Source organism: Spinacia oleracea, chromosome 1, assembly GCF_020520425.1.
Source record: "Spinacia oleracea cultivar Varoflay chromosome 1, BTI_SOV_V1, whole genome shotgun sequence".
NCBI classification, from domain to species: Eukaryota; Viridiplantae; Streptophyta; class Magnoliopsida; order Caryophyllales; family Amaranthaceae; genus Spinacia; species Spinacia oleracea.
The window spans coordinates 134,068,704-134,140,093 of record NC_079487.1 but is presented as its reverse complement, the minus strand read 5'-3'; the positions used below and the strand labels follow the sequence as shown (position 1 = coordinate 134,140,093).

The 71,390-nt window shown below is 35.5% G+C and overlaps 7 protein-coding genes and 1 non-coding gene across 15 annotated transcripts in view; 3 read left to right on the top strand and 5 right to left on the bottom strand.

The window, feature by feature from the left end:
- Window positions 1-210, top strand: part of LOC110793638 (probable pectate lyase 5) — a 2,285-nt gene extending 2,075 nt beyond the window's left edge. The window contains exon 4 of the mRNA XM_021998533.2: window positions 1-210. This exon is cut by the window's left edge and continues 252 nt beyond it. The gene's annotated coding sequence lies outside the window, so the exon portion shown is untranslated.
- A 612-nt stretch (window positions 211-822) lies between these two features.
- LOC110793631 (T-complex protein 1 subunit epsilon) lies at window positions 823-8,441 on the bottom strand. Its single transcript, XM_021998529.2, has 9 exons — window positions 8,134-8,441; window positions 6,246-6,564; window positions 4,833-5,181; window positions 4,231-4,363; window positions 4,084-4,136; window positions 2,908-3,010; window positions 2,499-2,665; window positions 2,306-2,419; window positions 823-1,191 (listed from the first exon to the last, which is right to left on the bottom strand). The coding sequence occupies exons 1-9, from the start codon at window positions 8,330-8,332 to the stop codon at window positions 1,021-1,023; spliced, it is 1,608 nt and encodes a 535-aa protein (XP_021854221.2). The 5' UTR covers window positions 8,333-8,441; the 3' UTR covers window positions 823-1,020.
- A 1,519-nt stretch (window positions 8,442-9,960) lies between these two features.
- On the bottom strand, window positions 9,961-12,693 carry LOC110793621 (protein TIC 20-I, chloroplastic). The gene is made up of 3 exons (XM_021998521.2): window positions 12,498-12,693; window positions 11,459-11,638; window positions 9,961-10,922 (listed from the first exon to the last, which is right to left on the bottom strand). Exons 2-3 carry the CDS (start codon window positions 11,616-11,618, stop codon window positions 10,282-10,284), a joined length of 801 nt encoding a protein of 266 aa, XP_021854213.1. The 5' UTR covers window positions 11,619-11,638; window positions 12,498-12,693; the 3' UTR covers window positions 9,961-10,281.
- A 16,154-nt stretch (window positions 12,694-28,847) lies between these two features.
- LOC110793610 (uncharacterized) lies at window positions 28,848-33,341 on the bottom strand. 6 transcript variants are annotated; one of them, XR_002534724.2, is made up of 3 exons: window positions 33,178-33,341; window positions 30,184-32,292; window positions 28,848-29,588 (listed from the first exon to the last, which is right to left on the bottom strand). XR_002534724.2 is itself a non-coding variant. In XM_021998512.2 (2 exons), exon 2 carries the CDS (start codon window positions 32,246-32,248, stop codon window positions 30,353-30,355), a length of 1,896 nt encoding a protein of 631 aa, XP_021854204.1. In that variant the 5' UTR covers window positions 32,249-32,292; window positions 33,178-33,341; the 3' UTR covers window positions 28,848-30,352. The 6 variants fall into 6 exon arrangements, 3 of the variants coding, with proteins under 3 accessions (XP_021854204.1, XP_056686046.1, XP_056686051.1); XR_008921802.1 differs by having other exon boundaries at window positions 30,184-32,450; window positions 33,178-33,340; XR_008921803.1 differs by having other exon boundaries at window positions 30,184-32,416; window positions 33,178-33,339.
- Window positions 33,342-34,308: 967 nt separating this feature from the next.
- Window positions 34,309-44,576, bottom strand: LOC110793598 (actin-related protein 3). The gene is made up of 9 exons (XM_021998491.2): window positions 43,995-44,576; window positions 42,570-43,032; window positions 41,173-41,319; window positions 39,815-39,907; window positions 39,604-39,723; window positions 37,253-37,363; window positions 35,669-35,794; window positions 35,490-35,588; window positions 34,309-34,769 (listed from the first exon to the last, which is right to left on the bottom strand). The coding sequence occupies exons 1-9, from the start codon at window positions 44,042-44,044 to the stop codon at window positions 34,689-34,691; spliced, it is 1,290 nt and encodes a 429-aa protein (XP_021854183.1). The 5' UTR covers window positions 44,045-44,576; the 3' UTR covers window positions 34,309-34,688.
- A 2,725-nt stretch (window positions 44,577-47,301) lies between these two features.
- LOC110793577 (oxysterol-binding protein-related protein 1D) lies at window positions 47,302-57,299 on the top strand. Its single transcript, XM_021998471.2, has 8 exons — window positions 47,302-48,344; window positions 50,004-50,357; window positions 51,136-51,223; window positions 53,151-53,608; window positions 54,047-54,202; window positions 54,432-54,740; window positions 55,624-55,968; window positions 56,786-57,299. The coding sequence occupies exons 1-8, from the start codon at window positions 47,706-47,708 to the stop codon at window positions 56,975-56,977; spliced, it is 2,541 nt and encodes an 846-aa protein (XP_021854163.2). The 5' UTR covers window positions 47,302-47,705; the 3' UTR covers window positions 56,978-57,299.
- A 1,111-nt stretch (window positions 57,300-58,410) lies between these two features.
- LOC110793585 (D-cysteine desulfhydrase 2, mitochondrial) lies at window positions 58,411-62,920 on the top strand. Of its 3 annotated transcripts, XM_021998482.2 has the most exons (9): window positions 58,411-58,541; window positions 58,752-58,882; window positions 59,179-59,505; window positions 60,232-60,274; window positions 60,398-60,445; window positions 60,575-60,739; window positions 61,479-61,608; window positions 61,692-61,862; window positions 62,516-62,920. In XM_021998482.2, the coding sequence occupies exons 2-9, from the start codon at window positions 58,796-58,798 to the stop codon at window positions 62,745-62,747; spliced, it is 1,203 nt and encodes a 400-aa protein (XP_021854174.2). In that variant the 5' UTR covers window positions 58,411-58,541; window positions 58,752-58,795; the 3' UTR covers window positions 62,748-62,920. The 3 variants fall into 3 exon arrangements, with proteins under 3 accessions (XP_021854174.2, XP_021854169.2, XP_056686026.1); XM_021998477.2 differs by having other exon boundaries at window positions 60,398-60,739; XM_056830048.1 differs by having other exon boundaries at window positions 60,398-60,739; window positions 62,502-62,641.
- Window positions 62,921-63,952: 1,032 nt separating this feature from the next.
- Window positions 63,953-64,025, bottom strand: TRNAR-UCU (transfer RNA arginine (anticodon UCU)). Its single transcript has one exon. It is a non-coding gene; the product is annotated as a tRNA-Arg (tRNA).
- Between the last annotated feature and the right edge of the window lie 7,365 nt (window positions 64,026-71,390).

Genomic DNA, 71,390 nt, shown 5'->3' with positions numbered 1-71,390 from the left:
CCCAAAATTGTATTTACCTAAGAGGGAAAAGGGTGAAAATTATTGATATTACCGTGTTTTCGAGTTTAGATTTATTATACTAATTAACACAACTTCAGCCTGCTTCTAAGTTCTATAGAAATCTTAGGAGCAAGAGCAGATGTGTTGTTAAATGTCCATTCATGATTATAACTAAAGAGTGCAAATTTTCTTAATTTCCAAAAGAGCAAATGTTCGAAATTTGTTAGTTTGTGTACTATTCTCATCCATTTCCTCGGCTTGAGATTCGTTCAACATGAATGTTTACGACTTTACCCTTAACAGATGTGAATCATCGAGAAAAAGCTTGTTCCTGAAAAGCTCAAAAAAAGTAAAACTATTAAGTGGTCAGATAATATGAACGGGAACAAAAGGAAGCGATATAAATTCCGGTAAAAGTTTACATGATGAATACAAGACATTCAAAGTAGTGGGATGCAATAATGGGGTCAGATTCTCACATGGAATGCAGTAAAGCCACAGTAATGTCATCATAAATAATAATCACAAGATAAATCAGTTGAATTTTGAAGACAATATTTCAATTTTCAACCACACATAAATTCGTATGAACTTTGATGCCTTAGATCTTGTCTGCTCGTAAAATATAGCAAAGTAGCTGCCTTTATTATGAAATCAGACTCTGACAACTTTATCCGATCCCGCGTTTACGCAAAAATGTCAGCATTCCAAGATCTAATTTTCACAATCTTGACATGAACTGCATTATAAACTTGTATAATGAAACTATATGTTAGAGAAATTAGGTTTTACGAGTTTGTAACTAAATCTAACAAAATTGAGTAACACGAAAAACAAACATCTATATTAAACCAAAAACGCAGTCAAACTGCGAAACCTCAGTAGAAAACACTACAAATGATTCACCATACAAAATTTAGGGGTAACAGAGTTTCGAATCAACATGAGAAATATTCTGTTTCCAACCACAAATGCGAACAACTGACTGAACTCACACAACATAACCTAGATTACATACTATCAAAATTCTGAAGGAGTTATGACATCGTCTATCTTCAAAATCATCTTCACAACCTGGGTGGCTAGCAAAATCTGTTGCTGCTTCCCAATCAAGGTCTCGAATACATTCTGCTCACGCATGTCCGTTGTGCCAACGTCATTGCAATCTATGCCATAGGTAGTATTGTTGTCCTGTTTAAATCAAAAGGCATGGCAAAAGGACTCGGTTAGGTTTTCCTGTTTATCGGTAAAAATGAAGCAATCTTCCAATATTCTCCACATTTGAACATAAATTCAATGTAAACCCAAAAGTAGGCTCGTTCAGTATCACTATCATTTTTTGGTTTTCAAAGTCATGATTTGAATCAAGAACCAAAAAATAGTCATATCTATAACTGACAACAAAAAACTGGAAAACTATTTTTTGTGATTTTCATACTTCGGTTTTTAGTTATGTAAAAACAGAAAACCGGAAACAAAAAATGATACCGAACGGGCTCTTAAGTGATAAAGCAAATATATTGTGGCGTGTATACACCCTTATATCCCATCATATAAGGGGTTTGAAGGGACGAACTCCGTCAAAAAGAATTAATAAAGTTCTACCATGGAATTTGGACCCGCACCCTTTCCCTATAGGCTATAATTCAAACCCTGTGGGGAAAAAAGATCTAATTTATAAATTCACAGGCTACAGCAGGTGTATGGCCACTAGGAAACATGCCAGAAGAGAACCCTGCTATATTTCCATACTTGTATGGCAACGTAGAGAGTTGGAGTGATTAAGGCCCCTACTACTTTAAAAGGCCATGAGACTATGAGAGTGCCCTCATATAAGGATATGCATCATAGCACTTTCCTACTAACAACATGCATTTCGTACAATCAAGGGAGAAAAGTATCACGCATGCAATTATGCAAAGCATACATTATATTAGAAGGGAGAAGGAATTTTCAACACAAAAATGAGACGTGTCATTAATAAAAATGATTATAACACATTGACAAATAGGAAAAATATCCACTTCCCATGTGATGTGCAATATGTTAAAATAATACAACCTTCGCACATAACTACATAAGGTTGGTGGATCAAGAAAATGAAGGTTAAACAGCAGGAACCTTAAATGATGAAACAGGGTTTTTCTCAGATATATTTTGGCATCGATTTTTGTAAATAAATTGGCGTTATTGTAAACAACAGCAGCAACACAGGCAAACAAGAGTCAAGCAATTCTTAAAAAAATGGCATGATCCACAATCAACTAATATGATAGGTATATGAAGCACCACAAAACCAACTGACCTTGACTTGCTGATGTTTTACTGCAGACAGTGTTTCAATAGGCTGAAGACCACTGTTTTCCGCAAGTGCCATGGGAACTGCATCTAGAGATTCAGCAAAGGCCCTGATGGCATACTGCAGAATTCAAGACGGGAGTTAAACATAAATGTAACATTAATAATTCTAAGAAAAACTACTATTCAAATTAAAATACCTGTTCAACTCCTGGGAATCGGTCAGCACCTGCCTCTACAGCAAGAGAGCAAGCAATTTCAGCAGATCCACCACCATACACAATAGAATTGTTGCGGATAAGGTTTCTTGCAACACAAAGTGCATCGTGGATGCTTCTCTTTGTCTCTTCAATCATCATTTTGTTACCTGCGTCAAGGATGATTGAACAAGCATTTATCACACATATCATTAGTAGCTAATCATCAATTGAACAGGTCAAAACCTCAGTGAAGTGGTGTAGCTGAACATGCACTTACACCAGCCAGATCAGGAAAATGAGATTAAAATGATCATAGTAACAATTTAACTTGGGCGAAATACGACTTCGCATGATGATAAATGTATGAAATGTGAACTGACTGCGATGAAAAACAGAGAAATGAACCTACCACCACGGATGAATATGGTTACTGCCTTAGAATTGGCACAATGTTCAATGTACAGCATTCGGTCTTTTGTTGTACCAAAAGCTTTCTCACGAACCAACCCAGCCTAAAATATCAAGATTAACGTCAGGACAAGAAAAATAAAAGCCATATGAAGAACTTCACTACAAAACGTTAGCATGCATTTTATCAAATACTGACTGCCACCAAACATTAGTCTACAAATAAGTATGTAAATGCAACATGTGGAGTGAACAATTGAAATCACATTAATTGGGGAACTACTGAACTACATAAACTATCAAGTCAAGACATCAGGGTACACGTTTTTAGCGTTGAAAAACTATAAACTTTTAAGCAACAGAACATTAAATGTAAGAAAAATAGTACAAATTAAACTAAAAAGAGACAGGTCAATGTCAAGAAATATAAAATAAAAAGAGACCAGGTATTGCACACTGCTAGTTATTAACTCGTTCAAAGTAACGTGTTCTTCCGGGAAAAAAAACATGAATTTAGGGCGTAAATGGAGAACAATAGAAACCAAATAGACAAGGACCATTAAGAGAGTAAGACTGTAAGAGTATCCAAACATTACTATGGATTTGACCCATAGGCATCCCTTAAGATCAAGCATCATGTCCATGGTACTAATAGCAATGAACTTAACAGAAGCAGATCAGAAGGCACAAATACATGGTTAAAGTATAGCAAGTAGACCTCTATACATAATCAAATTATTATCATGTATTTATCCTCTTCATGGATTAGTCGCATTTAATCAAAACAAAGCAATTATAAGAAAGGGCATCCAGGCCCCTGCTATGGTGAGTAGCGACCAAAAAAGTCTTAATAGCCCTTCCATAAGGTATTGCCTAAAACTTATGCCTTGGCGGCTGTTGTTACAAACTCTGAAACCCTTAAACAAAAACAGAAATTTATTATAATGACAAACTACATACTAATAACTAATCCAAACAGAAAGACCAGCATGCTTGAAGGAGTTGCGTGTTCGGGTCCAACAAAGGAGATTAACAGAGTACAATATGACACAAGTCACTTTGACAATTGTTATGACATCAAAGGCCAAGAAAACCAAAGATATGGTCTACGAACAGAAATCATAAAGCTTAAATGAAACTACTATTTAACATGCTTTAGCAAAAGAGGGATTCATACCCGTCCCAGCTTTTCAGGGGTCAGTTCTTGAAACCTTGGGACAATTCTTCCACCTAAAAATACACAGAATAACCAAGTAAGTAAAACCCATACAAGTAAATAAAGGTTAAAATTAAATATTCTACAACTAAAGGTATCGTTGCACACCTGTGGCAATTGCAATAAGTTCCAGCTCAACACCACCAACCCATCTGACAGCAGGCAGATTCCTATGCATTAACAAATGATTTGCTTCATCATCGAATCCCCATTGACAGATAACCAAGGTTGCACCGACATCCTGTAACTCACAAACCCAACACATGAGAGATATTCATCACAAAAGGCATAGCCTAGAAAAAAAAACAGCCACTCCCTCTAGACTCTAGGCATCTCCGCCATCAAACAGAAAAAGGCATGGAAAAGCCGATAACTCACAATCCAATCAGAGGAAAAAAATTCCCAAAACATAGAGCCAAATGATTCCACCAGGATAAAAATTTAGTTAAACAAACCAACGAAGCATTTTAATCCAAAAGGGGGAGTTTGCTACATCAATTTTTTCCAGCAAACTAGCATTATGACCCCAAAGGATTTACAACCATGCATACAAGCTTTGGCTTCCTTGCACATCCCTAACCGAAAATGGGTTAGCACATGGAATATTGGAAATAGTTTAGGGTAATGTGAAATTAACCAGAACAACTTAAGTGCCATCATATAAAATAATTAATAACAAGCACATTTACCATACAAATATACTAACCCACCTTGCACTGTTGAACCATTTTATCAAAGTACTGCTGCTCTTGTTTACGTAATGTCTCAAACTTCTCCACAGTGTCAATGTCAACCTTATGCTTGGTTTTTGGCTTAGGTGGCTCAAATGGGCAAGTTAAAATTGCTATATTAGCATCTTGAATTTGCTTCGGCATTTGGGGATGGCTCATGTCCTTGTCCACCACAATACCATAGATGAGTTCAGTATCTTCAAGTTTACCTCCCACTTTACCCTCCACTTTAATTAGATCAAGATTAACATCCCTCCGCTCCAAGTCTGCAACGGCCATAACGGCATTAACCGCAATCTCAGCCAAACTGCGCTTACAGCGATTTACACTGAAAAAAAAAGAGGCTTTTTAAGTTCCATGTTCATTAGGGGGGAAAAAACCACAACCATATACATAATTCATGGAGTTGTAGTGAGCAAGATAGCCAACATATGAGGAAAAACCCATTCTCTTGCCAGATGAATGAGCAGTGACCAACTCCCACCGACTAAAGCCAAGGACATGCCCTCTAATATCCACGTGCTATTCTTATACTAGATTATTCATTACACCAGATTGACAAAAGTGCAATATAGAACTTATCCCATAGGAAAGCTGCAACATTTTACAATAATATTCGTCTTTAAGGGAAAATGTCCGTTTAAATCACTACTGGTGATCAACTCTCAGAGAAAAGCTCTGTCTGGGTGTGGAATTGTCACAAATCCAACATGATAAACAAATTAGAAAGAACCATCAAAAGTTATTAATAGTAACTAAAAATCCTCAAACCATATATCAAGAGAAAAACAAACAACAAATCAAAGTGTAGCTGACAATTTAGTCTAATGACCTAATCATGTTGATTTGGCATCAGCTAAAAGGTAAACGTAATGTTGAGGATACAAAACAATAGTTTGGACTGAACAAGACATAGTGGATTGGACATGAGCAATACTGCCACAAAAAGAAGTAATATTCCTGATGTCCCTAAATCAAGGCCCCAGTTTATTAGAGGCCAGTTCAAAGTAATTACGCCAAAACTTCATATCTTTTACTAATAAAACTTTTACATCTCAACCATCCCAAACTATTTTCATTGGAGTTCTTATAAAGTTGTAATGAAGAGTAAATGAGAAAGCTCAAATTTTACATTAGTAAATTCAGACGATAGAAACAAGGGTAATTATAATTTTAATTTCAGGGTATTCTGACCCCTATCCCTTCCCTCCACTTCATTCATCTCAGTATCCATCTCCTGCGACAGCATGCTAAGAAGAACAAAGGCTCCCTTGTTTTATCAAGACTCAAATAATCTCAGTAAATAAAAATCAAATAGAATAGTGGTTAGCACTTAGCAGCCATAAGCCACATTACAAAACAACAATTCATGAGAAAGATAGATGAGCATACATTTTCGAGGACAAAGTAGTCATGCATGTCTGGATCAACGGCTCAACATTTGATTTTCCAAATTCAAATTTATGTGCGATTTTTTCCAAATGTTCAACAGCAATCCGAGAAGCCACTTCATATCCTTCTGCTATTCTAATAGGATGAATGCCACGATCTAAGAGATTTTCAGCCTGTTCTAAAAGGGAACCAGCCATGACAACTACTCCAGTAGTGCCATCACCAATTTCATAATCCTGACTACAAGACAACTCAACCATCAACTTTGCAATTGGGTTGTCAACATCCATCTGCTCCAAGATAGTAGCACCATCATTTGCTGAAAACAAGGACAGAATCTCACTGTAAGAATCATACATTGAAAAACAAACAAACTGTATTTGACATACCATAGAACTTCAAAACATGCCTACTACAATGAATTAACAATTACTACTATAGTACTATTAATTGTGGCTTTGAGATTAACTTCTACTGTGATGGTAACAATAATAATACACGTAGCATCTACACATCACTATACCTGCCATAATAGGCAAATTAGAATCCCTTAAAGACTAGAAGCTGGCCCTCCATTGAAAGGAAAATTGAAAATAGATGTCCATCTTGAGACATTATGTTCAATTAGGCTAGAATCAGATGACGGTCGAGGTCACTGTATCATAACTTAACACACACACACACCCCACCCGCCCTACCCCACAGCAACCTACTAACCCTCCTCAAGCAAAAAAAACATGCTAGATATTTCTCCAAATGGTTCCTTCGGCATTGATCATAATAGAACAAATGTTCCTATAAGAGGGAGACAAAGTTCAATTGCTCTGTAACTCCATCAACTAAAACCTGGACTTAGAGGATATATAAAACCTAGCCAATCTCATACAGACATTACTTCTGATTTCCTAAAGTTAAGATCTTTTCCACTTGAACTAAATCACATAATATTACTAAGCCCTAATCAATCCCTTTTTAAATATCACCAGACGGAAACTGCCAATTCAAGGGTTGCATAATACTATGGAGTAATCAATAAGAATCCTACACATTAAGCTAAGTGAAAATTCCCAAACCAAATCCCTAGTACTCACATCTGATTCAAATTCGAACAAAGAGTGAATATCAGATCACAAAGTAACCAAAAAACCCTAATTTGAAAACAGTAATTGTACATAATATCTACTACGAGAAGAACACAAATAGAGAGAGAAGTAACTGATCGTGATTTCCCCATCAGGAGATTGGAGCATCTTGTCCATGCCCTTAGGGCCGAGTGAAGAACGAAGGATACGAGCAACAGATTTTCCAGCAGACACATTAGCTTTCCCAGCCTCTAATCCGCTCAAATGACACTTCGATTCCTGCTCCTTCATTATAATGAACTGCCTCCCAAATTCATCAATCGCCGCGAACGCCATTTTATTATTTTTCGAAATAGATCAGAAACAAAAGTAGCAAATTTGAAGAATTGGGAGAGAGAAGCTCCGAGAATGGGGTAGGAGAGATAGAGCAGAGATCAGTTACTTAACACAACCCCAGTAGGGATTAACAGTGTATTATGGATCATCCGGCCCATTTTTAAGGTTTATGACCTAAACCCAACACTAACTTTTCTTTAATTTTTTTGTTTTGGTCGATCAATTCAAACTTCAAAGTGGTATTTTTAAAATTTTCCGAAGAACAGAAAATGAGTGATTTAATTCGATCTCGGGTTGACGACACTATACCCTAATTAACTTCTACTCCGTATGCAATGAATCTTAAAATGCCCAAACCTAAAACCCTAAAACATACATCTGAATCCAAATCCAACCAAAAAAATTGAACTAAAACCCTAATTTTAGAGCAATGAAATGCAGAAAACAGAAGAGGAGAGAGAAATAGTAACTGATAGTAATGTCGCCGTCGGGGGACTGGAGCATCTTGTCCATGCCTTTAGGACCAAGCGAAGAACGGAGGATGCGAGCGACGGCTTTACCGGCGGAAATGTTGGATTTCTGAGCCTCTAAACCTCTCAAACGAGTCTTGTTTTCTTGCTCCCTTAGAATTATGAAGGGCCGTCCGAACTCGTCGAACGCCAACGCCATTGCTGTGAACTGGTGATGGGATCAGACGAAGGAAGAAGATGAATTTGAGGAGAGAGAAAATGAGAAGAAGCTCCGAGAATGGGAGCGAGACTGAAAAAGAGTGAAGGTGCCAACCGAAGTCTACTTAAAGCAGCGGGATGTACTGCAGTAGGGATGGACTTTGGTCGGGTTTTTTATGGATCGTCCGACCCGTTTTTTCCCTTTCTTGGACCTAATCACCCAATAGGCCAATACCCATTTTACCCAAATCAATTTATTTTTCATTTCTTTTTGGATATTTTTGAAGCGGAAAATACAACTACTTGTATAAAACCGGAGTACTATATAGTATATTGTTACCCAATAATTAGGCTCCGTTCTATTCGCCTTACTTTCTCTGCATTTAGCTGAACTTATTTTATCTGAAATGAAATTATTTGTGCGTGAAAATATGTGAAAAACTTATTTTATCTGAACTTATCTGAATTTAACTGAACTTTTTTGAATTTAACTGAACTTAACTGAACTTATTATAAGAAATCAATATAAATTATCATTGCAAACAATGAAAGCGTAGAGCATATTACATGCACCCGGGTGCACGGTGCACCTCCCATTTTCTCCTTACATACAAAGAGGAAAAAAAATATGATAAGAATAACCAATGAGCATAAAAAATACCATTGGGTGAACGGTGCACCCGGATGTACCCAATAATTTTCAATGAAAGCGGGGTTGAAGTCAAATAAATATGAGTTTCTTCACTAGAAGCATGTCAAATTGTCAATCTACGTTGAAGAATCGGAGATACTCCGATCACTACTCCTGTTCATGGGTGATTATAATATAGGGTAATTTACTACAAAGAAAATTACTAGTAAGGAAATTTTCTATCTACCATTATGGTATTTCGTACCAATTTTGTTTATTGGAGATTGTAATTGTTTACAATAAAGTTAAAATGATATTGTTATACTACTAAAGTCATATGAACTTGTTGCAAAGAAATCGAACTAATGTGAGTAATATTTTTGTTTATATTTAGGAAACCAATTATGTTATATCTGAAATTTAAGGGCTTTGTTTCATCGCTCATCTCAAATCGCCCAAAATCGTCTTTGTTCAAACCACGAAATGCAAAGAAATCCCTATCAGTGTCATGATTGTTGAACTATCATACAGAGTATAAGCTTGTACTCCGTACACAGAACAAAGGAGCATGGAGGATCCATAAAGTGCTTAAATTCACGGATTTAGTACGAACCCTAGAAGATTCAACGTCAGATACCAGTAAAGATGACATGGGTTGGGTTGGGTTGGGTCGGGTTTGGGACGGGCCCACGCCAAGTCACATTGTGTCATGTCGGGCCGGACCGAAAAGTTCAAAATAGGGACCAAGGCCATGGTTTTTGTGTCAGGCAAGACCTGTCTGTCGTGCCTGATCCCAATTTTACTAAATTTAGCGTGTCTTCTCGCGCTTTTTTTAAAAAAATACGGCTTAGGCCTGGCCCACAAATTTATGCTCGTGTCGGGCCGTGCTTTTTTCGTGCCCTTGTCGGACCGGGATTTTTCGTGTCTGTGTCAGGCCGGGCTTTATCGGGTTGGGTCAGACCTCGCCTGGCCTACATCCATCTTTAGATACCAGACAGTGATTAAACACAAGTTCATTTGCACTAAATGCTCAAATTCACAAATATAGTCACTAGACACAATACATAAAACCCAACAGTGAATTATGCACAAAGTTCAGGCGACTCTCAACAACTTAACCTACATTAAGCACTGTTTCTGGGTAGAACAATACCACCTTTCTGCATTCTACAAATCTAATCTGACAGTGCAGGAACAGGAAGTTACAGAAAACACCTTAAAACAGATTGGTGTTTACATCTTTGATGAAGTTTTCTCTCCAAACAAGCTTCTCAAGTATGTTCCACATTCGCAAACACATCACCTGAAAAGTACAGAACTTAATCATACGGAATTTGGATGTATGCAGCATCACACACGAAAGGAACATCAGCGTACATCCCAGCAAGAGCACATCTAATACACTCCAGAACGGTGAACAGGAAACCGAATGCAACAGCTGTCCAAAAGTGCATCCCAAACTTGCCCCAGTACACGGCCTTAGGCATCCAACGACTGATAGTACCAATAACCTGCAAAGAAATCTCGAGCAACATTCCCATCACAACGTGAAACCTGAAGAAATGGGGCCACTCCTTTCTCCTCACGACCCCTAGGTAAGCAACGAAGAAGTACGCCATGAAAAACCAAGGTGGTAGTCTCCCAATCGATCTAAGGAAAGGGTATGTCAGAAACTCGAGATCCTCGAGAAAGGGATGAAGATGATAAGCTGTTTCTGCATACATCCAGGTCTCGTGCAAAGGCATCAGATAAGGAAGGCAGGCTAGGGTTCTCCACCAAAATTGAGGCTTCTTCATCATTGGAGGAAACCGGAAAGTATAAGGAACATCCTTTGCTGCTCGAGGTACTATGCTGTGTGCTCTCCTTTTAGGTAGAACGGGAATGGTGTGTGACAACCCACCATGTTCTCCACCCAAGAGAGGAGTTGATGAAGATGAAAGATGAGAGGACAACAAAAACCCTGCCATTTGTTGATGTTACAGTCAGAAATAACAAATGACCAAGCAGTGAGTATGATTAGCTAGCTCCATATGAGAACCTATCAAGTTATTTAACCCGGCATTTCCAGGCATTAACTGAACCCAACAAATGAGATAAGATTATCGAGTCTTTTTACTTGTCAAAGCATCACCAAAGACCTTACGGCCTGTTTGGTAGCCGACCTAAATGGTGTCAATGGGAATGAATTTGTATGTAAATTTGTAAAGAAAATCAATATTCATTCCCATGGTAATGCTAATTTACTCAAAATTATCGTTTTTTCTTTATAATTTTCCATTACCATTCATTACCATTTGGGGAGTGGTATTAGGTGGGAATGCAAATTTAAGAAGAAAAACACCAAGTTTGAGACAAAATTTCATTACCATGGACATTACGATGTTCTTTTCTTGCCAAATAACACTTAGATTTATTGTCATTCCCACCATTTATTACCAACTACCAAACGGGCCGTTAATGTCAAACAAAGTTGAAAAACAGGATAAAATTGTTTACCTGTGGGATAACGCAACTTCAGCCCCTCACTTGGTCGAAACAAAGCTGTGACATTGGTTAATGCAGCCTTTGCAGGCAAAGAAGCAGGCCTTGGCCAGGAAGCATGACAAGAAATAGGGTTATATGTTTTGGAAATCATACCGCATCCATTTATGATCATCCTCTGACCTGTATCAAGAGCTTAAAACACCCGAAACAGAAATTTTCAAACATCGATCAAGAAGGCATACATCTAGGGAAGACTGGGATGAAAAAATATCAGTATGACAAAAATGAGATTATAGTATGAATGGCAAATGGCTGATGGGAACACCGCAGTTCCATAAATGAAGGCTACAAATTCAGGATGAATTTCTGTTAACAAGGATTCCAAATTTTGTAAAACTTCAGTAGTAATGCCAAATAATCACAATACATCATGAATTTAGGGAAAATCAAAGGCATTTCATCATACCATCTGACAATTTATCAAGTCCCACCATACAAACAAAGCTTCAAGTTAAAAGGCAACATAAAAGTTCTAGAAATTACACTGAGCAAATCATATAGAGATGTTTCTACTGCTGACAGAAACTATCTATCTACCCATCAATGCTTTATCTCCCGGATGCAAAAAAAATCCAATATTTTCACAAAATTTTAGACCAATGTAAACAATAATATGCTTGCTTAAACTACCAAAGGGCGAAATTTTGAGCCCAAATCAAACTACCCACTTATATTAACTTGAACACAAATGAAAATTTCCAGCATTGCTGATTGAATTACATCAAATAATACTATACAACAATAATCAAAAGAAAACTAATTATTCAGGGATGGCCATGAAACTATATTCCACAAATTTGCAGACTAGATAAATGTCGTCATATTTTCCACAAAATAATAGCATCATTCCAACAGATTACAGGTATAAAGCTTTGCTAATTCATACACTACAATGAAAACCCTAATTGACAACGAAAAATTGAAATTCTCCAGAATAATTAGAGCATTTATAGAGAGACAACGAAAGAGGGGAGAGAAAGAGAGAGCTTACCAGTACGAGAAGAGTGCAGAAATGGTGGTTGATTCTGGTGTGATAGAAGAGAAAGAGGAAGAATGGAAGTTAGGGTTTTGCGACGAACACAACAACATACATGGTGATTCTGGTGTGATTGGGGATAGGACTCACTGGACTGACGGAGAGAGATAACCCCTAGCCGTATAAAGATTAGCTAAATTGGGGATCTTTTATAAATTAGAGAAAGGTAAAGGCCTTGTTCGACAATTAGAGTACATAAGATGATAGAGCATATTTTATCCAAAAGGTCTTGCGCGCACAAGGTGTACAATAAATTTATTGTACACCAAGATAACTTTTATGCAGTTTTTCGTAATTTTAACCTATTTTTCTGTAACTTTTATATTATAAAATTAAAAAGTTGATAGATAAACATTTTAAAGTGTTAAATGATCAGGGCCGGTCCTAGGGCAGGGCATAAGGGGCCGTCGCCCTAGGCCCCATGGAAAAAGCCCAAATATCACTTTAGCCAATTAAGTTATAAAATAAAAAACATACCCTGCACAATTGTACATGAAGAACAATGTAGCCCAGTGGTTTGTTCCAGTGATTTGGTACGCACATCAACCTGTAACGCAGGTTCGATTCCCACGAAGTGGGCAATATTAACAGTTTTTTCTCTAATTTGTTTGTTTCTTACTTTCTTTTTTGCGCAAGAACGACAAAATATATTAGAGGCCTTAGCCTTAAACGTCGACTTCCAGCAATATAGCAATTATTTTTTTCTCTAATTTGTTTGTTTCATACTTCTTTCACCTCGTGATTTTTTTTTTCCGTTTTTGTTATTTCTCATTGCTAACTACTGCAATTATATTATATTACCCGATTTAAATCAATATGATCACCAAAAACAAAGCCATGTAAAATCCTTATAATCCTTATTTTTTTGTTTTAATTTGGAATTTAGAAGAAAAAAATTGAGTTTTTATTTATTTCAACCTCCTTGCTAAAGCTCTTAGATGGTCCACTACTACATCATTGTTGTTTCATTTTTAAATTTAAGTATCCCTTCCTATTTTATAATAGTGTAAATTTTTTTTGGTAGTTTAGTTAGATATAGAAAGTAGTATTAAGTTTTAAAAAGCGAATACGAATGATTTACATCATTTTTCAATATAAAAAGTACATTATATCTACGAACAACTTTTTTATCCCTGTACCTTTAAAAGTACAGGCCTCAAATTTTTATTTCGCCCAAGGGCCACCAAAAAGTCAGGGACGGCCCTGTAAATGATTAATTTATACATTATTAGTGATTTTGAAGAAATAATTTTTTATTCAAATGAAAAATTTATCATTAAAAAATAGATAACTTTTACATATATAAATGTAACTTTAAAGCATTTTAAGTCAACTTTTACTTCGGTGTACAATATTTATTGTACACCCATTGTAAATAAGAATTTGTGTATTTTATCAAGCGGTCTAACCAAATATTTTAGCGTTTTTTAGAAGTACTTTAATCATGCATAAAAATAACTTTGTCATGATTATTACTTGTATATAGAGAGAGACAAATAAAGCAGCGGATAAGTTTGCGAATGTTGATCACTTAGTTAACACTAGTATAATAGTATGTCTATAAAAACTTGTAATAATTTGCAATTACTTTCTATTCTTGACAGTAATCACTTAGGAATAACCCTTGAGTGAAGGGTCTCTTACTCGTATAATGATCGGATATCATTTAGTTGTTTAAATTTTATTTTATTTTGACAGAGCTTAAAGAAAGTTTAAAGTCTTATGGTGTTGAGAATAACAAGTGGTTTTTGTCTTGGATTTTAATTTATATCAAGTTTTAGTAAGGTTATGTTGAACATTTTTCTTTTTTTAAAGGTAAAGGTAAGATAAAGGACATTACTTCACTGGTACCTCGCACAGGCATTTTCAGCCGGCTTTGCATGTCAAACTCATTGGAAGTGAGGGGATAATAGGGAAAATCCTCACCTCCAAATAGCCCTTAAACCCTAGTGGAGTTTGATCCCATAACCTTGAGATTATGAAGCCAAACCTTTACCACTAGGCCAAGCCTTGCTTGCTGAAGTTATATTGAACATGTCAAAACATCTTTTGTAAGAAATATTAATTTGTTTTATCGCATACAATATATACAAATATGCTTGTATAATAATGTCAAAATTGAAATTGTACACAAGTCGTGCTAGAACGAAACTTTATTCTACCTTTGGTTTTTTTTTTTTTTTTTTTTGGTGTTAGCACCCAGTTTACCCTTGGGACTAATCTGGATTCGGCACGATTGAGTTTTGGGCGGATAGGTTTCTGTCCCCTCTAAATTATTGTTGTGGAGGATCGAACATGGAGTCCTCCCTACCAAGTTCAGCCTTAATCACCACTGAACCAACAAACAATTGGTTCATTTATTACTTTTTTATACATAGTATTTGCGAAAGTTGTTTTAAAAGGAAAAACTAACCTTACATTTAAGGACTCGAAAATTAACACCCCTGTTTGTCATGCTTGAAATAAATATATTTGTATACGTATTTTCAAACACATTTTGAGCTTTATTTAACAACAATATACTTGTAATTTATTTGAGGAACCAACACAAAGAGGTTAATTTATTGCATAGCCTTGCAAGATCAAAAGTAATACATTTCTCACCATGCACTTTCACAATGTTACAAAATCAATTACATTAGGCCAACTCAAAAATAAAACAATGAAAAACCAACTATTGTGATTCCGGCAATGGTAGACATCTCAAGAGTAGTGGATGATGCACCATTCTTCTTGGGAGGTGTTGTGGCGTCAGTGGGGTCGGTCGGGGTGTCACTAAACACCCCTGGAGAAACGGGTCCACCGACGGGGCCAGCCTCGGCGAATCCACCACCACCACCACCTTTAGTGGTGGTAGCACCACCAGCATCTTCTCCTTCGGTGCCAATTTCTTCACTAGGGCTTGGGGCCACCGCAGTTTTGGGAGTGACCGCCGCTGCTGTCGCCGCCGCCTCGCCGAAGGCTAGCCCTAACAGAACAAGAAAGACTAATGCAGCAACTTTCCTAGCCATTTTTTTTTGTTGAAAAATTTGTTGAGGAATGGATGATGCTAGGAGGATTCAAAGATGATGCAATTTGTAACAAGTTTGAGGGGGATTGATATAGTTAAAAATAAGTGGTTAATTTTTCAAGGTACGTGTATGGGAGTTGCGAAATTGTAGGAATACCTCAAATTAAATTGGTTATTTACTTATTTGTAAATGTAAATGGATAAAAATCGTTGGAAGTAATTTAACCATAGAACCATAAACAATCCTATTACTAAAAATAGATTTTACTAAATTTAACTTTTGCCTATCATATTACACCGTGTGTCCGTACCTAATACTTGACCCCTCGTGAATTTGTGATTGTTGTTATTTAAAGTAAATAATGCTAATAAAGTAATGGTATGAGACTATGAGTGATCATTTGTAGATTATGATATAAATCATTGATAATATTAGTTTGTGTTTGTTATCGATTAGCAACTTATGGGAAATGCATCATAACCATGTCTATTTTCATATCAATTATGTTAAGCTAATATATGGGGTTAAACCTTTTGGAATTTTCACCGTTAGGGACGTATATCTTTTTTTTTCTCCGTTTAGGACCTCATTTCTTTCTCTGGTCCAGTTTAACTAGTGTATTTTGAAATGTTAGATCCCTGGGTTAAAAAGTTAGGTCAATAGGTTAAAAAATGAAAGTAAAATAGTAAATATTACTCCCTCCATCCCAGAATAGTCGTTACACTTACCTTTGCACAAAATTTTAGGTGATAAGTGGTTGTTTGGTTATAAATTGTTATTTTATTGAAAAAGTAGATGTGATATGAGTTAGTGAGTATTTTTTTTAATTGATGAGATAGGGTGTGAGGACAAAAAAAAACATTTAATAGTGAGAGAGAGACAATATAGTATGGGGTCATTCCTAATTTAGAAGTGTAACAACTAATCTGGGACAGACGAAAAAAGAAAGTGTAACAACTAATCTGGGACGGACAAAAAAGAAAGTGTAACAACTATTCTGGGACTAAGGGAGTATCTTTTAACACAAAATCTTATTTTAGGCCGACGTATATCCGTTCTATTGGAATTATTTTGACTGAACTTATATTATCTGAACTTATATTAACTTATTTTTATCTGAAAAAAAAAATTATTTTGTCCGAAATAAACTTATTTGTGTGTAAAAATGTCTGAAAAAAACTTACTTTTGCTAAACTTATATTATCTGAACTTATTTTTGCTAAACTTATATTATTTGAACTTATTTTGTCTGAAATAAGTCGAACAGAACAAGGCCTAAATATCGACAACTTTTGTGTAAGATCATTTAACCGAAAAAACCGCTTTAATAGCTTAACTAATTGGCTTTATTTCAAAAAAAAAAAAAAGAGGTTTTATTGCTAAACTCATTGGTCATATTGCTTAACTAATTAGTTTCATTCATTAGCAGAGAAGTATTCTTGCTCTAGTGGTTGCAGTCTTTTACTTATCAAAAGGTCTCGCATGCACAATATGTAAAATAAATTTATTGTGCACCAACATAACTCTTACTCAATTTTCTTTAACTTTTACTCAGTTTTCTCTAACTTTTATATTCTATAGGGTTGAGTGTGGGTGTGGGTGTGGGTGCATGTGGGTGCAGGGTTTGATCTTTTCAAAACTATTTTTGAGTTCTTGTTTTTTCTTTCAACTCCTGCACCATCGACTCCTTCTCATTGTGTGAAAAGGTTTTAAATTTAAGTGCTTAGCTAATTAGATGAAAAATATGTTATGTACTTTTCATATTTGGTAAAAACTAAACTGAAACATATTTAAATTTCCACTTTTCCTTCAATAAAAAAAATACCTTTAAAAATAATCATTTTTACTTAACATTCTCGCCCCTACAACGTAAAATTCATGGCTCCGCCATAAGTTCCATTGCTTAACCGGAAATAATTGAAGGGGAGGCAGTTTGATGGTTTTGAGGTGGGCATTTTTTCCGGCGAGGTTAACGGGTGTATTCTATCTTAGAACATTGTATACTAGTCTTATATGCACGCGATGTGTGCGGGATTATATAAAAACTCAAAATTGTATTACTACTACTCAAAATTGGATTATATAAAAACTCAATTAAATTAATTTCACTCCAAAAATTGAGAACTCATTGGTTCCACCTGCATAATATAACATACTCATACTACACAAAGTAGATCTTCTTAAAACTTTGTACAATACCAAATGATACAATTATTGATCAGGAAGCTTATTACATCAACCATCAAAACAGAGTACAAAAAAATGAGGCAAAAAAGAGGAAAAATCATCTGGGCAGACCTAAGAACTTCGCTAAAAGGGCCATCACTACGAACTTGCTTCCCTTTATCTTCGCTAATTACAGTCTCCAATGCATCAATCAGATGATGAGGTTGGAAAAAAAAATCCTTGTGCCACATACCTATATTCAATCATTTACAATCAACCACCAAAAAATCAAACCTAAAAAATTCACAATTTCCATCATAAAAATCCAACAAATTAAGAAATATGGAAAAATAACATATGCAAGTTTCCTTTAGATCTTCATTTAAACCCCTAACCAAACTGGTATTCTGTTAAGGGAGCTATTTTTCCTGGTTGCAAGTTTCCTTTTGTTAAATTAAGCTTCCAAATTTTTCTTTAGCTTCCCAACGGAATTCTTGGGCTGCATTTGACAGGAGATTTCAAGGTAGCTCTACCTGTTTAGGTAGAACATCGAAATTTGCAAAATTAGACCTGATTATCCTAATTGAAACAAAACCTTTGTACTTAAGGTTCATAACTGTGAGTTTGACCAATCTTTCATTGTCCAAGATTAAACCTAAAACATTTTATGATCAATCTATAGAAGGTGTAGGTCCTATATCGCTCTGCCCAGTTTCCAGACCTTGACAGAGAGCTGCTGCAATAGGTTAGCCTTTGGTTTCATCTTAGTTTTCAAATGCATGTTGTTATATCTCCATATGATTTTGTGGTTAAAGTTATATCTCCATAATGTTTTTTAGGTTAAAATTATATCTCCATACGTTATTCAAGGACCATTGTCTTATTCATGAAGTTCAGAATTCATACCCTTGGCCTTGCAGTTCTAGTCTTTCAGGACTTAATTTCAGAAACTGCATGTATGAAGTACGGTTCTTGATATAACAATTAAACCCTATATCTTGTCATGAAACAATGCCTAGCTGATATTTCCATCAAAAGTAGTTGCTTAGCCTAGCTGTTATTTCCATCAAAAGTAGTTGCTTGTGTACCATTATATCCCCATTGCTTAAAGAAACCCAATCAGCTTTGGATGAAGAAGAAAAGAAAGAGAATATAAACATGAAAAGAAAAGTTGAATACATTGTTTTTTTGACATGCTTCCTTCACAACACATGTGACATGATAAGATTTGGTGGTGTTCCTGTTAACATTGAGATTTTTTTGTCTTTGTTTGCTGTTGCACCGTTTATTGTACCAAGCGTGGTGGGTTTTATTCATGTACAACGAAGTTTGATCAGCATTATATTTGAAAGCACCAAGCCTTTATTGCTCGTTTAGATTCGGTTACATTTTAGGGGTAAAATATGTTAGCTTTTTGTTTTGCTTCTACTTGGCTAGTAGAGACTGTATGATCTGCTAATTCAGATTCGTTTTGTGATCTAAATAAGATGGATTATAGTGTAGAAACATCTCTAATTATATAAGAATTCTAATGTGAAGTAGTAAACCCTTATTCTGTCTATATTCAATCATTCATATAAATAAATTAAACCAATTGAGTTATTATTATTTACTTAACCACATATATTCACAACTATTAATCATCCATTAAAATTTGAAATTGGGAAATTGAACGGCAAAATACAGTCAATAATACTAACCCGACCCTTCTTTCTGATCCAGACTCCACCTTGCCGTCACTCAGTCCTCGAACCCTGCATCGTCGAATGCCCACCCTGATTCTGATCTCTATAAGCTTTTGGTCTATGCTCTTTCACACCCTCTCTTGCTTCCTATTTTAGTAAAAAAATTCAAAAATTCAAAATCTCTATTACTAAATCAAGCTCAACTCAAATCAGTGTCTGATGCAGGCTCAAATCAAATCAGTTTCTGATGCATGCTCAAGTTAAATCTAAATAACAGTAATAACAAAATTAAACAATATAATTAAGTGCACTTAAATACCTGTCCAACTGCACTTAGTAGTATTACATCTGACTTTTATTGCTGCATCTATAACAAACTAAGCACTTCCTAAGCAGCCAACCACACAACCATAATCATTTTCATTCCTCAAAAACACTACTACGATTGCAGAATTACATTCTAACTCATTCTCGTTCTCCTCACCGCAATTATAATCACTGCATCTATGACAAAAACAAAAGGAACAAATCATCAATTTCTCAACAAAAATGGAAATTTCAATTAATTGGAGAGAGAAAAAGGAGACACTTACAATACTCGGTAAATCTTCGACGAATTTTTTTTCCCCTATAAACAAACATTCAATCAGAAACATAAAATTATCAACAATATTGAGCAATTAAGATCATAGAACACATAAATTACCTTCAAAAGTAAGAGTTTTGAGTCTAATGGAGACTAAAACCAGAGGAGCAAATACAGAAAGTGAGAAGAAAGAGGATGAAGATCCTCTGCCATCTTCGAAACCGCTTCATCAAACTAAAAAGTTCAAAATTTCGACAAAAACAATGCCGCAAACTGAAAATTCAACAATGTTCATCAATATCATACGATTAAAACTCCAATTTTAAAACTCAAATAAAACCCTTTATCAAATAAAATTCAAATTCAAAACAAAAGGGAAAATCATAACAGTCACACTCATGCATCAAGTAAGTAATTCAACAAAGCAAGTACATTATAGAAGACGCCGCTTTTAATGCGTGAATGAGCAAATCAAAATTACGATAAACTAAAAGAGGAAAATCAAGAAGTTTTGTGCAGTTTGATCTGCGAGCTTCTCCACCATATATCTCAAACATGTCAACAATGCTGGTTCTTACGAATATATCTCAAATTTTGCACAACATCAATCATCCACAGAATAGAATGAGGAGAGAGAAGGCTTACTCATCATCATTGACGTCATCATCACTGGTACACTCTAAAGTTCGATCGGGCACTGGAAAAACAAACAACAACAAAATCGCATCAAACGTCAAAAATGTTAGCTCGTTTTGCTCGTAGTTATTCGCGACAATTTCTTCAATTGAATCGAGAAACCACAAATATCAGTTGAAGACGAACGAATTCGAAGGAGAAAAAAAACACGAAGAAATAAAAAGTTGGGAGGTTGCTCAAAAAGCGGACTCAAAAAAACTTGATTTTCCTTGTATAATGAAATCTCCAACATGAGCCTATATATATAATTAATTGAAAATAAGATAAATCCAGATCCATAACAACAATTGACAGACGAAATTTTAAAGCAATTGAAATATTAATCAAAAAAACTGAGAGATTGAAAGAAATAATTGCCTTGATAATTCGACGGAGATAATGAGGGAAAACGAATTAGGTTGCCGAGAAGTGGACTCGATCTCATGATCTCTTCTTTGGAGCTTTCTCTCTCTTTCACTTTCTCTCCCTATGAATTAATGGGGGAGATAACAGAGTGTCGAAATGGAGCGAAATTCCAGGATATCCAAAACCACCATCAGATTTCTAAGAAACCACTGCCGACACGAAGCAACTATTAGGGTTTTGGGAATAATAATAGAGGAAAATGAAAATTAACGGCGTAAAAGAAGAAAAATGCAAGGGTTTACCTTCGTGAGTTGATAAAATGACAGAACAATCCTCGCCGTTCTCCTCTGCGCATTAATCTGCGTTCTCGGCATCATCGCCGTCGCAAGAAGCGCCTGGCTCCGCCGCTTTGCTAATGGCGGTGTTTCAGATCCGACGAACAAAGAAGCCCTACTTCGCCGACCAACACGCCGGTAAACTCTCCGGTAATGATCTAGAATTTACAGGAGGGGAGAGATATGAGGAGCAAAAAATTCAAAAAACTAAAATGTGAGAGAGGAGAGAGAAAAGAGAGATGAAGAAACGGTTGAATGTGAAGAGGGAGAGAGAGAAGAAAAGTGAGGCGGGAGAGAGGCAGGCCGCAGGTGAGAGGAGAGAGCGAAATGTCGAAATCTAACCCTAGAAACGAAAAATCAGCAAGCCCGATAAACAACATAATGGGGGTATTTTAGTCATTTACATGGGGACACGAAAAGTCATGTTACGAAAAAGCCCTCAGCTGTTCCTTTATAGAATAGAGATACACCCTGGGGTACCGTACACCCTCTCACGTTTACTCATTACATGTGTAGAGAAAATACGATAAGGACCACCAATGGACATAAAAATATTCTTGGATGCGCGGTACACCGGGTGCACCTAATAATTCTCATGCCTATTTATCTACTTGCGTAGTATATGCAAGTGTTAACTTCACAATTTTCCCGGTTCTTTAACCTTTAAATAATAAGTTTTGAGTAGACTTAATCATGTACAACTTGACCTAAAATATCACCAAGTTTGAGTAGAAATTCTGTAGCCGTTTTAGGTCAGGCAAAATTTTAAAACTTTTTGGGCAGGTTTAGGCTTGTGTGGCTACATCCACATATTAGGTGGTGAGTTTTAACGGTTTATAATTTTCACCCGAATATCACCCGATCCACCTGCGAGTGATGAATGGGCGGAATACGGGCAGGTGACGGATGGACTGAGTGGAGCGGACGATGCTCCACCCGATCAAAATCCCACCCATTTCCATCTCTAATTCTGATGAAGAATTCAGAGACATTGTTGGAGAGAAGAAAGGATATCGATATCAAATCATTTCCTTCTTCCTCCCCCCAATAAATTTATAATCTTGTACTTCGTACTTCCTTATTAATAAGGATCACTATTAAACACCATCACAATACTAATACAAAAATAGAGAGAAATTATTGTATTATTAGCCTCAAATTAAATAGCCAAACTAATGCCTAATAAACTCGTTGTACATAATCATGGAATATAATTACATAAAATACGGGTTTCGCAAGGTAGTGGACCGCCAATCATACTCCCAGACGTCAAATTATTTTTATTTTCAGGCAAGAACCTAATATCAATGTCATTGCACATGACATTGACCCTGCATTGACGAACATAATTATCTTGAAAAGACTTATAAATACAGTAAGACTTTAAAGAGAATTGTAAAACATTTTGTCCCCATAAATCACTGTATATTGAATCCACAGTCTTGTTTTGAAGGTGTTCGTCATTGATCTGCATTTGAATTTCCAATTGGCGCTTCCCCTCATCTTGAAGAAAAGGTTCTAGTATTGTTGACGACAATAACTCATCATCATGGTGATGATACTGTAATGACATTAACATTAAGCTGAAATATTTCAATTCTTGTTTCCGGTTGTTCTTCAATGTGAGGGTAACATCCAAATCGCCTGATACGCGTTTATTATTATTATTATTATTATTACTTACTATCATGGAAGTGATATCAAGAGAGTCGACCTGAAACTCTAGCTGTGGGATAAGATCTGAGTTGCGGAATTCTATACATAAAACAATGATCAAAATTCCTGCAATACCGAAAAGAAGTAATGTTAACCATTGACCAATGCTAAATAAGCAATCGTGTTCATTGTTCATTGTTCTTGTTCTTGTTCTTGTTCTTGTTGTGGTAACCAATGGCTTGATCTTGATCTTGATCTTGATTTTGTCCCTCTTCTAGCAACTTTTGAGTTATAGACATGGTGGAAATTTGATGAATTGTTTGTTTGATAAATAATTTTATCAATGTAACAATATTGCAGAGCGATCACGAACAAATCACTAGCCAAATCAAACAAATAGATCACAATCCATATATTAGAGATTGTTAGATAATGTCAAACTCTGTGAAATAGAGTGTTGTTATTGATCAAATATATATAGTGGGTGACAACATTAACCCTAATTGTATTAGGAAACCTAATGCGACTAAAAGTCTATTATATATAAAATATCCTAACAGATATGTTTTGTTACCTTTAATTTCATGTTTGGTTTGCGAGGTATGAGTTTCGAATATGGAGTACCGCGTGTTTGGAAATTTTAGGAGTTTTAAGTTGATACCTCAAAACCCCAAGGTATGCGATTTAACCTAGGGGGAGGTGAGCATTGCTAGGTATCAAATAAAAGGAAAAAAACTTATCCCAGATCGAAAGAAACACATGCTATTAAGAATCAATTAAGTTTTAAACTAATACCATCTTAATATTATTCATGATTTCAATCTTTTACGGGTGTGTAAACCAAACGCCTCTTAATAATACAAGATATTTACTTTGATTGTAATGCTATAAACAAAGCATAATTCAAGGCAAAATATATAGGAACGTACAATTCCTTTAATGCCATTAAGAGGACTAATTAATATACTTCGTAGCTAAGAATACGAATCAACAGTTCAATCTATAAAATTATACGAATTCCCCTAATTAAGAGGAAACCCTAATTTGATACTTAAAACCACACAATAAACCAAGATTAAAAACTCAAATTACATCTTAAATTGTGAAATTCAAGACGATATAAGAGGAGAAAGCAATGAACTAACCTGCGCGCTTGAAAGAACGAGAACAATGAATGTTGGAGTACGTTGTAGGGTTTAGGAAAAAACTGAATTTTGAAAATTAATGTGGAAGAGAGGAGAGGTAAATATAGGAGTGGATTGCAATAGCTCATATCAGTGTTAAGGAGAAATCACCGATGATGTCTTGGCCTAGTGGTTAAGACTGAGGGCCTGTGCACAATAGATCTCAGGTTCGAATCCCCCCACCCCATTTGTAATTTATATTGCCCTTGTGGCTCATTTGTACCACAAAAAAGTGTTAAGGAGAAATCAGGGAGTGGGTATTACATTCAGACTCATCAAGATATTAACCCTTACCTAAACCGTAATTTTTTTATTTTATTTCTAAATAAGGTATGTTATAATCTTGGTAGCACTAAAAGGTCTTGTGCGCACAAGGTATACAATAAATTTATTGTACACCAAGATAACTTTAACACTTTTTTTGTAACTTTAACCTAGTTTTGATTAACTTTTATATTAGTAAAAGAAAATTGATAGATAAATATTTTAAAGGGTTAAATGATTAATTTTATACATTATTAGTTATTTTGAAGAAATAAGTTTTACTAAAATGAAAAAACTTATCACTGAAAAATAAATAACTTTTACCTATATGCTTAACTTTTAATCATTTTGAGTTAACTTTTACTCCGGTGTACAATATTTATTGTACACCCATTGTAAATAAGAATTTGTGAAAAGAAAATGTACGCAGGAGTTAGGATAACTAGGAATTTAAATTGGTAAATTGCATATCATCATATTTTAAACGTAATTGCCTATCTTAGAACATACTTGTATTACATACACCCCGGTGTACCGTATACCTTTTTACATTTTCTCATAATATTTGTAGAGAAAATGCGATAAGGACCACCAATAGACATCAAAATATTTTTGGGTGAGCGGTGCACCCAGATACACCGCATAATTCTCGTGAGTCGTGCCTATTTATCTACTTGCGTAGTGTATGCAAGTGTTGACTTCACAATTTTTCCGGTTCTTTAACCTTTAAATAGTAAATTTCAGGTAGACTTAATCATGTACAACTTGACCTAAAATACCACGAGGTTTGGGTAGAAACTTCGGGGCTGTTCTAGGTGCGACAAAATATTAAAACTTTTTTGGGCAGGTTTATAAATCTGATTTTTTTAGTTATAAGTTTGTCCTGACCCGAAAATGGCTCAAAATACGCTATTTTTGGCACAAAAAATTGACTCACTTGTGTGGCTACATCCACATCTTGGGAAGAAATTTTGTATGTGGCTAGGCCCAAAATCCAGCCGATCAAATAAGTTTAAATAAGGTCTAATCAGGCACAATAGATTTATTTACTCAAGTTTACTTTAATATATAAATTTTTTCAATAAGTTCCAAAAGGTCTAATAAGAGGGTGTACATACCAAACAAAGTCTTAATTAAATAAATAAAAAAGAATATTACAAAAGAGGTGGGTCTCCTCGAGCCCTTGACAACTCGGCCACGATAAACCCTACCTAATTAAGAGAAGAGTTTGACTTCCAAATGATTTTACATGCATCACATGGATATAAAATTGGCAAAGTTATAACTCGGAGAGGTAGGACAATAGATTATGGTCACATATTGTACATACTAGTCCATGCCCGTGCATTAGCACGGGATATTTATAATCTTGTCAGCAAACTCGTCATAGTAACTCTAATATTTTTTATGATGTTCTTTCGTTATAATAGTGTTTATGCATGCGATGTGTGCTTGAGAATTTACGTGAACACTTATAATCTTAATAAAGTCATGCGGTTTTTTAAAAAAAACATATCACAATATTGTGTTCATAGTGTTTATGAACAACTTTAATCCTAATATAATCATATAGTTAACTGAGAGCAAGTTTCATTTTATTTTTACTGTTTAAACAATTTAAATATGGATTGATTAGGGCCAAATTAGACTATTCAGATGGATACCAAATTTTGCAAGTATTGACTTCCTAAAAGGGACAAAGTATCGGTAATTATAAAGTTCATGAAAACAATATGTTCAACAAAAGGTCTTGTGCGCACTAGGTGTACAATAAATTTATTGTACACCAAGATAACTTTTACTCAATATTTTGTAACTTTAACCTAGTTTTGATTAACTTTTATATTAGTAATAAAAAAGTTGATAGATAAACATTTTAAAGGGTCAAATGATTAATTTTATACATTATTTGTCATTTTAAAGAAATAAGTTTTACTAAAATCAAAAAATTTATCACTAAAAAATATATAACTTTTACATATATAAGCTTAACTTTTAAGCATTTTGAGTTAACTTTTACTTTGGTGTACAATATTTATTGTACACCCATTGTAAATAAGAATTTGTGTATGCCCAAATTAAATGCGCAATAGGGTAATTGTCTTAGTATATCAGGTGGATTTTGTTTATTTAAGAATTACCCTTATAATATTTACTTGTGAATAATATTTTGACAATGTACAATAATAATTAGAGTACGTATAGAAACAAAAAAAAAAAAATTAAAGTATTTGTGATTACATTATCTAAAAAACTTAGCACTTACTCCCTCCGTCCCTTAATATTCGTCTCTTTTTTCTTATAAAGTCGTCCCTTAATACTCGCTCCGTTTCTATATATGACATATTTTTACTAATATTATATCATTTCTCGCACATTAACTAACAAAAAGAAAGGTATGGTATTTCATCATAATATTCCATCTTATAATCACCAAAAATTAATATCCCATCTTATTGTTTAAACAAACCCATAAGAAAGAGTATGCGAAGCTAAAAGTTTAAAACTACAAAGACAATTTCTTAACCAATGTTTGTGATTGTAAAATCTAATACTCCGTATTTAAATTTAATAAATTCATCAATCATTGTAAACTCGGAATGTTTTCTGTGCATTTTTATTGATCTATTCCAACTACAAAAACAATTAATAATGGCCTAAGAGAATCTAATGGTAACTAATAAAATAATCTTAATTGAACAATGGTCCATATTGTCTATAATGTAAAATTAGTTAGATCGAATTTCACCCATGCATTCGCACAACTTCTTAAAATTATTAAAAATGAAAGATATGCAAAAAATATTATTTTATTTTACCAAATACTACGTACAAAATGAATTTTCTTTTGAAAGATAATTTTTTTTCCAATTAGCAAAACTATTGCTTCCATATAAAGGGAAATTTCTCATGTTCCTAAAACTTTGTATGTTCAAAGTATAACTCCTATAAAGTACGGAGGGAGCTGATAGAAATTTGAGGACGCCCGTGGAAGTTTTGATGGGTCTGGATAATATAACAAAATTTGCATTGTTATCATTGATTACATCAATAAGAATTTTACAATAATATTTGCGAGAGCTCATGTCTCTCACTTATCTCTCTTGTTTCTACCCCTCACTCATATTTTTTGTGGAGCTCTTTTGATTGGCTCACCTCTAAACTTATGCAAATACAACCTATTTTATAGTTGTTGTATTATGGTTTGGTATTGACGTACTATAGCTTATTTGTATATCCAATCATTTTATAAATTTAAAATATAAAATGGAGAAGTTAAATGTTTATTTAACGTTTTAAAATCGTGGATTCGTGCTTATATTATCAAGTGAAATTGTTATATACATTGTCAAACTTAGGTATGCGGATTGTTTTTGTCTAATTCAATTCTCTAAAATATTATAATTTTTTTTATTTTTCTCTCTAAGAAAAACAATATAACATTATAGATTAATTGTAAAAAGAGGTAGTACATAAGAAAAATAATACATAATATTTAAGATGCTACAATATGGAGAAAAAAATATCACCAATCAATATAGCGTTAATTGATGGCTTGAATTGCATATTCCTCAACTATCTTACACACCACTCTGCTTTAGTAATATAGATTACTTCATAGTTGGTACAAGTTATAACAAACAACACCAAAGTCGTCGAAAATGAGAACAGTGTGATATCAACAACAAAATCTCAGAGAAAAAGTTCAGATCAGACCTCATGCACAGATCTATAATAAGGTGAAAGCCAAGTGCAAAGGTTGTTTCTGTAAAGATGCCATATCAAAGACAAAGACAGACCACAAAAGGTTTCATATCATCTAACTGAAGCCGATTTCAACCGGCTAAATGCAATTACTTAAACTCGGGTCGGAGTAGCATAGCTTTGAACTTCCTTATTGCAATTCTAATAACATCCAACAGTCCAAGTACAGGACAGTAACATCAAAACAAAACAGGTTTCAGACCAACTCAGACATCAATAACAGAGAATGAGAGAAGTAGTACTAAATATGGCTGTGGGCCGGGCCAGCCCAAGGCCCAAACAGACCCGGCACGAAAATACCCGACCTGGCACGGAAAAAGCACGTCCGGCAAGAGCACAAAGTCGTGGGCCGGGCCTGGATCGATCTTTTTTGGAAAAAAGCACGATAAGGCACAACACGACTCGACCCGACACGACAAAGTACACTAAATTTAGTAAAATTGGGATTAAGCACGACGGCCCGGCCTGACCCGGTACAACAGTCCACGGGCCAGCCCGACCCATCCCGACCAAGGGCCAAGTTTACAGTAAACACCACAATTTACATGCCAAAACTGGCCAATCAGTGAGAACTTCCAATCTAATACTACTACTTAAGGAATAGAGAGGAGATAAAAGTAGATGGTAATTTCACATCTCAAGGACTTCCATTGGTTAAAATGTCGGTACAAAGAATTTACATAACAAAGATTTACAGACTTCTTAAAAAATGAATGAAGTGAACCTATATATATATATGTACAAGAAAGGAGAAAAACCCTAGTTTAATTCTGTTGACTGATAAATTGCTAACAGCTGATAAAAGGGGGGTCAAAAAATCCTCACCAGACTGCTTTTTTCAGAGAATTTACAAGCTCTCTACTTAATCCTATAAAAAATAAAACTGAGAAACTACAATTAATACACATAATAAGACTAGCTCCAAGCGCGAGAAAAATCAGGTCAGACTAGAAGTACGCCGCTATCTCCAAGTTGTCAACCCAAGTTTACAAAATTTAGAAACACCATGAAAATACATCACAAGGGTTCTTCACAAAAAAAACAGCCACCCTTGTTTACAGAAGCAAGCTAATGGTACAGTCTACGGATACAAAATGACGTCTACTAACAACGGCCACAGGAGTACGTACATTAAAGTTACAAGCGAAAAGATTACATTTCACAAATTTGATTGCAAATTTGTTGCCATTTTAGTTAAATTGAAAGTTAATCTAGCACAATCAGAAAAGAAGCTCCTCTGTAAAGGTAGAGTCCAATATAGAGGAATTTACTGCAGGGCAGGCCATAAAACATCTTTTCTCTGGATAATCAACATACGCTGATTGATTCAATCACGAAGCAAAAGAGTGCTCCCTGAATATATGACCAAAATCTTCATGTCAAAACATGTCAAAGAAACACTACTACATTCTGTAATCTAGACCCACTCACATTCAGAATTCAGCATGCTAAACACTAAGCATCAATCATTGCACCAAAACAAACAACTTTAACAAGAATTAGCATGCTAAACTATCCATTAAACCAGCACTGAACTTGATACAATAGGAATTAGATAGACCACACATGATTTTCAACCACAACCCACGAAGTGGCAAAAACTGTACAAAAGATGGTATGCACGTAAGTAAGATGCATGATAAGTTAGTCCGTTCACAAGTAGTGATCACATAATGACTCCCAGGTAGTCATGAAGGATTCTATAGCCTCACTAAAAGATGTGATATCTTGAGCAGAGAGAATGAGGCAACAAACATCATAATAATCTAGCTGGGAGATTAGAGACCAACCAGCAAATAAGATCCACACTGTTACACTAATCAAGCTAAATGTTCAAATTTAAAAGCATTAGACACAGGCATATGGCGGCATCTAGTGATGTCCTTTAGTGAGCAAGATGGGAAGGAATAGTTTATTTCCTCTCAATCTGCCTCAAGTTAATACTTACTTTTGGTAATGAAAAGCCAGAAATGCTGCGACAAGCAGGAGCCTTGAAAGTGCGAGCCTTGAAAGTGCGGCCAAAATCAGGAAACTGCAGTTGGAAGAAAACCAAGTGACGGAGACATGGAGATTGATGATCATCACATCCGACACTACGTAAAAGTGAAGATTACTTGTTACTCTGATGGAGCACGTCTCCTCTTCCCATATTCGACATCCCTTGACCTGGACCTGTGATCATCTTCTGGAACAGCCCGGGACCTGCTTCTAGATCTTGATGAGGTCTGCCCCCTGTCCCAATCATCCTCGTAAGCTGAATCACGTTCTTTTCGACGATGATCTCTATGGCTATCCTTCTCTTCTCTATATCTGCGTTCCTTTTCAGGTCTTTCATAATCTTGCTCTCTCTCATCTCGATATCTCCTCTCAGAGTTTCCAGACCAATCGCGTTCGGGGGCGGCTCTTTCCTTTTCTCGAGGAGGAGCAGTATTTGTCCTAGAACTCTTTTCAGGGTTTTCTTCCGCGTACCTATAATCAGAAGCCCCATCTTCACCGCCGTAACTTGACTCTCTTGTCTTCTGTCCATGGTCTTCACCACCAGCCCATCCACCCATGCCAGGGTCAGCCCACATCGCCCCGGGATGTCCTTCCATTCCAGTGCTACCCATCATTCCCATTCCATTCGGTGTCATTCCACGGCCAAAAAAGGCAGGGTTAACATGAGGAGCCACACCGGCCATTCCCATGGGATTGACAGATTGAAACGGAGGCATCATTCCAGGAAAAGCAGGGCCAGAAAAGCCTCCATACCCACCTCCTCGGCCCATATATGACGGGTCAAACCCTGGACCCATCATGGCTTGAGGATGCATCATTCCTCCACCTGGTCCGCCAAATCCTGGGTTTCCAAGACCTTGCCCAAAGTTTCCCATAGCAGCTCCTCCCATTCCACCAACATTCCCAAGACCATTCTTGGGGCCCATTGGACCTCTTCCCCTTGGGCCTGAACCGCCGGGACCCCTAGCAGATACACCCTGTCCTCCTCGTCCCCATCCACCTCTACTGAAACCTCGTCCTCCATCTCCACCTGAAAAGTTCATCCCACCACCACCCCTTCCAGCCCCATCAGTTACATTTCTTCTTCCCTGAGGCTGCGACTGCGGCTGTTGTGGGTTCTTGCTTGCATAGGCAGCTCCCATCTGCTTCAAAGTTTGGGGTGAAGCAAAGGTCACTACACAGGCTCGTCCATTGAAACTGTGTCCATTCATTCCCTCTTTGCATGCAGCAGCAGCAGAAGCATCATAAAACTCGACTTGGCAATAGCCTTTTGATTTTCCACTTGCTCTTTCGTCAAAAAACTTGATCTCTTTGACCTTCCCATAATGAGACAGTACATTTTCAATCTCTGAATCAGTGGTCCACCAATGTAACTCACCCACAAACAACATGGTTGGACCGTTATCCATCTGAGGCCGGATGATATTGTCATTGGCCATCATATGGTCCATACTCACGTTTGCATTTGCCGACATCTGATTAAATACATTCCCTTGAGAAGCACTTGGACCCCCACTAACATGATTAGTAGCTTTACTAATGTCTGGAACACTGCCTGCAGCTATAGGGGTCGGACCTTGAAATCCCATATTCCCAGCAGCAGTATCATGAATTCTCTTTTCTGCCCCACTAATGTGATTAGCAGATCCCACTTCTGGTTCTTTAACAGCAAGACTTGCACTTTGGTGTCTCCCATCGGAAGCAACCCCAGAATTTCCCAGGTTAAGGGATAAACCTGCATCTTGTCTAGGTTGAGGGGCATTATAGGTTTGGGCTTGTATACCACCGTTTCCAACACTATTATTAGGCGGGCCTTGTGCCTCAGAACGATGAAATTGCAAGAAACCCTCTCCAACATTAACCCCATCATAAAGATCCTCGTAATCATCATCTTCTCCTATCATCTCCTCGTCTGCTAGAGCCGGAATAGCTCCACTGCCCTGATATTGCAGCTTTTGAGCACTTCCATAATCCTCATCACCGTAATCTATTTGCTCTTCAGCAGCTGGATCCATCTAAATCTACTTTATAGTAACAATGTTTAGATGATCACTTCCACCTAATTATTCAAATCAAAACAGAGATGACCCAATCAGACTATCATAATTTACCATACATTCCGAAAGGAAAAGCATCCTGTACTCTCACGGTTCCAACGAGATTGAAGTCATACACAGGATGCTCTATCCACAGCAAACCAAAGAGGAATGTGAATTGCTGCACTCATTATACATAAGGTAAAGCACTAGGCATCAATCAGAAAACAGTAAGGCACAAATCACTGTTTCACGAGATCAAGGATCGGATATGAGGCCACATGTCAGCTAACTCCACTAGTACCAAGTAAAACTAGAAAAACAATTCATGCGACTCAATTCAGGTTTTTTTCGGTTTCTAGCACTCAAATGCTTGTAGAATATATCAAAACCAATCAACCCTTCGACTCTTCAAAGCTATTTAAGTAATGTAATCCCAAACAACATAAATCAAACAGACATGTATAACCAAGGAAATTCAACTCTTAAATCATCAGTATAAACAGGAAATAATCGAGATCTAACCCTAAACCTAAAAACAGAAATTCGAAACAAGCAAACTTCTTCATCCAAATCAAAAAACCTTCAAACAAAAGCCAAAATCTGATTGACCCACCTAATAAAAACACCATCAAATTCAAATCCAACAACTGCCCAGTTCTTCAAATCGCAAATCAGAAGTAATAACAACACACCCAGCTCCCAAAATCATCAAAATAACACACCGACACTACAAATCAAATCATAATTTCAACAAATTTAAACATAGATCCAAAAAATACAGAAAACCCACGAATCAAACAAAGAACAGGAAGCAACTGCATACAATAAGATGACTTACTAACCAATTATGAATCAGAACGAACATCAAAACTAAGAATTTAAGAAATCAATTAAAAAAATTATACCTTCAATACAAATTATTTCTCGTGCTCTGTAATTTTGGGGGTCTCCGGCAGTCAGGCTCAGAGCTCCCTGAGTCAGACAAATTGATTGGTGGGATTTCTCTTTCGCTAGTTTCTTCCTAAATTTTCTTACTTACGTTTTTTTTTTCTTTTTTCTTTATTTTTTTGAAATATCTACAGTTAAATTCCTTTTTATTTTTATACTCCATATGTTGTCATTATCATGGGGGGGCTAAAAAGATAAGATTACAAGATTAACCTAACCTACTAAAAATGTAAAAAAAAAAAAATTACTATAAAAAAAAAATTACTATCTTCATCTTAATTGTTTCCAAAGCTTTCTATGGTCCCCTTCCCAATTAGCAAAAAAAAATCATATACGTAGTAATAAAAAGTTATTTTACTTTCTAAATTCCCATTTTTATCAATATTGAAAGTGCTTGAAATGTCAATGACAATATTAATTTTGGATCACAATGCTTTTAATAATACATAGGAAAGACATAAAAAATCGGGGAAAAATAGTTTTAATAGTTATTGTCAATTTCCTTGACAACTCTGTATTAAGATGCTTTATTTCATATTAACTTCACTAACTTAGGTCATACACCTTTGAATATGTTTTAAAAAAATAAAAAAATGAGTGTGATATCAAACAATTCCTCCATCATCAAAGTTAGCGGCTCTGCTGATTGAAACACCTACGACCCTTAATACCAAGTAACAAAGGTTTCTCAGTTAAATACGTAATTATGAGATATTGGTTAACAATTGAATTGTGTCATGTCCTCATGTATAATTGTAAAATTTTGGTTAATGTGTGTATCTACACATATAAAATTGGAATAATGAATTTTTATTTTTCAGGGAGAACACATAATGGATTTAGATACACACAAAAATGAAGAATTGCACTTCTCCCCTTTGACCTCTTTCTCCCCTTTGACCTCTTTCTCCCTACACTGACCAAAATCTAAATTGAAGTATAGATTTCAAAATTTCAATTTGCTCTTAAAGAAATCAATGTCACTTATTATCTAGGACTTCCTTTATTCCTCTCAGTTGGTAGGATTTTACCATTAATAAACATTCCAAAATCTAAAATCAAATCAAGAAAAAAAATACAATTAAAACTAGAAAAGAATGAAGAAGAATTCATTGTGAATTTGTGACCAAAATGTAAAAAGTATAACCAATTGACTATCATGTACTCCGTACTACGTAGTAGTAACAACTACAAGAGTTCTATTCAAAGTATCCAATGGCAATGTAGAGTTCCAACCTACATTCCTAACAAAAGAAATACTACAAAAGGGATATCAAACATTTCTTATTACAAAGTAATTTCTAATTTACACCACTCCCCTGTTGCCTCAAAAGTCAAAACACAACATGACTACCTGATGTGTTACGAGCATGCATTATGCATAAACCGTGGTCCTAATATTTCGGAAGTGGAAATCGCAAAGCCAAAATTGCATAAGATACAGTACATCGTTGCAGTGCCTTTCGCATCAGTACATCCCTTTGAAAACGGGATTCGTGCGACATATACTTGCCCCGTATTCTTCATACTCCGCTTTAGTATGGCAGGCCTGTACAGAATAGATTTTGGTTATACATTTTGATATGGAACTTGGGAATGGTTAAAATTGAAGTGTAAACAAGTGAACATATAATTTGAGAGCATGAACATAATCCAGAAACAACAATGGGTAACAATAGCAACATAACCACACATTACAACTTGAAACCACCACCACCTAATTACAGTATGTATTTTGACATAGATAGGGTTCTGGCCTTTTGGGAGATCCCAAGTCTACGCAGCCTTGTTCTACGTGTACCTTTGTTTGAAACTACCCTACAGTACCTAGTATAGACGTATAGTCTTAATTACTACTCCCTCCGTCCCAGTTTTATAGTCTTGTTTGACTAAAAACACGGGTTATAAGAAAAGTGAAATATTATGGGAAAGTGGGAAAGTGTATGGGAAAGCGGGAAAATTAATGGCCAAAAATAGAAACAGGACTATGAATTTGGGACGCCTGAAATAGAAATCAAGAATATAATTTCGGGACGGAGGGAGTAGTGGATAGATGGTCTCTATAAGCCCTGCGGAAAAGCATTAATTTCTTGAAAGGAGTTGTGAAGGACAAAGTAGCAGGGTAGAGGACGCAACATTTTTAAAGTACTTGTAACATAGTAACACTAGCAAATAGCAAAGCACTCTGGCAGTAGCATAATAATTCGGCAAAAATCAGAAACAAGCAACATCAATTTGAAAAGAAACTTTTAAAGGGAAGTGGACATACTCCATAAAACTCAGGAGTTGAAGCAAGTACAGATCCCCCAAACCATACTGCATATCTCTGGATAGGATGGCTTACTACATTGACTTCCACTGGTTGTGACTGCCAGGAAAATTGAGAGGTCAGCCCACATAATGCTGAAGATTTGATAAATTCTGATATATTATTAATGATTTACGTACCTTCATTTCTCCACCAAGCCGTACCTCGGATGCAAGAACTCGAGCATCAACAATCTTCTTTATATCCCTTTGCAATCTACGGTGGAAGTCCTTGAACATCGTTGAGCCACCAGACAACACTATATTCTGTTAAATACCACATAATTAATTAATTAGTTAGGTCCGAAAGTAGAATTCAAAGAATTTGATAGAATTAAGCCATAATAACAATGACTTAAAAAACAATTTAACATCCTTAATGAGAAGAGCACATGGAGTCCTATCTTGACAAGATCCGTGTGAAACTGCACCGTTTAAGTGCTACAGGCTGATACATGACATGACTATCTAACACGGAATTCATAGTCTATCTAAACACAATAAATGCAGAAATAAGCTGATAAAAAATCATTAGTGGCAATTGACCAAATATGCAGGGTTACGCATCATTCGTAGGGCTAATTGCCAACCAGACTCAGGCCCCCAGCCAAAACACACTCACACAGAGCAGAAGTAAATCCCAAAGAATCGGTATAAATAAGCTCTTGCATCACTGAGTTTGTGCTAGGCTAGGCCTGAGTAAAGTGGGCAATAGATCTTTCTTTCTAACTTAATTTGTGGTAAGGAAGGCAATGCCGACTAACCCAGGAATGCATCCCATGGCACAGTACAGGCTTGTTCCGAGCCAGAGGACTCCTAAGCATTTTCCCCTTTTTTGGTTACAAAACCTTGGCTGCCGCCTGCAGGTAGTGCCACATACATGCAGTCCAGGTCTGGACAGCCACACCTAGATCAAAGTGAATCGTGCACCATGCACTGCACCATAGTGTTTGAAACTCTCATTTAAAATGAGAAGATCACTGAACCCCATTGTTCACAATAACTAAAAATCACTCTAAGCAGAGTAATATCCCTGATCTTCCAAGGGTCATAGAAAAGTAGGTACAGCCCATGTCACTACTTCATGATGCAAATTAAACATTCACGTAAAGCTACAATTTAGATTTTTCGTTCAGCGGCCCCATGGACCCCCATCTCATCATGGCCAGGAATTGATATATTTGTTCATTTCAACACAATATTTCAACAAGGAAATATTTGTTCATTTCGCACAATATTTCAACAAGGAAATATTTGTTCATAAATCTTACTGATCTGGTCATGAATGATTGTCTTAATGCAAGTTTTTACACAGACCTAAGGTCAAGTCCATTTGGAGGGGGCAACGGCGAGGTGATGGGTATGGAATGATTGAAGTGCAATCATGAAAATCAATAACACATTCTTTCACTAAATGTATTTGGAAGAGCATCCGTAGACTATCTTCTCTTGTTAGTTAGATAACAAAAATGAAGGAAAATATTAGTCCAAAAACAAACACAGGATAAAACAAAGAAAAATAACTCAATAAAACTGTCAAATCAATCAGCAATTCAACATACATGTCAGCCCCATAATATAACATCAGCGACAAGAACAAGACCAAGCTTAGATCCCACCTAGGCAGTTGTCACAAATTACTTCAGCCTATAAGTGTTCATTCAGAAAGCATGAATTGAGTTCTTAAATATAGATCACTCAACCAGAAAGCATATATCACTTTACCTTGTACAGTGCTCGCCTGGTGTCAATTGGTGCAGACTGGATACACTTGTCAATAACAGCCGGTAAAGGAGTGGTATAATCACTGTTATAGATCTCTGGATTGAAGAAAACCTGCGAACAACATACCAGTTATAAGAAAATCGTACCTTCAAAAGATGTGAGGGTAGAAAGGCACACATGCAAAATAGAAAATTAGTAAGCAACTAAATCTCCGGGGAAAATGGATCTTGAAAACATAAATATAAGCAAGGATCAGAATTGTAGACCCAAAAAGTTTAGAATGATTCTTCTCCATTATACCATACTGTCTTAATTACAATCTTTGCTCATTTCAAACAACACAGCAAAACTGAAAGTTTGTCCATACTTGGGTAGGGAATCAGGGATGCAATTACAGCCAGTGGCAGCCACTGATCCACCGCATACTACAACATTAAACATTAAATCTGCCTTAAGGTCACTATGTCCAACCATATTGCTAGCATGAAATAAACTCCCTCTTCCCCAACATAATCACCGGTTTATCACCCATCAGATTGGGGAAACATAAAGCACCTGAATGATGATGAAAGTGGAGAGTAATATTTATTAAATTACGATAGGTGAAAAACTTTTGGGGCGTGTTAACTAAAAGAGAATTGACAGTTTCTGATACAGATACAGGAAAACGGCCTTGAAACAAAACAATTAGCTCTAGGTATAATCAGATGAAACATTTTTCAAACTCGTGTGAAGTTTCCCTTTTAACGTTAATAAAATCCTTAGCATGAACGTAGTTGATGCCAATATAGAAATCAATATAAGTGTTTGTGATACAACAAAGAAGACATGTTTGAGCAAATCAGATTTTGAGGCCATCCTAACAAGCTAATAAAACAACAAAAAACAAAACAAAATGCAGTTGATTGTGGACTTGTGTCTAATTTTGTAAGAAAACGTCATGTCAATATTCATGGTAACACAACTCTACTGTAAATATAAGTTTTTCTATTTAAATTTACATTACCACTAATTACCATTTTAGATGTGGTAGAGTGGGGATGAAAGTTTATGAAGAAAAACGCATACGTGGAGAAGGGATTGTGAAACATGGACTTTGGCATGAGGCTTTCCTTGCAACATTACTCACAAACTCTTTACCATTACCGTCATTTATTACCGTATACCAAACATACTGTCAAGCAATTGCATTTATTTTGGATATTTTCCAAAACATAAATTGCAATACTGCATGATAAACCCACAGACTAGACGAGTTCCTTCAATTGTTTTGTATGTGTCAACTAAGAAAAAGCTTACAGGACTCTCCACTATGCTATGAGCTAATAGTCCTCGCTGTGACTATAAGATCATGCACCAAGTGACTGGCGTAACCATGTGGCTGTTAATAGATAAGACAAAATATCACAATTTTGGTGTGTAATATTATCAATGCATCAAAGTCACAAATGACTTCTTTGACTGCAAGACGTGACCTAGCTACCTCGACCAGATACTCTAGACTGAAACTTCAGTCTTGTTCTTTTACCAATTTTTTCCAGGAAAATTTTTAGATAAGGTTTATTAGTTCAGATGAATCCCAAATTTCTATTAAGTTCATATACGAAGTAAGTTCCAACAAGTTCAGAGAAAGACTACCCAAGATCAATTTACGACTACCAAATGGTCAGATAAGTTTAAATAAGCTTAGATAAGTGGATTCCAAATAACAAAGACAGAGACTAAATGTTGACAATTGATGAAGACGTCAAAATGCTAATGAGCAGTTCCCACTTCCCAGCAGAGAAGAATGAGAATACGATGACATCAAGAGTTAGTAAGGATGTATTGAGTAACAATGATCTTTGAAAATGATTTTGACACTCTTCTTTGTGAGTAGAGCACAAAAAATTACTCTCACAATGGGGATGCCAATATCATTATCCACGATCTCTGCTTCCCCTATAGCTGATAAAATCATTGACAACAGATGAACATAATCAACCTCGTATGATACAGTGATTAGCAAGGTTTTGCAACTACATTAGTCAATGTCAATATCTTTGCAATAGGAGACAGCTGAGACACCACCAAGTGATGAATAAATGACTTTTATTTAATTCACTCGAGCATTACTCAGATAACATAGTTTTTGATATTTAGGAGTAGGGCTGCGTACACCTAGTCATCCCTAATTCCTGCGTTAGCAGTCTTAGCACACAGCACATTTAATGCGAAGTTGTGAATTTTTATGTTACAAAAAAATATTTCAAAATTCAACAACTACGGACCAAGATACTTCCATCACCATATACAAGGTCAGTTATAGAAGTAAATCTAACTGTAAAAAAAAGCATGGCAAGAGAGAAAACCTCAGGACCAAGGAACCGCTCATAGCCAATATCACAGGTATATGGAGCTCCAGTCTTTGGCTTTATCCCTTTCCATTGTTTGATATATTTAGAAGGCTCCTTGTCATGTTTGTTGAACTCCTGAATACATCAAAAGTTAAGTAACATAGTATAGTAACTCTGAAGTAATGGACAATATTAGCTACTAGCTTCATATCAATTAAAATAGTACCTTGACAATATCTGAAGAAGTGTAGCAATACATCTCCTTCACTTGTCGAGCAACTTCAAAGGAGTCTTCCGGCGGCACATTTTCTCCTCTTTCCTACAATAACTAACGTCAATATGCAGGAACAACATGGTTGAGCTACTATAGAAATATGAACAACTTAATGATAGCCCAAGAGGACAATGTGAAAGAAGTTGGACGTCCAAGCCATAAATAAACACAGATATCCACGATGATGAAGGGAAGTAATATTAATCAAAGAAACAGCAAGTTAAGATTAAACAACATAACATTTGCAATTACACAAAAGCACATCAAGACCAAAAGCCAGGGGAAGACTGGACATAATTAGAAATTGATCAGAGGCTAGAAATATAAGAGGCGTCTAGCAGTGTGTTCGAAATCAATTCTAAACTAATATACCAGCATCAGAGGGTTGGTGGTATCAGCGCATAGAGAGAAACTTGTCTACCCTCTTTAAAAAAAATAGTGCATGTGAAAAAACATGGGCAAGGCTCTAGCTTTGTACGCATATAATTTGAATCACATGCTTTGATATCTTCAATTGATTTGCTGTTCATGTTGTTTTCTACTTTTATTGTATGGCTCTAGCCTCTAGCTTGTTCAATACTTCAATATTCTTCTTTGATATTGTCCCCAATAATGAAGACTTGAAATTTGACTCAAAATATATAACACCTAAAAAGGAATGAAAAAACAGACTTAAAGGATGCACATAATAAAGTCTTACTAAAACAATTTAGGTCATTTTTTTATAATTCTGCAAACCCTCTCTGAATTTCCTGGTGGACAATGTGCTTTCAAGGCTATCGATTCTATCTGAACCTTCCTCCTGCAAGCCTCTACCTATACCAGACTCCTATTATGCATAATGAACTGCAGTCAAATGTCTAAATCAAAGATATGCCAAAAAATAACAGTCTTGGTGCAGTTTGAAGATGGGATTTATTTTTCTGTAACCATGCTAACCAAGAACTGTCCATTTCCGATGGAGCCAAAGATTCATTTGTTCTTTTGGCTGTGGGATGTAATGGACTAAATCAAAATGTCTCTTATAACCTCTTTGCTTCCTTTCCATGAAGTAGAAGATGGTCGCCCCGTTATCGCTTTTGGGTCAATTGGAAACAACCTCTCTGCAATTGCAGGGGTAAGGTTGCGTACATCCGACCCCCCTTACCCCGCTTCTTGCGGGAGCCTCTTTGAGGCAATGGGGTAATGATAATGATAATGATGAGTGATCATGCTAACCAAAAACACGCCAACTTACACTGATCCGACAAAGTATAGACATAAAATTCTAAGATTATAGTATATGTGCATAGAAAAACAAGGAAAAATACCCGCATAAGCTGTTGGACGAAAAGGGTGACATCTTTTCCAGAAATGGGAATTGACTTGATACTGCTGCCAATAACATAGCCCTCTGCAACAGGTACAACATGCGTACCCCCATCTCCAACATCCACTACAACCCCTGTCATCTCGCACTAAGGAAAAATATCATCAATAAAATCAACATTGTGCAACTGACACAAGAAAAGAGAAGTTCTTGGATATCCACATATATAATATGCGCACATGCATGTTTACCGCTGCATTCTCTTTTCACTTAAATGACCAAATTTTATCAGCAACTCTATACAAGTACAATGCGTATATAAGTATACAGCCACATATATAGTATCTAAAATGATCTTTGTCTTACAATCATGTTTTGACAATAAGAGTACACCCAAGAGAGTGTAGAGTCAGCCGTCCATCCTGTGTGAAAGTTTAACAAGTCTTTGTCCTGTATTTACACCTAAGGGAGTGCACATTCAAGACGCTCCACCACACAATATTTTGTGCAAGACCGAATTTCATATACAAACAATAATGGTGGTGGTCCTGGTGGACGGGTGGTGGACTGGTGGTGACTGACTGACTGCTTTCCTTTTAAGATATAATACTTCGTATGAGATAACTATGTCCATGCTTATCATGAGATAACTTTTACTTGTTTAGTATATCAGTCAACCAGGATCCCATCACGCTGACCAAAATAACCTAAATGATACATCACGCAGATTCCCTTAATAGACAAGCAGCTCAGAACGTTTTCAGTGTCATCGCTCAGATTGTGATTCTGTGTTACTTCTAACTAATCCAATCAACAGAACATAAACTCGGTTTTCTAACAAGCAAAAAGAACGACAGTTGGCTGCATGAGCAACCAGCAGCGGCAATTAGTAATAAGGTATAACAAGGAGAGCAAAATTAACCAATAACTCATGAGTCTTGAGTCTTGACTAATGCCCGCCACAGAAGCGAAGCCTAAACTATTCTAAGTTAGTGAAGTAAATAGCATGTCATGTTCTTCAAGGATAGAGTAAGGCTACTTACATAATTCATTAGAGTTGACTGATCTCATAAAGAGGTGCAGTTAATAATTATATTTAGTGCCAAATAAGTCAGCAGTAAGTAATGTTCAAGTTTATAATGCATTTATCAATTTCAGACTTAATACACCATAATAGTCAACAATACATAATGATAGGATGTTAAATACGCTACAAATTCATTTTGATACAATCCAAACATCTAAACCAAATAGCTAAACTGTGACAATCATTTAATCACCCCACAACTGACTGGAATTCAAGGTAAGCAGGTGTGAAGTTTGTAACTGAATTTCCAAATCAGAAAATTGCTTAATACTGTACAAAATTGTAACTCGTAAATGAAGAAAGGAACCAACCTTTGATGTAGTGTAACCAGCAGCTAAAGCTAGCACAGGCTGCACTGCAATGTAAAGCCCGGGAACATTGAAAGTCTCGAACATGATTTCACCTGTATATTCTCGACTTTCAGGAGGTGTCAGAGGACTTTCGGTCAACAAGAAGTGGTGATCTTCTGGATCACAGCGTAAATAGTTAAAAATACAATGTTGCCAAAACCTTTCCATAGCATCCCAGTTCTCCACCTGCCCATTCTTAATGGGATAGTTCAAACTATAAGTACTACTAGACCTAGATCTCGCCAATGCCTCATCTCCAATGAAAAAATCCAAATCAGCCATAACGCCAGCATTATATTGAGTCAACCAATTACTGCCCTTATTCGATGTTCTTGGTTGGTTTACAAAAGAATCATTCACTGCAACAGTTGTTGGGACTATGAAGCAAGGTTCCACATTCCCAGAAAACCCCATTTTAGTATACCTGCATTGATTGGTGAAGAAGGTGTTAACTTAAATGACTCCAATCACATTATCATTGAAACTTTCAATTTAACAATTAGGACATGAAGCTAGAATTCAAATATTCCAAACCAGCACAGAAGAAACCAAAATAAACATACATTTAACCAGAACACACAGCATAAAACTCAATTGATTTAAACTTCATTTTATTGAACTATTTCCTTAGAAAACCTTATGCACATTACTAGTGAAATTCAACATTATGAAAATGTCAAATTACCAACCATATGTAGCCAGAACAATCTAGTGTCAATCCCAGTTCCACGCCTTCCTTACTTCTAATATGCACCCACATTTAGTTCCAAGTCTTCCAACACAGACACTCTTTAAGGGTCTTTGACCTCGTTCATCATTAGCCACATTGCATTGAACACTTGTTTAGCTATCCAAAATTCAACATTCCCCATGGATCCACACGGCTTGTAAAAAACCTATAATCGATCTAAAATAAAACTCACGATAATGAAGAATGTCTGATTGACCATTGATAGAAATTCATCGAACACTTGGTGCCTGTGATAAAAAATAATCTAATATTTTCCTATACACCAACACTAAGCACCAATTCAAATTCTAAACAAACTTCAAGCAGAGAAGGCATTCCTTTTTTCCACACATTTCATCAAACATTTAGTAGCATCGCCAACGTTCTAGATTTCCTACAGTGAAATCCAACACAAAAGAAAATCCATCCCCAATCCAAATCAAACTTCAAACAACCATAAACGTCAGCTTCATCATAGACGCATTTTATCGAACACTTGGTGCGCAAGCTACAATTAGACAATTCCCTTACACCAACAACACATATGAAAAATCTATCATTGACCAAATCCATAAACAATGCTCAAATAACAATAAATCCCAGTTTTGCAAGAAACCCAATCACAAATATGAACATAGAGAGAGAAAGAGAAATACCCGGTGCCATTGTCGATAACGACAGCAGGACGATAGGAAGAAGCATCCATGAGAGAAGTAAAAAGAAAGAGGAGAGAGAAAATGACGATTGTGAAACAGGACCTGCAGCTGAGATCCGAGTGAAGGGTGATTGAAAGCAAATGATCATGGTCATTGAAAGCGCCACAAATAGGGCACTGAATTAAGCAATGAGTGTGACACTTCTGCTACTGTTCTTTGACGACGATGATCACCAATTCTTCTTCTTGATGATGATGATGATGATGCAGCAATACCAACTCCAATCATTTCAATTGCTTTTTAATCTTCCCCAATTGGGCAATTAACAAAGGTTTGATTGCATGAATTCGTTTGATTGTTTTTTTGTTGAATGAATGATTATTCGATGATGGGAGTTTTGTAAGTATGGAGGGATTCTTAGCTTAGCAGCTAAACAACAGCAAGAACAACTCAACGACTTCCTCTGTTTCTCTCTCTATGTGTTGTCTGTTTCTCTCTCTTCGGTTTCTGAGAATGTGTTTTGCAGATTCAAAGTGTTGCTTTACGGGCCTCTTTCTTTGTTGTTTGTCCAAGGCTACAAAGCCCAATCCTTTTGAAAAGAAGGTGGGAAATTTATTTATTTATTTATTTATTTTCGCGAATGAGCCGCAAGGTAATATAAATTATAAATGGGGCGGGGGAATCACCACTAGGTCAAGACCTTATTGGCAAAAGGTAGGATTTTTTTCTAAACAAACCAATAAGTTTTTTACGGTAATGTTTTGACTTTTGTAGAAAAGGAAAACACCGATCAAACTGGAAAACAAACCATTGAACTCAAAATCATATGAAGGGACTCGGAGTCAAACTCAATCAGCATGAACGCATTGACCTGCACGAGTCAACTTTTATATGACCTGATATTATTATACTTACACTTACTTAAGTACTTGTGCAAGGAAACTCGAAGCTATAATATCAATCACAAATTCTTATTTACAAAGGTTGTACAATAAATATTGTACATTAGAGTAAAAGTTAACTCAAATTGCTTAAAAGTCAAGCTTATATATGTAAAAGTTATCTATTTTTTAGTGAATTTTTTTTCATTTTTAATAAAACTTATTTCTTCAAAATTTCTAATAATGTATAAAATTAATCATATAACCCTTTAAAATGTTTATCTATCAACTTTTTTTTACTAATATAAAAGTTAATCAAAACTAGGTTAAAGTTACAAGAAAATGAGTAAAAGTTATATTGGTGTACAATAAATTTATTGTGCACCTTGTGCGCGCAAGACCTTTTGAATATCAATTGTTTCTATGATGTTATCATTATCATCTATATTTGACAATTTCTATTTTCTACCATGGTAGATTGGAAAGATGTATTTTTATTTAAAAGCGTCTTTTTTCTCGAAATATATCATTAACACATTATTATATTTGATATAAAATGTCTTGTTTCACTTCTCAAAGTTAAGTAATTACATTTGAGTGGAAGGCATATGACTTATGATTGTGTTAGTTCTCTAAGTATATATTTCTTTGATTTTGGTCAATAATCAGGGGCGGAATATCAGGGGGACGTCGAGAGCCTCAACATCCCCTAAGTTCCGATTTTTCGAAAAAACTACAGAGTAGTTTAAAGTATTTAAAATTTCGAAAAAAAATAAGTAAATTTTCTTACTTGTTCCCTTCAGATAAGGTATAATTTAATTTCTCCATGATTTATGGTTCCACATATGTCAATAAGCATTTTAAATTTGTAGATACCATATAAGTATATAACCTATTATTAATACTATTTTCAATTCCCTCCCATAAAATTTTAAGAAAATAAAATAAAATAGAGTAGGTCCATGTTTCTCAAAATCTCAACCAATACTTTTAAACATGCATAGTACATGCACGTAAGATAAAATAAAACCACTAAGATCTCTATAACTAAGCATTAACATGTAAAGTTGCATTGTGATAAGATGACAAAGAATTGTTGTTTCCACACTTCCACATGCATTATGAGAGAATCATGCTTAGCTTTCAAATAATTGATGCATTCTTCTATTTTAATCCCCATAAAATCAGACTTGATGCTCTAATGCAAATCTATTAATACATGCCCCTTCGCCTTATCATTTATGGATTATCATTATCCACATTTTAATTACTTTCTTTAAACGATTAAACTAGCTTAGTCGACATCCACAAGAAAATACACTTAATGTTACATTAAAAGTCATTTTTTTTATTAACAGATTGGAAGAAATATTATGTTATCTTTTCTAGCTGTATTTCATTTAATTATTCATCGTTTATTGTTATATACATGAGACGTTTTATGAATATAATATTCCGATGAACAAGGAACACATGACTATTACTCGGACAAAAATTAAAAATTATCATGCGTAATACCTTTCCATCTTATTGCCACCAATAGTGGAATGAAAATAAACGTGTGACAATGACGTATACAATAATCCAAAACTTGACAAAGTACTTCGTGGCTGATATTTCTATGGCTATAAGTTATTGTCAAATCTTCTTGATAGTCAATACCTTGAAATTTATTTATTTTTGGTTAAATCGATCAATTGAAGTAATATTTCAAGGATGTTTGGTTAAAAAAGAAGCCTTTTACGTCTCATTTTTATTTAGTGTAAGGCGGATTCCGACAAACTTTTTCGCACCTCTAAATAAATTAGTACTATGCATATGAGACATGTCTTACTCAATCCTTATTTGGATATAAAACCGTTACATACTTTCCTACTAATTACTCTTATCAACTTGATCATTTTGCTATACCCACTTTAGATTTCAATGTGTTAACTTTTTTCCCCCACAACTTCAATTGTTTTGCAAACCCCACAATATTCACACATATTCACGCTCTCTCTTTTTTTATTTATCCTTAGTTTTTTCTGTTCTTTTTAACAACAACTATTTTCGACTTCATCTCTTACAATAATATAACGAAAACAAAAGAAAATAATTTAAGTGTGTTTTTTCACCTAAATTTGCATATACCTTTTCGCATGATTAAAACTTATTGTACGTGATCTGAAAAAATTCAACAGGATAATCTTATTAAACACAATTGAAACCAAATAGAATTCAAATGAATATACTGAATTTGAAATAAGGTGAATATAACGCATCTCATTTTCTGATCCGTATTAGACATATGTCAAATTTTATTCAACTTTTTACAAAAGTTGGTTGGTTAAAAACTAGACATTTACCAAAGTAGCCCCCACAACTCACAAATTTGCAATGGGTTAAGGCCAAGTAAGAAGTGCCCAAAAAAGGGTTCATGTTACCTGTCTCCCTCTCACAATCATTACCTGCCCCCCTTCTTCCTATTCTCACTCCTCCTCCACTTCTTCTTCTTCTTCTTCCTCCCTCCTTCAACCCCAATTCAATTCAATTCCCTGCAACACATTTCCTCTTTCATACTTTTCTTGATTCGCATTCATTTTAATTTTACTCCTCCCCAAATCCCATTTATTATTCTAATTATTCTCTCTCCTAATTTGATTTTTATTTGTTTATTTTCATTTAATAAATTGGTTCTGATGCTCTGCTGCTGCACTTCATCAGTGTCAATTTAATGGATCTGCTGCAACCCACCTATTCTCTCTCCTCAACCCACCACTTTCTCTCCCCTTCAATGTAGCAAAACCCAAAATCCGAACACCCATTTTCTCTCTCCTCAAAAAGAAAAATGAACCCCCTTTGCTGCATTGCCCCAGTTTCTGTCGATCGGGAGAAACCCCCCACCGGAAACGTGATCGTGAAACCGACAGAAACAGGGTTCGAACCCTCCACCTCTCTAAAAAACTACCACCATCATCAAATCGGCAACAATGGGAACGGAATCAATCTGGGGTTTTCGAGGCATAGTTACTCCGCTCAAGTATCGTCTGTTAGCAGTAGTACCGCAACAACGGCGTTGGATCAGCTGCATCACCATGAAGCAGAGGATGTGATGGCGATGAACGGTAGAGATTCGAGGCTATACGGTGGTAATGGTGGTGGTGCGGTAGCTGGGATCCTGTACAAATGGGTGAATTATGGGAAAGGGTGGAGGTCAAGGTGGTTTGTTTTAGAAGATGGGGTGTTATCTTATTATAAATTGCACGGCCCGGATAAGATCATGGTCTCTGGTTCGAGCCCTAGGAGAGATAAAAATGGTGGGAGAGTGATTGGGGAGGAGTCTGTTAAGTATATGAGGAAGAACAATAGTAGTGGAATTAGTAGTAATAATAATGGGTTTAGTAGTAATGGTATTAGGGTTAGTAGTAGTAATAGTTTGTCAACTTATAATAAGCTGTGGAAGCCCTATGGAGAAGTTCATTTGAAGGTCTGATTTTGATTTTGAAATGCCTTTACATTTTTGTTAAATTGTTAGCTTTCTTGTTATGAATTGTGATGGAGTTGCATGGTTTAATTTTTGTTGTGGTGTTTTGTTGTTAGTTTGTGTTTGTTAATAGTAGGGTGATATTGTAATGTGATTGTTTTGTTAGATATTCTGTGAAATTAGGTGTTATCTTGTCCGGCTGTGTACATTTGGACCTCTGTAGGAAAGCCATGTTCTTTTGGTGGGAGTTGTGGTTGTAGTGGAATAGGATAAGCGGGTTCATTTGTTTAAACTCTGTGTTAGATGGACTTTAAAAGAAAAACAAAAGACATTGGCTGTGACTGGTGTTGGTGTGGATCCAAAGAGTTCGCACTGGGTATTTCTTTATGTAGTATTTGGATTGATTCCATGGGTTAGAATTAGGCACTTTGGCTGAAAATATAGTCTGAAATTCTGAATAACAAAGATTAAAATCACATTTCAATTTAAGTTAGTTTTATAGATTGGTTCACTATAGGATAAATGCCTTTGTCTGGTTGGTTGAATCAAAATGTGCAACAAATAAATTAGTGTGAAGTATCTTTGAAGCAATGTTGGGACATAGAAGGTTGAAAAGGGGGGGGGGGGGGGGGGGAGAGGGAATGCGCTCTGTTCTCTTAAGTGAAGATTCACTATATAGACAACGCCCTTGTTAATGTTATTGCATTGCAGTGCATACCTTTGCTTTGTTCTTTATATTTTTGAACACCTTTTTTGCCCTTAATTTTTGGCACTGTGGGATGCTTATATACGTTGGACCACAAAAGTCATTCCAGTTTGTGGCGAGCTGTTCTCTTGTGCTAAATTTCCCAACTTCTATGACGTTGCATGGATTGAATGTCTCTAAGTTTTTAGTTAGGAAGTTTCCTTTGATGTGTGTTAGATATTTTTGTATCATGTCTGACTTCCAAATTTGAGTTGTTTTTCTCTGCTCAATATTATTCCTCTTTCTGATAAGTTTTTTGGGACCATTTGTACGGTAACGAACCAAAGACTGTATTGCGTAGAAAATGTTTGAGGGAAGGTTTGAACAGAACATACTATAGGGTAGGTGGTTTTCTACTGCTTTGCTTGGCATGAACTTGTCAGCAGACTTATATAGCTTGTTCATGGCTGAAGCTTGCATCTAACAGTCAGTGTATGACTATATGTATTGAATTTAGTATAAATTGGCACTAGGTAGTGTTACATTTGAAAAACTGTTTTTCCTGAGGTTCACCTTAGCTTTTCTATTTTATCATTGAAAGACTGTTATATTGATTGATAGCTCCTATGGTTAAAAACAACTCTGATTTTTACGTGGCCCTGTTTAGTCTGAAATTTAACAATTCATCAGCCTTCCACTCACATGCTATTTGTTTATTCAATTTTGAAGAGACCTGGTCATATATCATTTTTATTAATATTATTGATAAGGGTTCTGCTGCTTGGTCAAGATAGAATCTTATAGTTGTCATTTGAATGTTATTTATTCTGTATTGGAACTGGCGGTAACAGAAATGAAAATGGAAAGGCCTTCCTGTGTAGAAGATGTAGTTTCCTGCAGATGTGCTATTAGCTTGTGATAGTTGATTAGTTGTTATTTTCCCCAGAGATGGCTCATCTGTTGTTTGTGCATTACAGGTTTCTTCCGTTCGTGCAAGCAAGTCAGATGATAAAAGACTGAGCATATTTACTGGAACAAAGACTCTTCACTTACGCTGTGTGTCCAAAGAAGACAGAGCAGCATGGATTGAGGCACTGTTAGCTGCAAAAGATCTTTTCCCCAGGGTGCTCTCAAGCAATGAATTTTCTCCTGAAGACATTCTTGTGTCAACAGATAACCTTCGACGAAGGATGTTACAGGAAGGTGTTGCTGAGCCAGTGATTAAAGATTGCGAGTCTATTATGCTCGTAGAAGTCTCTGAGCTGAAGAATCAATTTACAGCTCTTCAACACAAACACATCTCTTTGCTGGAGACCTTGAGACGGTTAGAGGTATGTATCAGAATCACCCAACTTTATTAAAACTGTCAGGTTATTTGGCTATTATATGCAGTCTAAGAATTAAAATTCTCCGTAGTAGGATTTGTATTACGCAATTCTGTTGATATAAACTGTGTGGTACTATGATAGTATGACATGATAACTTTTAAAGTGGTACAAAAAACCCTTAAGGTTTATGTTTCCTTTTAAAAACCATGAATCCTGTTACGAAGTTACCATGCATCTCCCTTTTCCTTCCTGCGTTTGTGCTTTAGCTATATTCTTTTAAAAACTGCTACTATCTTTTGAATCACAGTTGCAAGTTTATACATATATCCTTAATTCCTTATTCGCTTACACAATATCTTTCAAAGTATCTTTAGTTGTGGAGAGTTTATTCAGTGACTTCTCTTTCCTGTGTTCTCTTTTCCACGACATGGATTCCACTTATTGGGGTTTGATCTCTGAGTTAGTTTTAGTAGTACATTGGACCTCCAGGGTAATTAAACTATTATCGAGGTTACTTTTTCTCAATCATCATTCAATACTAATCCTGACTCTGATATTTATGTTTCCGGCCAAATATCACTCGGGCATTAGGAGGCATTAGGAGTATGCTTTTACTGATTGGTGAATTAGTGTAGAGTAAAAAATTCTCAAATTTGTCACAGTCTAAGTTTTGTCTTCATCATTTTGATGCAGTTAAGCCATGTTGCAAGTTAATACTTTTTTTTTGTTTTCAAAATGGTATCTTAATGTGAGATATTTTGTGCATTTCTCTGGATTGCAGAGCGAGAAGATAGAGTTGGAGACAACTGTTGTAGATGAAACAAAGAGAAGAGATTCTTGTTGTGGGCAAGGAAATAGAAGATTTAGCGGTTAGTTGTGCACTTGTGCTTTAACTCTATTCTGCCCCCTTCCCCTTAACTATTCTTCCTTTCAGTCTCACCTGTGACTCCAGCTGGGTGAGACTGGGACTTGGGACAGCCAGCAGTAACTCTTATATTGTATTCTTATCAATTCTACAATAATTGCATGTATCTCTCCTTGTTTTTTGTGAAATGTCTTCTGAAACTACCAGTTTTTGGAATTTCTTGCCTTTTGCACCTACAGTTTTATGGTTTATTGGTTATGAGTTACTATATTCTTATTTTTTTTTCTAAACATGTCCATACTGTTGCATAGACTTTCAGGTTTTGACTACCTGTTTAAGAAGGTTATACACCAAAGGAGGACCAGGAGCCTCTCTCTCTAACAAACTGTATAAGAAAAATGAGCTATGCATACTTAGTGCCTATTTGGTCAAGCTTAGTGTTTCTTGCGTGAAGAAACTGAAACCAGGCTGAACAAGGGTATATGGATAAATTGTTTTTAATCTCAAGAAGCCTAAATCAATTCCCAGCCCCCCTAGAAGCAGATGCTACAATATGCAGCTTCTCAATATCATTTGTCGGGAGCTCTTTGTTCATTTAATAAAAATTTCTTGCAGACAATCATGCCCCTTACTAAAATGGGAAACGAGTTTACCTTTTACGCACCCTTTCCTTTCTCCTCCAGCACCCGACCATTCTCTCACCTCTAGATTAGCCCCACCAACAGCTACAATTTCAGATTTTTACGACCATTTAAATTCATCCCCCCAAACTCTAAATTTCCCAATAACTTTTTCTCATTCTCATTTAAATTTTTAAGTCCTTGTATTAAATTTCGCCAATTAATTTCCGTTAATTTTTTCTAGAAGTAGCATCTCTTAAATTATACTTCAATCTTCTGGATAATATTCAGAATTGGGGCAGACAATTAATTTTCGCGATCATTTGATGATGAATTTGGATACTTTCGGCAACGAAACTGTAGAAATTGAAATTGACACGACATTAATTGGGGAAAATGAAATTTGAATTGTAAGGTGAGAGGAGGAAGACAAGAGTTGCCTCCGAAGGAAATTGATGCTTTCACCATTAACACTCTGGCTGCAGCTCGACCAATCGTCCTCCTCTCCAGAAAATCCGAGTGAGAAATTTTGGGAAGAGATTTAATTGACAATATGAGGAGCGAGAAATTGAGTGATGTACCTTTGTATTACTGGTAGGTGATGTGTGAATGTGCTTTGAAGAGTGAGAGAAATTGAGTGATGAAACTTTTGTGTTTGGGGTGTTGTGTCTGGAGCTCGGGAGTTATGAGGAAGATGGAGATGAAATCATGAAAGTGAAAACAAACAAAAAATTCCAAGTTTTAAGATTTCATCTTAACCATTAATTTTAAAATCTAAGTGTCATAATTTTCCCTCACCCTTCTGACCTTCTCACCATAATTCTAGTGTTGAAACTTGAAAGACCTTGTATGATTGTATCACTTGTAAGTTTTTGTTGTCAATATCATTGTAACACCATACTCCATATTACATTCTTTAGTTATGGAGTACTAGTTATGATTATATAAATATTAAACAAATGAGTGTAAAAGTCTAAAAAAATGGATAATGGGCGAAACAATGTAGAACTGTTTTTATTTCTTAAAAGCACTTCTAAATTTTTGGGCCAAACTTTTTGTTACTCATGAGTGTTTCTCAGAAAACTGTTTCTGTAGAACTATTTCCGAGAAACATAAGTTGTTTTCCAGAAGTCTGGTCAAACAGACCATTAACTGTTTATTAATAATTACCAATTTAACTCCTCTCCCCAGCCCCAACTTCCCAACCCCAAAAATTAGGAAGCTACACATGCTCGAGTGTTTCTTACTCTGGTGCGCTGATGATAGTTTGATTTCTGTTACAAATAATCATTGCTCTTTAAAATCTTGCAGATTTCTTTTCCCTCATGTCTGAGGGTAGTGGATCTGATTCTGATGTGGAGAATGAGAGTCGAGAAGGTGGGGATGCTGAATCAGATGAAGAAGATGGCGCATATTTTGATACAAATGATTACTTGGCTTCAGAGTTTTTGAGAAGTGCCTCTTGTCGGGGAAGGGAATCTTTTGCAGATGCTTGCAGTTCGCTGGGACAGGATTGTTCACAGGAGCTTCAAATGGGTATTAGACCTGCAGAATACCCTTATATAAAGAGAAGGGATAGTTTCCCAGAGCCGAAGGAAAAGGAAAAGCCCATGGGCTTATGGTCAATCATTAAGGACAATATTGGGAAGGACCTTTCTGGAGTTTGTCTTCCTGTTTACTTTAATGAACCCCTTTCTTCACTGCAAAAATGCTTTGAAGACTTGGAATATTCCTACTTGGTGGATCGAGCTCTTGAATGGGGAAAGCTGGTAAGTTTCTCTCTAAGTTTCTGGGTCTGACCTGAAAGTTCCTTAGCGTGATTACTATGTAATTATATTTATTTCTTCTTCACGCCCTGATGTAGTCAACACTGTTCACTTTAACTTGAGAATAGGTGAGATACATGTATTTCTAATAATAAATAGATACTTCAATCGCTTTGACTCTAATTTTATACTTCAATATCTGCATCCTTGTTAGATGGACCATGTATGCACTTTTATATTTTTTAATGCAAGTATAAATGGGATGAAAGGTGCTCTCTTTTAATCCTTCCTGAATTTTTTTAAGTGTTTGATGGTGTTATACACTTTATCATTCTCTTCGACCTTTACTTTCACTATTTTGTACTCTTTTTTTAATTATCTATGATGTTGTCAAGTTCTATTATTGATTTATAGACTAAGAGATTGATTGCACTACTGCAGGGAAATGACTTGATGAGAATCTTGCATGTAGCTGCTTTCGCAGTATCTGGCTATGCTTCGACTGAAGGTCGCCAATGCAAACCTTTCAACCCCCTTCTCGGAGAGACTTATGAGGCTGACTATCCAGACAAAGGCCTTCGTTTCTTCTCTGAAAAGGTATTTCCTTTTTAAAATGCTCAAAAATTGTAGTTAGTGTGCTATAGAACCCGTTTATAGGCAAGACTCTGAGAATTTTGATTGAACTCTTGCCTTTTGCAAAATTTATTTTAGATGCTTTTTTTTTGTGGATCGGGAAATTATTTTCTGCTTGTGCCGAAATCTGGTATAATTGGAATCGGTTATTGCATCACTTCCATACATTAACTGAAAATTGTGGAAGCTGCAGGTCAGTCATCATCCTATGGTCGTTGCTTGTCATTGTGAGGGCAAAGGCTGGAGATTCTGGGCTGACTCTAATCTCAAGGGTAAATTCTGGGGACGTTCCATCCAACTGGATCCTGTTGGTGCTCTTACTCTTCAGTTTGAGGATGGTGAGACATTTCAGTGGAGCAAGGTGACAACTTCCATATACAACATTATAATTGGTAAAATTTACTGTGATCATTATGGCACCATGCGCATCAAAGGCAGTGGAAATTATTCCTGCAAGCTGAAATTCAAAGAGCAATCAATTATAGATCGCAATCCACATCAGGTAATCCTTCTGATTTAGCTTGCCGACTCAAATATGGGTGTCAAGAAACATAATGATATTAGTCTACTGCTTCGTTAGCTAGGTGCCTAGGTGGACCATGTTTGTATGCCTGTATTGCTATGCCCTGCACTTAGATCGTTTTTATGGCGCTAACAAATTGAGTTTTGGAACGACCAGTTTCAGGAGCTTTCGAACTCCCTATATGAATGGGATGAGTTTCAGCATTCTATCAGTAACTGTTGATTAAATGCTAGTTGCTCACGATTTCTGATAGGGATGATTCAAAGTACTAAGCAGAAACTTTTGTCTTATAGAATCTACATATGAGGTTGTTTCTCCCTAGCTGGAATATCAAAAAATAAAATAAAATTGGAGGAACTTAAGCTACAGTTGTCTAAATTTCCTTACAAAGTTTGATATAATGTGATTAAAGTTATTTGTGACGACTCGCTGACTTGGTATCGATGTTAGGATTTAGAAATCTAGTCCATGCCTTGAGACAGGAGTTTACTTTAGTGTTCAACCTGCGATATAAATAGTGCTCGGAAAATGATAATCTTCAAGATTCTTATTTGGTAAAGGATGAAAAAGCTTGTCAACTTATGTCTCGCATAACCTATCCAAGCAATAACAATGGGAATTAGAATCCGTTCCTCAATGAAAGCAACAAATGTTTGATAACCAAACCCCATATCCCTCTAATTCTATTTCTGATTTCAAATCCGTTCCACTTGTTGAACCAAATGGCACTTTGAGTTTTTTTCTTCTTCTTGTAGAATCACTGATAGGGTGGTTAAAAATCATCTTGCTTTAGTCTTAGCTGCTGTTTGATATTGTTTATATACATGGTCTTATGTTGCTTGTATTTCCTATTGGCTTACAGATTCATGGGTTTGTACAAGACAACAGAACCGGTGAGAAGGTCGCAATGTTGGTAGGGAAATGGGATGAGGCGATGTACTATGTTTTAGGGGATCCAACCACGAAGCCAAAGGGCTATGATCCGATGACAGAAGCTGTCTTACTCTGGGAGAGAGACAAATCTGCTACAAAGACGAGATACAATCTAACGCCTTTTGCAATATCTTTGAATGAATTGACTCCTGGTTTACAAGACAAGCTTCCACCAACAGACTCGAGGCTTAGGCCAGATCAGAGACACTTGGAAAATGGAGAATATGAGCTGGCTAATTCAGAGAAACTCAGACTTGAACAGCTGCAAAGACAGGTATGTGTTATCCTGATTAAAGCACATTAACTAGTACTGATTGCAGTACATCCATCAATGTACCCACCCCACCTACCAATCTATCATACCAAAGGATGTTCTACAGATAATAAATGAACTGCGTATGCCCAGAAGTGGATAATAATAATAATATTGATAGAAAATATACATAGCATAGTAATAATCCATAAATTATAAATTAAAAGCTCAAAGAAGAAATAGTACAACCCATTAATAAATTCGGGAATGACTTAATTACACTTGGAGAATTCATAATTCCGCCTTGAAAACATATAAGACCTTTGGAGGACTCTACGCACCTTCAACCTAAACTTAGACTCGATCTTCGCTACCTGCAAAACGCTGCACCTACCAAGACAAGTTCACAGAACAAAATCAGCGGAAATCTGAGTACACTCTATCCAACCTAAAATACTTAACATATGAAGCTCATGTTGATGCCTTGGACCCCCGGTTAAGTTAACTGTATGCATCACAATTAAATGTTGCCCTGAAATCATAGTCCTAATAGATTTTTGACTTCTGCATTTTGTGTCTCTCCAATCTATACCAAAGCTAGATTGTTATTATGATTTCTTACTGCTCATTAGTATCAACTATATTTACTTAACTACTTATTAGTATAAAGATTTGTTCACATGTCCTTGTCAGATTGGAAGACACATTGATTTCTGTTTCCTTGCCCTTCATTAGTTTTGAGCATAATCTTGTTAGCTTGTCTGCCATGCAGTGCATAAAAAGCTGAAACAGATAATGAGAAACTTGTTTTAACTTAATTAAAATCTTGTGCATGCAGGCGAGGAGGATCCAAGAAAGTGGATGGCAACCAAGATGGTTCCAGAAAGACGAGGAAGGTTGTTACAGTTACATGGGTGGTTACTGGGAAACAAGGGAAAAGGGTAATTGGGAAGGGATTTCCGATATATTTGGACAGAGGAGTGATAGTAGTATACTCCTACCCTGTAATACTATACCAGAAGAAGAATGACTGATCTGGTCTGAGTTCTGAACTGAACTGAACCGAACTGAACTGAACTGAATTCTTCATTTTTTCTTTCCAGAAAAGCCCTTGTTCCGGTTACACTGTAATTCCTCAAGTAAATGTACCACCATTGTTGTTAGGTGTAGGTCGGGTGTAGCTACTAGCCAGTGTAAGTTGCATTTAGTTGTTTTCTTGTAGGTACTCGGGTTTTTTTACCCTACTCTACCTGAGTACTACATGTTGGTGCTTCTGGCCTACTACATATTGTATGGACTACCATCCTCTTTTGTTATGAAAACATGATCCCAAAAAGTTGTTGTGGATGTCACCATTTGTACATAAGCTACTTGTCATCTGTATTGTCCTTCAAAGTTCGGCTTCCAGATTTTTGTTCGATGAAAATAGTATGTACTCCCTCCGTCCATTAATACTCGCACCGGTTTGACTATATACTCGGATCTGAAGAGTTGGTGCCTACATGCTACATATGAAAGATTCGAGAAACAACAAGGGTGTAAAGGAAGTACAATATCATGTGTATTTAAACTTAATCAGTTTTATTAGCAAAATATAAGTATTGTTAGAAAAATCCGCTACTAATAGTATGAGTTGTATGACCAAATTTGAGCTTGTTGAGTTACGGACTTTTGACATGTAGCGGCGTAACAAAACGTATTTAGCCCTTTGTAATAGTCTCTCTACACAAACGAGTCAAGTCAAGCTGAATTATAGCCGAGCTGAGTCCAATTTGTTCACGAGCTACTCGATTCGTGGCTCACCTTTAAGAGAATGTAGGTAATTAGCTACTTCGTACATTAGAATTAGATTTTCAAAACCCTGCATATTGGGAGGCCCAAAGCTCTTAAGAGAATCTCCAACAGTTGTAGTTAGGGAATGACTTGAAATTTATAGAAGTTTCAAGCTAATAGCAATAACAAATTAACTTGTTTTAAACTAAGCAATACCTAGTATTTAAAAAATAAAAAAATAAAGGACCATAGATTATTAAATGACATGTGTCATTCTCCTTTTTAACCCTCGATATTAATTCACCATCTAATTTATACATTTTTCATCTCTATATAAATCATATATTTTTACTAAAATCCTATGAAAATTATTAGGTGCATTCAGATGCACCGTGCAGTCGTGCACCCAAGGGTATTTTTGTGGCCTTGAGTGGTATAAGGAGAAAATATGAGATGGTACACGCCGTGCACCGTACACCCGAGTACACCTAATATGTTCTAAATTCCTAACTCCTAAGCCTTCAATAAAATTAGCACTTTAAAACAGACCACCAAACAATCCGTTCATTGAACAGACTTAGAAACTAATTTACTTGACAATTAACTCCCAAAAATTATCAAATAATTAATTGATAAATGATATCAATTTAAATAACAAGCTATTTACTCTGTAGTAGTCAATGGAGCACGAATTAGCTAAAAAAACAAAATAGCTTCAAATGACATTGGAGATGCTCTATCTCTCGCTCTCCCCTAAGCTATCCGAAACTGAGAGTGGCAATTGAAAGCTCCTCATCTTTATGCTCCTTCATCCCATCGAGGTTAATTACCTATCTACTGTTTCATTTCTGTTTTTTTGCTGTTAGTTTAAACTCGTATTGCTTATTTCAACTTAATTTTATGCGACTGAGTTTGCAGAATTTGGTAACCCTACCATTGAATTGTGAATCTGGGTTCTGTTTATCTCTATCAATATGATTAGTGCTGATAATTTAAACTTGAAATTGGTGATTGTATTGATCTTTTCGCAGCCAAAATCATCAAACTAAGCAATGTTCATGAGCTGCCACATAATATGAAGCTGCATCATTGGCCGAGAAGTTCAGTTATTGCAGCTAAAAGAAATGGGGTTCTTTCCCGCAATTCTGTGAACAACTCCCAGGTTTGTCTCTTCCTTTATCTCTCCGATTTTGAATCTTTTGTACTGGTTATTGGCTAGTTGGTGAATCAAACAATGGAATGTGATGTTTTATGTCTTGATGTCAGATGCCTTTGTTATCTCTCTGATTTTGATTTTTAGTCTAAATTGTATCAGGGAAAATATTAATTCTTGAACTGGTAAATTTCCCATTGGACCAATAAAATTTAGAAAATTTTAATTTTTTTTGTACTGGTTATTGGCTAGTTGGTGAATCAAACAATGGAATGTGATGTTATATGTATAATCTGAACCCTTAGGATGCTTCCCAACTGAAGCTGTGTCTTGAGGAATCCGTATCGAAATTGCTCAACAGAAGATGGACATTAGAAAATCCAGATACCAAAGTTCACCAAATTACAGTTTCAATGAAGGAAACAACATCAAGGAGTGGGATTTTTGGTAATGTGAACTTTTCAATAGATGCATATCCTAAATTGGGTGATGCTATGTTGGATGAAAGAGGCAAAGACCCTTTGTTTTACGTCGTAAGAGATGATCTGTTGCACCCGTTTGTCAACGGAAACAAAGCAAGGAAACTGGATGTTTTACTTCCTATAATTGAAGATTGCTTGGGCACTGATGTGGTGAGTTGTTGCTTTATTTCCCTGTATCAACCACGGCTATTTTAGGAGCTTGATAGTTTAAAAGATACTATAAGTTGAATAGTCATTTGCTGCTGTACTCCTGAACATAATTCGGTTTATGACAAGATGATGCTTAAATTTTCTGTTAGGCTATCAAATTATAAAAAAATTGATATTTAGAAAATATATATCGATACGAATCTAACATGACCCCACATGACTACAATTTTCTTACGTATGAATCACAAAAAATGGCCAAAGTCGTAGTGTGAATAGTGTAAAAAAACAAAATGGTGCGATATTTACGGAACGGAGCAAGTATATATATCTTTATGCTTTGTGTTAATATTCGCTCTGGCTATGACCATCACTATACTATGATTCCAACTTCCAAGAGCTACTTCATCATACAAAAGTAGTTACGATTGCCAAATTCTTTTTCTTCCCACTGAAGATTCAAATTGGTTCCTTAATCAATGCCTTTGTTATCCCTTTGATTGAATAATAGGGAAGAAGTTTTTTTTAGGCAAGGATGATATTTTCTGTCAAGTTCTACATTTGACTGCATTGTATTGTGGGATTCAATCTTTCCCTATGTACTAAAATTTTAGCATCATCATTTTAGCATTGCCCATGAGTCCATCATATTTGCTATTGGTGCCGTGACTTCCGTCACAGTTATTCAATGTATGTGTCCATGTAACACCCGACTGGTGTGCTTTCTAGGTTACCTGTGGAGGGTGTCAAAGTGCACATACAGCTGCTGTGGGTAGGTCATGTGCATTGGTGTTCCACATACTTAAGATTCTGTAATGAATTAGGAAATTGCACATTATTTTTAAGAATATGAGATACGAAGAGTGACATCATTTTGCGGATTTGTTCTCTGCAGCCGTCTCATGCGCTGAAAGAGGTCTAAGATCACATTTGCTTCTTCGAGGTGAACAACCAGAGATTATGACTGGATACAACCTTATATCATCTATTTACGGAAATGTTATATATGTGCCGAGATCACTCTATGCCAAGAGGGAAGAAATGCTTCTTAGGCATGCAAATGTCATTGCAGGTCCCAATGGTTCCGTGGTGTGGCTCAATGATATTATTGATAGTTTCACTGATTTACCGAGTGGGACGAATTGCATGCAAACAAATGCAAATAGAAGTACGGAAGATGGCACGAGGAAAGTCGTAATTGTTAAGGAGGGTGCAGGGGATGCCGTGGCATTGTTTGGTGAGAACAGGCATCTGTCATTGCATTATAGGGTTTTCACATCATTGATATCTTGGTTTAACATTACCCCTGTTCATTTACATGTACTTAAAGGTGCTAGTAAATTTATCCTGTGTGTTGCTTTTTATATGTTCTTTTCTAGCTTTTTAGATTGCGCACAGTCAATATCAGGTAATGTTCACATCTTCTTAGTGGTGGCATAGTGTTTGACAAAAACATGCTTCTCAAGTAAACCTGAACCAATGACATATATGTTGGGGTATGGGATTCAACTGTATTTAGATTCTGATAAAGTCCTGAACCATAAATACAAGACAAACACCAGGAATTGTTTTGATAACATGTGTGACTTGGACTAGGTCAACCAGGTATTTGATGTCAGACACCGGACCTACTGATAGTTGTCTGAGTGTCAAACTCGGTTATTTGAAGAAATATATCCATGTTCTTGGTCCAGAATGAAATTCTAAGTCGTAGTTTTGATGATCCAACACAATTACTTGAGGTTAAGTCAAGAGTCCGGGTTACATAGATTTCATAAACAGTGATTGAATCGTTACATAGACAATTAGTTTTCCTTTATACACATTCTTGATGTTTGTCAACCTTCTACATAAACTTCAACTACTTAGTGCTTGAATTGATAAGTCACTTATACATTTTTCTTTTCTTTTTTGCATCCTTTTGATAACAGTGATAGAATGACTGCTCATATCTGTTTAAAATTTTACTCCTACAGGGATCATTCGCCAAGTGAAGTACTTATCCCAGAGCCATATACTTGGAAAAAAGAGGCCATATAACTTTGTGATCGATGCAGGGACCGGGACAACAGCAGTTGGTTTTGCCCTTGGAGCATTAATTCTTGGGTATGGTTCAAATTCCCGTGTTATGATCTTGTGTTATTTTTTTGTAGTAGCAAGTGAATCACGCTGTCGACATTATTAATTAGGCTGCCGTGGAAGGTAACCTCTGTAATGCTGGCTGATACGTTGGACGGATACAAGAAACAGGAAAAGCGTCTGATTTCAGATTTTAAAAGATATGCAGCATCTGATCTTATTAGCAATTATGAGTTGAAGAATGACCTCGTTCAGTGGGTGCACCGTGAAACTCCAAGAAAGTGAGTTAACAACCTCTCTCTGGTAAATGAGTAACACTAATGGTTTCATCACTTCCAAAATCATTCTGTGCTTAGTTCATAATGATTCTTTATCAAATTATTAACAGTTTCAGCAGCTCTATTACCATCTAAACCTATCACTAATCATTAATCTCAACTGTAAAATTCTCATCTGAACTTAAGTTTCCTAAGCTGAACTTTTTCTATGTTCATTAAGCAGTCACAACATCCTCTAAATTTCCACTTCGATCTCATACTTTTGTCCTTCTTAGGCTCCGTTTGGTAGGGTGTTAAAACGTTTTCATGGAAAACGATTTTCCCCCTTCAATCATTTTACGTTGTTTGGTTTGGCAAGGAATAGAACCATAACTCCCTCAAAGGTGGAAAAACCTTTTCCATTTGAAAGGGATGAAAAACACTTTTCCTCCTTACCTCCCGCTCCCTTCTTCCCTCAATCTTCACCATCTTCTTCCATTTTCTTTTAAGGAACCAAACAAAGGAAAACTAATTTGGAATTGTGTTTTCCCTTGGAAAATGTTTTCCACGGAAAATCATTTTACACTTAAAACGTTTTACACCAAACCAAACGGAGCCTTACTTTTTACACTATGTCATGTTGCCTCTGTCTAAATCGGGTAGCTAACTTATCGCAGATTTGGCAATGTAATGGAGGGAGAAATCAAGGCTTGTCAACAAGTAGCTAACCAAACAGGAGTACCTGTTGATCCAATATACACTTTGGCAGCATGGGAGTTAGCCGTTCGCTTAAGCCAGCAGCAATCAGACAAAGGAGCAAAGGTGGTAATGCTGCATACAGGAGGCACCCTTGGCATGTTTGGACTAGCACAAAGATACAAATCCTACTTTAGTACACTTAAAGGATAAGAGTTACACTTCATTTATGACCTGAAACAGTGAAATTCATTCAAATTTTGCTGAGAAAAATACAGGGTTTTTTTTTCCTTTTTTCTGGGTAATGTAGTGCCCAAATTGAAGTTGGAACAGTCAGTAAAATTGAATATAACATTATTTTCTAAATAGGTTTCTTCTGACTTTTCCCCGAACCCTTTGCTAAATAGCGGGAGCTTTGTGAACTGGGTACGGCATTGGGTTAATCTGATCTAGCTGTAGATGATAGGTGGATCACCACTGCTCAGTAAATTGGCAATACTAGAAAAAGGAAGGGGATAAGTAGTTAACAGGTTTATTATACTGAAATGAAAGATGGCCCAGTTTTCTTTTTACAGGAGATGTCAGGGGAAGGCTAATTAGTGATGGAGGTGAGTTTGAATGGTGGAAGCCTATCTTTTTTACCACTAAACCGACACTTCGATAAGACTTATGCCTGACGGTTTTCAATGGTTTAAATGGGGTCTATTTATCCCTATGCTCTTCCTAGCTAGTAGCTACTGCTAAAGATAGCAGAGGGCCGGAGCCGGGCTGAAGCACAGCACGGCCCGGCCCATAATTAAAAAGCACGAGCATGAAATCATTGGTTGTGGACTTGTGGGTCACTTTTTTAAAGTTAGGTTTTAGGCACGACGGTTCGGTGTTGTCCGGCACGTGAGCCACCTTTTTTAAATTTGGATCCGGCAAGTTGCAAGTGGCTTTGGTGTGGGTCGGGCCCATTCAGGCCATGGCACATGGGCTCGGCCCAAAGCACGGCGACCCACAACCATTGTTGGCTACTCCTACTACTCTCCACTTGTTGTACAATTCCTCCACATGCATATTTTTCACTAGACGTGAAAATCTTATATGCACCCAAGTCCACATCTAGCATATATGTTTTACATATTGAGTAGAAATACATCTTTAAGATTTACTCGGATGTGTAATAGAGGTTATAATAAGTCAAGTCTAAATGGAGTACATACAAAAAGGCATATCCTCATGTTTGACTTGTTGGAAAACGTGTTCGTAATTTTACCTTTTTCTTTCCACAACCGTGAAATACTTTGAAAGGTGATAATACTAATACCATAAAATTTTCAAACAGAATGATAAGACAATTGCATTACAATTTTTAATACTAGATTAGACAAATTTATTAACCCAAAAAACAAAATTAAAAATGAAAAAAATAAAACCACGCTCGGTGGGACTCGAACCCACAATCCTTTGATTAGAAGTCAAATGCCTTATCCATTAGGCCACGAGCGCTTGTTGTATTCTTTCTTCACTTTTATATTATTTATATAATTAGAGAGAGTTTCTAGATGACAATACACGGATCCTTAACATTAGATTTCATTAGACTTATGGTAGCAAATTAGCAACAACTAACATTATATTTCATCAAAGTGAACAATCATGTCATATTCATAATACAAAAAATGCTAATTATAAATTTGTAGCTTAAATGATAACATTATAATAAATATAAGAGATGTCCCTTTCTCGTTATTTATTATTTTGTAGTACACATGATAATCATTTTATCACACCACTAGCAATTTACTAAGTATTCTCATAAACACTACTCGTATTGACTTATGCTTGATAATGTGGTAACCATACTTGCATTTTAAAATTTTCACTTTCATTTTACACAAACTTGAACATTTTGATTGCATAAAGAGGTTGTAACTCTGTCGAACTTTTTCTTGACGAGGAAAAATAATTTCATTAATATTCAGTAATACAACATTTACAAAGATGAAATTGATAAGTAAACCATCATCATTGCCCTAACCCCCAGGGCCGGCTAAATGGAGGTCCAGCCGAACCTACAACACCAGGCCACAAAATTTTTGGGCCCCAAAAGGAATTATGTTGGTTAAACTACCAAGAACAAATATTATATATTTAATAGCTACTTTATTATGCATTATGTAATTTTTGTTTCAGGGTTCGATTCTTCACCTACATCCTTTTTTATTTGCTTTTTTCATGCCCATCAAACCTTTTCATCAATTTTCTCAAACCAACACATAGAAAACGTTAAACCATATAATTATTTTGACTTTATATTTTGTATAAATAAAACAATATTAATATAATAATTATGTGGTTTACATTAAATAATTGCCCGTAAAAAATTGTAGGGGTCGAATATCTGTATTTAGCACAAGACCTACAAATTGTCGCAGACGACCCTGCTAACCCCATTCACCATAAATTTACGAAAATGATAAAGGTCGCAACATGCGACCTTTAAGATGTGTCACAATGATGACATGGCATGTTTACATGTCATGATTTAAATTGGAAACTGAAATATTTAACTTATATATAACCAATTATATATGTACAAAAAAGGTGGGAAAATCTTAATATTCTAATTTGTTTCCTTTTTTATATCGACTACCTTATTTACATATTTTCATAGTAAAAATATTGCATTGGTAGTAAAAATATTCGGATGACGCATAGCTTACGTGGCGCCTATATGTACCAATTAAACTGCGACACATAAGATTGCGACAACTAAATGTTGTCGCAACTTGCGACCTTTATCATCACCCATAAATTTATTCAAATTTTCATTAATTAATCAAATATTTTAGTACTAGCACGAACAACATCGAATTGAGCAAATGCTAGAGAAATTGCGTATACACACAAGTCCTCGTACATATACATGTCGAAGTAGGTGGATGTGCACCAAAGAAGTGGAGATTGATCGAATACATAGCAAGTACAAAAGTGAAACATTAATGTATGACTACATACATTGGGCTTATTAACCGCAACTATTTTTATATCATCAAACATTATTCTTGATCACAGAGTTCTCCTACTTCTATTTGTCGAACCTAGACAAAAACCACAATTATTGCCATCCTTTTTAACATTATAATAATAATAATAAATAATATACAAAAGTATAGTATACATATTACATAAATAATTATATACGAATTCTTAAAAATTGTCGCCTGTTTTTATTTAACTGTCAAATCACATTTTATGTCACTCGTTTCCTACCCACTTTGTGTATTACTCATTCCATGGCACAAACACGTTGTATGCCAATTTGACTAAGGATCGGTTTGTTTCAACTTATTTTATCTTATTTTTTACTTAGGGGCTGTATGTTTCGACTTATTTTAATTTATTTTGACTTTTCTTTCAGTAAATATAAGTTCAGTTCAGTAAAAATAAGTCAAGACAATTTACACACACATATAAGTTTATATAAGTTGAGATAAGTTAATTTCAGTCAAATTCATTTGAACCAAATAAAACCTTGTTTCAGCAAAAGGAAATTCAGTAAGTTACTTGTAATATAAGTTCGCATAGGTTAAGTTCAGCAAAGAAAAGTTTTTTCAAACAATTTACACACACATAAATAAGTTTTTTCGGCAAAAATAAGTTCAAATACTGTAAGACAAATCTATTTGATAGAAGACTGCCTTATAGGAGTAGTGAGTTGAAGAGTTTGAGCAAAATATCAGAGAGAGAAGAAGAGAATTGTATTCAGAATATTGTGAATCAAAACCGAATACATCACTAGAGAAGCAAGTAGACTAGGGAATATATACAAAGACCCTAACCAACTAATAACAGAAATCAGTTATAGAAAAATAGATAAAATAATAATATAAAATTATATATTTCCTATATGAGTAATTCTATATTTCTTTTAATATTTTTTTTTTAAGGGAGAGTAATTATATATAGTACTCCGTACTATTTGATGAGGCAATTCCCCAGTCCCAAACTCCCAACACACAGTTAGAACTTAGAAGAACATGAAAAACGATTCGCCACAATGCTGGAACAAAGCATGGACCATATAATATCCCACTTACTTATTATTATTCTTTAATTTATTTTATTTTATTTTATTTAGAAAACAACATAGTGTTAAGGAAAAAATGGTGGGCAGATGTCCTAACTTTTTAAGGTCACAAATAAAAACGAACAAGAAAAGAGTTGGCAATTGGTAACATTCCTCATAACAAGGGAGAGTTAATAAAGGATATATGGTCCCCCTCTTTTTTTATTTTGTCAAATGTTTATGTTAGTGTATAGTGTATTGCTTTCCCCACCCCTACCTTTTGTGCATTTGTTAAATCTTGGAGCACAAATAGTAATCCATGAAAATGATATTACCTCCGTTTTATAAAGTTCTTTACAGTTATTATTTGCACGGACTACAATGCAATATTTAACTACTAATATATCCAATTTCATATGTAATATTTTGATGAATATAATAGTGGGAATTTACGGTCAAAGTTTTCATGCTTTTGACACATTTTCCAAAGCGTAAAGAACTTTCTGAAACGGAGGTAGTAGTTGGTAAGTCATTTAATTAGTATTATCGGATTTATTCGGTTCAGGTCATCTTCGAATAAAGAATCATCCGGTTTGAGTCTGGTATTTTTCACAAATGTAAGTATTAATAAAATTAGGGAGTATAAGCTAATGGCAATTCAAAATTTGAGTCTAGTATTTTTCGCAATATTAACTCAAACCATTGTACTTTTACAATGAGAGGACGAACGGAGATTTGTTAAGATCATTTTCCATTTCAAAAAAAGCACTTTATAAAACATTGTAAGTTTCACTTAAAAAAAGAGATGAGCATTCCTTTGTTTAATTTTACTCTTATGTCTCCCAAAAGTAATCAACTGCTCATAAGCATAAAGAATAAAAGTCCCAATATAGAAAACAACTTGTTTCTATAAAAAGTAGGCCATGTCATAATGCAAAAAAAACACAAGCACTACGAGATTGATTTAATGCAAACTCTTCCTTTTTGCTACACAGTTTAATCAATAGCTTTACATGCATCATATCAAACCCTAGGTTAGTTTAACTTTTGGTATGTTAATAAATAAATAAAAGTCATTAAACAACTTTGTTGGTCTAACTAGCTACTCCCTCCGTCCCTTAATACTCGCACCGCTTCCTATTTGGGTCGTCCCTTAATACTTGCACCGCTTCTATAAATGGAAATTTTTACCAATATTATATTATTTCTCACACTTACCTACTAACCCACTACACCCATACAGCCATACTCCATACAAAAAATAATTTAAAAATTCTTACCCCACACTCACCACTTCCCACCCCTTACACATTTTCCGCTAACTATATTAAAAAAATACTCCACTATCAACTAACACCCATTAAATTAATAAGTCAATTCAAATGTCTTAAACTCCGCACCGGTCAAACCGGTGCAAGTATTAAGGGACGGAGGGAGTACGTATTAGAGTCGTACTTGGATTTAAGGCAACACTATATATAGGGCCTGAAACTAATACTCTCTCCGTATTTATTTTTTTAAATACAATTACTACTTCCGACCGTATCTTTTAAGAGTTTCAATTACATTTTTGGTAACTTTTATTTCCACTAACCGAATTTGTTCTCTGTATTATTTATTCTTTCTTATGGGCCATAATTCTACTTTTAGTGACTTTTACACTCCGATCCAATTGCTTTTTTCTTTATTGTTAACTACCTCACTTACATCATTATTATATTAAATTCAACTATTTTTCCTTAATAGTTGTGTCAGTCAACATGTAACTCCAAAAAAATACAGAGGGAGTACCCAATCAGCTAAATACGCGCCTATGGGTGCTGCTAATTGTGTTAGTCTCTAGTAACATACTACAATGTCATTTTATGATCAACCTTGGCTTAATTAATTACCTCTAAATTTTTTATTTAAGATAGTTGGGTTGTTTGATATTGGTCACTCAAAAAAAAAAAAAAACTGTGTTGTCATAACTGAAAAAACAGTTTGGAGAAGTCAAAAGGATCATTGTGTTATCAAATTTATTCATTGGAGCGTATGTCATCTAAAGATAACTGTAAATAGTGTAGATCGAGCTGCCTTTAACTGTTCTTGAATTATTGTTTCCTGTAACTCACAATTCACAAATCCCTTATTTGGTACGGATTAATTTGTTACGTAGTACGGCCTAGGGAGTAGTATGATAAATAATTTCTTACCTTATAAGTTACGGAGTACAACCGGTTGTATCATTTATAAGAAGAAAGCTCACATTCTAAAATACTTGTAACAGTTTGAGTGACGCGTTTATCAATTTAACTGTAAGTATATGCGCGCAATTGTATATTAGTAAAAGCTGATATAAAAAATTGATATTTTAAAAGTATACTTTATATCACACAATGAGATTAATTAACAACATATATGAAATACTTCATATCACACAATAACATTTGATTTAGCTGAATGATTTTGCAACTTTAATTTTGTGTCTAGTTTGTTAACACATTGTACCTTTTATCAAAATTGTCAATTTAAAAATTCGAGATAATTTGCCTTCTATGGAATCTGAGCGATTTTCCACCTCTCCCGGAAAGAGACAAAATTATATTTTATGATGTCTTTAATCTAATGGTTAAGACTGACGGCTTGTGTACGATAATCACGATATCGAATCTCTCTATCTTTAATTTATACTCGTATGTACGAGTAGTAGATATGAGTTTGACACTCCGGAAATTGAGAAAGAGTTCCCCAAAAAGTCGAAATATGATTGATTATGAGAAGAAACACATGCTCCCAAGCTAACTTTGCTTTCTTCCTTGCAATTTGGTTCTCCATACTACCATGTTCCAAATATAATCTTCAAATAATAATATACTATTAGTAGTAATAATATATGATCACCTAATTAAAGAATCCTATGAAAACCTTAATTTAATTCATTTTGTCCTCAAAATACAAATTTCAATACATTTGTTGAATTATTGGATTATCAAGGACTCGTACAATTTTTGATTGGTTGCAAATTAATTGAAGTTAAGTGAGCTCAATTTGTCCATTTCCTTGTGTAGAGCTCTTTTTGACGTGTTGTTTATCATGCACATAGGCCTAGATATTAGATAATCTAAGGAAATGACAAGTTCTCGGACTTTGTTTCGTTCATTTGTATTTGACTGAAATTAACTTATTTAAACTTATTTAATATGTGTTAAATTGTACAGAAAAGAAACTTGTATTTTCTGAAATAAGTAAGAAGTAATTAAAATAAGCTGAAGCGAACAAATCCTTTGAGTTGCATATAAGAAGCTAAAAAAAAAAAAAAAACATTTATACAAAGTACGTAGTACTAAACATTAAGTATATTGGTAGATTATAAATACATCCAGTTTACTTTATTTTTATTTTATTTTTCGAAATATCCTGCACGCACACGGTATATAACAAGTTAATCCTAATATTGGTGACTTTTCACATGTTTTGATTAGTTTTTAATATTATGATCAATAGTTTTTAATATATATATATATATATATATATATATATATATATATATATATATATATATATATATATATATATATATATATATATATATATATATATATATAATAGGTAAGAAGAAGAGACCCTAACTAAACCAGCAGCTAGCACAGGTTAACCAGCTCAGCTCCGCAGGTCCGCTTGAGCCACTCCCAAGCATTTCGCAGTTGATGGGGCTCGAACTTGTGACCTCCAAATCACAAAGTGGGGAACTTGTTAGTGATTATGAAAGATACTCTTATAGGATCTGAGAAGTCAAAATTTACAAAGTTTGACGACAAAAATCGAAGAAGAACATATTAAGTAGCTAGTTCTACTTCTATATATTACATAAAGAGAACAAATTACGTTAAAATCCTTAAAGAACTCGATCACTCGATGAGTAGGGCAGGAGTGGGGCTAAAATAACAAGCAAATGTTTGAAAATGTGATATTCTGATTTTTGTGGAATGTTTTGTTTGATATTCCAACTTTATACTGGACTTTGTAGGATTGTAGTAGTTCTTTTGCTATTCACTACAGCTATCTAGGGTGGGAGAGACGATAGAGGATACATCCCTTTCATTACTCTTTTCATTTTATTTATCGAAAATGATAAAGGTCGTCACATGCGATCTTTAAGGCGTGTCACAATGATGACATGTCATGCTTATTGTCATGATTTAAATTGGAAATTAAAATATTTAACATATATACCGTAACATATTATACAAGTTTCAAAAAAAAAAGTAGGAAAATCTTAATATTCTAATTTATTTCCTTCTTTATATCGAATATCTTATTTACATATTTTCATAGTAAAAATATTGCATTGATAGTAAAAATATTCTGATGACGCATAGCCTACATGGCCCCCTATATGTACCAATTAAACTTCGACACGTAAGATGTCGCAATTTGTGACCTTTATCATCACCCTTTATTTATGTACACGGGAGGAATTTTCTGTCTCGGTCTATTGTTTACACTATTATACACAACATCTTACTACATACATTACATACTAAGAATTTGACCTAGTGTGATCAAGCATCTCTTTGGAATATAGTTGTATGACATACTTGTACTAATTCAATTCATATACGTGATCACTTCAGTAGTAGCATGTTGTTCGGTACCATTGCCAGTTTTATTTTTTGTTTTATGATTTTGAAATTCATATTATTTACTTTAATCATGAACCAAAGAAAAGTCATACCTATTTAGTAATTATGTGATTTTGAAAACTGACAACAATTTTTTTTGTTAAATATGGACATAGGTATATGCCGCATATGGATTAC

Excerpts from the sequence above, each read along its gene's own strand:
- LOC110793631 (XM_021998529.2), bottom strand. The coding sequence starts at position 8,332 with ATGGCGTTGGCGTTCGACGAGTTCGGACGGCCCTTCATAATTCTAAGG. Across the intron at positions 2,666-2,907 it reads AACCATATTCATCCGTGGTG|GTAACAAAATGATGATTGAA; the intron begins GTAGGTTCATTT and ends TCCTTGACGCAG. Across the intron at positions 1,192-2,305 it reads TAAAACATCAGCAAGTCAAG|GACAACAATACTACCTATGG; the intron begins GTCAGTTGGTTT and ends TGATTTAAACAG.
- LOC110793621 (XM_021998521.2), bottom strand. The coding sequence starts at position 11,618 with ATGATCATAAATGGATGCGGTATGATTTCCAAAACATATAACCCTATT. Across the intron at positions 10,923-11,458 it reads GAAGTTGCGTTATCCCACAG|GGTTTTTGTTGTCCTCTCAT; the intron begins GTAAACAATTTT and ends AACAAATGGCAG.
- LOC110793610 (XM_021998512.2), bottom strand. The coding sequence starts at position 32,248 with ATGGATCCAGCTGCTGAAGAGCAAATAGATTACGGTGATGAGGATTAT.
- LOC110793598 (XM_021998491.2), bottom strand. The coding sequence starts at position 44,044 with ATGGATGCTTCTTCCTATCGTCCTGCTGTCGTTATCGACAATGGCACC. Across the intron at positions 43,033-43,994 it reads GTTATCGACAATGGCACCGG|GTATACTAAAATGGGGTTTT; the intron begins GTATTTCTCTTT and ends CAATCAATGCAG. Across the intron at positions 41,320-42,569 it reads CTGGTTACACTACATCAAAG|TGCGAGATGACAGGGGTTGT; the intron begins GTTGGTTCCTTT and ends ATTTTTCCTTAG.
- LOC110793577 (XM_021998471.2), top strand. The coding sequence starts at position 47,706 with ATGAACCCCCTTTGCTGCATTGCCCCAGTTTCTGTCGATCGGGAGAAA. Across the intron at positions 54,203-54,431 it reads TTCGTTTCTTCTCTGAAAAG|GTCAGTCATCATCCTATGGT; the intron begins GTATTTCCTTTT and ends TGGAAGCTGCAG. Across the intron at positions 55,969-56,785 it reads TTGAACAGCTGCAAAGACAG|GCGAGGAGGATCCAAGAAAG; the intron begins GTATGTGTTATC and ends TTGTGCATGCAG.
- LOC110793585 (XM_021998477.2), top strand. The coding sequence starts at position 58,796 with ATGAAGCTGCATCATTGGCCGAGAAGTTCAGTTATTGCAGCTAAAAGA. Across the intron at positions 58,883-59,178 it reads ATTCTGTGAACAACTCCCAG|GATGCTTCCCAACTGAAGCT; the intron begins GTTTGTCTCTTC and ends CTGAACCCTTAG. Across the intron at positions 60,275-60,397 it reads TGCACATACAGCTGCTGTGG|CCGTCTCATGCGCTGAAAGA; the intron begins GTAGGTCATGTG and ends TGTTCTCTGCAG.